General features: G+C 41.4%; 1 protein-coding gene across 2 annotated transcripts; it reads left to right on the plus strand.

The window, feature by feature from the left end:
- The first annotated feature begins 14032 nt into the window (after window positions 1-14032).
- On the plus strand, window positions 14033-48952 carry glod5 (glyoxalase domain containing 5). 2 transcript variants are annotated; one of them, XM_072271275.1, is made up of 7 exons: window positions 14033-14142; window positions 28131-28274; window positions 37311-37466; window positions 37953-38283; window positions 40207-40315; window positions 41220-41276; window positions 48447-48952. In XM_072271275.1, the coding sequence occupies exons 1-4, from the start codon at window positions 14083-14085 to the stop codon at window positions 38079-38081; spliced, it is 489 nt and encodes a 162-aa protein (XP_072127376.1). In that variant the 5' UTR covers window positions 14033-14082; the 3' UTR covers window positions 38082-38283; window positions 40207-40315; window positions 41220-41276; window positions 48447-48952. The 2 variants fall into 2 exon arrangements, with proteins under 2 accessions (XP_072127376.1, XP_072127374.1); XM_072271273.1 differs by having other exon boundaries at window positions 37953-40315.
- The last annotated feature ends 23137 nt before the right edge of the window (window positions 48953-72089 follow it).

The following is a 72089-nucleotide window of genomic DNA, read 5'->3' on the forward strand; positions in this document are numbered from 1 at the left end:
CTCTTTTTCTTACATATGCTCTCCAGGTCAAAATGACTACCAGAATAAATGCCAGTGTCTGCAGGAGGCAATAATGCACCTCCCTTCAGGCTAACTTTTGTAGTGTTGGTGAGCATTAATGATAACTGCGATGAGCAAGCCATGAGGACAACAAACATGGTCGCTAGCTTAGAATGGACCTCTCAATCTTGTTATTTTATGCCCACTTTGCAGATTAAGTAATGAGTATATTAGTTAACACACACAACTGCTGGAGGAACTCAGCAGGCCAGGCAGCATCTATGGAAAAGTGTACAGTCAATATTTTGGGCTGAGACCCTTCAGCAGGACTGGAGAACAAAAGATGGTCAGCTGATTTAAAAGGTGCGGGGAGGAGAGGAAGAAAGACAAGGGGAAATCACGAGGGGAAGGGATGATATAAAGAGCTGCGAAGTTGATTGTTGAAAGAGATACAGGGCTGGAGCAGGGGGAATCTAGAAGGAGAGGACAGAAGGTCATGGAAGAAAGAAGAGGAGGGAGGAGCACCAGAGGGAGGCAATGGGTAGGTAAGGAGATAAGGCGAGAGGGAAAATGGGGATGGGGACTGGTGAAGGGTGGGTGGAGGTGGGCGAGGCATTACCAGAAGTTCGAGAAATCCATGTTCATGCCTTTAGGTTGAAGGCTACCCAGTTGGAATATAAGGTGTTGTCCTCCAATCTGAGTGTAGCCTCATTGCAACAGTAGAGGAGGCCATGGATTGACATATCAGAATGACAATGGAGTGGAATTTAAATGGGTGGCCACTGCTTCCTCTGGCAGACAGAGAATAGGTGCTCAATGAAACGGTCTCCCAATCTACGTTGGGTCTCATCGACATACAGGAGGCCACACTGTATATTGATTTTAGTACATCAAAATCTCCAGCAAGTTCTAAAAGTATAGAACAAGTAAACTGTGCCTTGAAAAGAGCAATTGCTTGCTTTCACAGGTAATTGGCAATGATGTAATGAGGAAGGTGGACGAGTGGAGGAAACTACACCATCAGAAATATTTATCACAAACAATAAATTGCTATCAAGTGTAAAACGTACGATAAGATCATGCTTACACTTCGCGATCAATTTTCTAAGTGAGAGACTTATCGGGAATACCAATCAAGTAAGATGTCTGAGCACTGATCTGGCTCCCTGCTTATACTTACAGTAACTATATACAATGCAATAACATCAAAATACATAGCAGGAAATGCAGGCTTCTGGCATTGCTTGGGGAAATATTGTAGGGTGGGAATTGGTTGCTCAGCGTGGAAGAATGAACAAGGAAGCCGGAATATAAATGGTGCCTTTGAACTGCTGAAATATGTGAGGTGGGGCAGAAAGGAGCGTGGTATGTTGCCATGTATTCAGTGGTGGAACCTCGTTCGATTTCTTGAAAATTGCACCCAAGCAGCTGTAGGGTTTATCTTACCAAACCGTTCACTTCTTCCCTCTCACCATACTGGGACACAAACAATCTTTCCAAGTGAAGCAGTGATTCTCTTGCATTTTCTTGCAAAAGAGTTTAATTAATGCAATATTCACAATGAAGTCTTTTTTTAAAAAGGTTGACTGCTTTGTGGAATGCCTGTGTTTAGTCCATAGTGGTGGTCTGAGCTTTCTGCGACCTGGTACTTTAATCCTCCATCAGATTATCACTCTGACCTAGCAACCTATGACCTCTTCCACTGTTATACAGGAGCCCTGTGCAGACAGGAGGATAGGCATCTTATCTTCTGTCTGGGTATATTCTACCACTGCTTTGTATGATGTATGTCAGTGATTTGGACTATGGGATTAATGGATTTGTGTCTAAATTTACTGATGTTACAAAGATAGATGGAGGAGTGGGTAGTGTTGAGGAAACAGAGAGCCTGCGGGGAAACATAGATAGTTTAGGGGAATGGGCAAAGAAGCGGCAAATGAAATACAATGTTGGAAAGGGTATGGTCATGCACTTTGGTGGAAGAAATAAATGGGCAGACTATTATGTAGATGGGGAGAGAATTCAAAATGCAGAGATGCAATGGGACTTGGGAGCCCTTGTGCAGGATACCCTAAAGGTTAACCTCCAGGTTGAGTCAGTGGCGAAGAAGGTGAATGCAATGTTGGCATTCGTTTCTGGAGGTATAGAATATAAGGGCAGAGATCTGATGTTGACACTCTCTAAGGCACTCGTGAGACCACACTTGGTATTGTGTGCAGTTTTGGGCTCCATATTTTAGAAAGGATATACTGACATTGGAAAAGGTTCAGAGAAGATTCATGAGAATGTTTCCAGGAATGAAATGGTTACCGTACGAGGAATGTCTGGCAGCCATTGGGCTGTATTCCCCGGAGTTCAGGAGAATGAGGGGGGATCTCATAGATATATTCCGAATGTTAAAAGGCCTGAACAGATTAGACATGGCAAAATTATTTCCCCTGGTAGGGGATTCTAGGACAAGAGGTCACGACTTCAGGATTAAAGGAAGTTCATTTAGAATGGAGATGAGGAGAAATTACTTTAATCAGAGAGTGGTAAACCTGTGGAATTTGTTGCCACGAGCATCTGTGGAGGCCAAGTCATTGGGTGTGTTTAAGGCAGAGATAGACAGGTTCCTGATTAGCCAGGACATCAAAGGGTATGGGGTGAAAGCAGGGGAGTGGGAATGGCTGGAAGAATTGGATCAGCGCATGATTGAATGGTGGAACAGACTCAATGGGTCAAATAGCCTACTGCTGCTCATATATCTTATGGTCTTACGTTTGCCAACATCCAATAACTTTGTTTCTATCAGAACCAGCATTGATGTTGTGACTCTGACTCAGGCAGATGTAACATTTCTGTTCAGAATCAGAATCAGGTTTATCATCACTGGCATGTGACGTGAAATGTGTTAACCTAGCAGCAGCTGTTCAATGCAATACATAATCTAGCAGAGGGAAAAAATAATAATAATATTAATAAATAAACAAGTAAATCAATTACGTATATCGAATAGATTTTAAAAAACGTGCAAGAACAGAAATACTGTATATTAAAAAAGTGAGATAGTGTCTAAAGATTCAATGTCAATTTAGGACATTTATCAAAACTGGGAAAGATAGAAAAAGTTTAAATTGGAGAGAAAGCGGAAGGAGAGAGGAATAGAACAAATTGAATTGAATTAAGTTGACCTTATTTCTTACATCCTTCCCTTAATCGCAGGACTCCCTTAATAGCCTGATAGAGATACCCGCATGGTGTGTTGCCTCCCAGGTACCAGGGTACTGGATGTCTCGGATCGGGTCCAGAATATTCTGAAGGGAGAGGGTGTGAACAGCCAGCTGTCTTGGTACATGTTGGTACCAATGACATAGATAGGAAAAGGGAGGAGGTCCTGAAGAGAGATTTCCGGGAGTTAGGAAGAAAGCTGAGAAGCAGGACCTCCAGGGTAGTAATCTCGGGATTGCTACCCATGCCATGTGCTAGCGAGGGTAAGAATAGTAGGATCAGGCAGATGAATGCGTGGCTGAGAGACTGGTACAGGGGGGGGCAGGGCTTCAGATTCTTGGATCATTGGGATCTCTTCTGGGGGAAGTGTGACCTGTTCAAAATGGCTGGGTTACACCTGAACCCGAAGGGGACCAATATCCTGGCGGGAAAGTTTAATAGAGCTGTTAGGGAGGGTTTAAACTAATTTGGCAGGGGGATGGGAACCAGAATGATAAAGCAGAGGAAGGGGAAAACAGAAATAAATCTAAGATAATGAGCAGTAAAGATGTCAGGAAAGACAGGCAGGTGATGGGGCAAATTTGCAGCCATTGGGATGAGTTGCAGTGCAATAAAGTTGCAGTGAAATCAAAGCAAAAAGTACCAAATACTGGTCTTAAGGTGTTATACTTAAATGCCCGCAGCATAAGGAATAAGGCGGATGATCTTGTCGTACAGCTACAGATTGGCAGGTATGATATTATGGCCATCACTGAGATGTGGCTAAAGGATGCATGTCTCTGGAAGTTGAACGTCCAAGAATACACACTGTGTCAGAAGGACAGGCAGGTAGGCAGAGGGGGTGGCGTGGCTTTATTGATAAGAAATGATATTCAATCATCAGAAAGAGGTGACATAGGATTGGAAGGTGCAGAATCTTTATGGGTTGAGCAAAGAAATCGCAGGGGTAAAAGGACCCTGACGGCAGTTATTTATAGGCCTCCAAACAGCTGCAGTGATGTGGACTACAAATTACAACAGGAAATAGAAAAGGCTTGTCAGAAGAGCAGTGTTATGATAATTGTGGGGGACTTTAACATGCCAGTGGATTGGGAAAATCAGGTCGGCACTGGATCTCAAGAGCGGGAATTTGTAGAATGAATACTGGATACTCAAGGGTGGCAGGGAAGAGAAATGTGCGCAGTCACAATTACGACAGAGAAAGTACTCAGGAAGCTGAATAGTCCAAGGGTAGATAAATCTCCCGGGCCAGATGGAATGCACCCTCGTGTTCTGGAGGAAGTAGTTGTGGAGATTGCGGAGGCATTACAATGATCTTTCAAAAGTCGATAGATCCTGGCATAGTTCCAGAGGACTGGAAGATTGCAAATGTCACTCCGCTATTTAAGAAGGGGGCAAGGAAGCAAAAAGGAAATTATAGACCTGTTAGCTTGACATCAGTGGTTGGGAAGTTGTTGGAGTCGATTGTCAAGGATGAGGTTACGGAGTACCTGGAGGCATATGACAAGATAGGCAGAACTCAACATGGTTTCCTTAAAGGAAAATCCTGCCTGACAAGCCTATTACAATTTTTTGAGGAAATTACAAGTAGGCTAGACAAGGGAGATGCAGTGGATATTGTCTATTTGGATTTTCAGAAGGCCTTTGACAAGGTGCCACACATGAGGCTACTTTACAAGAGCCCATGGAATTATGGGAAAGTTACATACGTGGATAGAGCATTGGCTGATTGGCAGGAAACAGAGAGTGGGAATAAAGGGATCCTATTCTGGTTGGCTGCCGGTTACCAGTGGTGTTTCAGGGGTCCGTGTTGGGGCCGCTTCTGTTTAAGTTGTACATCAACGATTTGGATTATGGATAGATGGCTTTGTGGCTAAGTTTGCTGATGATACAAAGATATGTGGAGGGGCCAGTAGTACTGAGGAAACAGAGAGTCTGCAGAGAGATTTGGTTAGATTGGAAGAGTGGGCAAAGAAGTGGCAAATGAAATACAATGTTGGAAAGTGTATGGTTATGCACTTTGGCAGAAGAAATAAATGGGCAGACTATTACTTAAATGGAGAAAGAATTCAAAGTTCTGAGATGCAACGGGACTTGGGAGTCCTCGTACAGGACTTAATGTTAACCACCAGGTTGAGTCGGTGGTGAAGAAGGCAAATGCAATGTTGGCATTCATTTCTAGAGGAATGGAGTATAGGAGAGGGATATGATGTTGAGGCTCTATAAGGCGCTGGTAAGACCTCGCTTGGAGTACTGTGGGCAGTTTTGGTCTCCTTATTTAAGAAAGGATGTGCTGACGTTGGAGAGAGTACAGAGAAGATTCACTGGAATGATTCCGGGAATGAGAGGGTTATGATATGAGGAACGTTTGTCTACTCTTGGACTGTATTCCTTGGAGTTTAGAAGAATGAAGGGAGACCTCATAGAAACATTTCGAATGTTGAAAGGCATGGACAGAGTGAATGTGGCAAAGTTGTTTCCCATGACGGGGGAGTCTAGTATGAGAGGGCATGACTTAAGGATTGAAGGGTGCCCATTCAGAACAGAGATGCGAAGAAATTTTTTTAGCCAGAGGGTGGTGAATCTATGGAATTTTTTGCCATGGGCGGCAGTGGAGGCCAAGTCATTGGGTGTATTTAAGGCAGAGATTGATAGGTATCTGAGTCGCCAGAGCATCAAAGGTTATGGTGAGAAGGCGGGGGAGTGGGACTAAATGGGAGAATGGATCAGCTCATGATAAAATGGCAGAGCAGACTCGATGGGCCGAATGGCCGACTTCTGCTCCTTTGTCTTATGGTCTTATGGTCTTATGGACTCTGCTGAGAGTGGTGCAGACAGCCCGGCACATCTGTAGTTGTGAACTTTCCATGATTCAGGATATTTACAAGAACAGCTGTGTAAAAAGGGCCCATAGGATCACTGAGGACCCAAGCCATCCCAACCACAATCTATTCCAGCTGCAACCATCTGGGAAGCGGTACCGCAGCGTAAAAGCCAGGATCAACAGGCTTCAGAACAGCTTCTTCCACTAGGCCATCAGACCGATTAACTCACACTGATTTGAGTGTACTCTTTCTTTTCAAATCTTTTTATTGTTATATTCTACAGAAAAAATAACATGAGTACATTGAAGTAACAACAGTTACAATGTCTCAAAAAAGACATTATCTTAAAGATTGAAAGAAAATTTTGCGATAACAAAAAAATCCTACTAAGCAGAAAAGTGAGGGGAAAAAAAAAACCTATTAGGTGTACAACCCCGGAGTCATGCGTCATACAAAAAGCTTCTAAAAATAAACATCAAACCGCCAGCAAGAAAAGAATTTACAATTAGATTGTGGAAAAATTATATCAATTAACTCAAATGATAATAACGAGCAAATGAGCCCCATCTTTTCTCAAAATCAAATAATGGTTCAAAGGTTCAACTTCTAATTTTACAATTTTACAATTAAAATTTACAATTACAATTAAAATTTATAATTAGATCGTGGAAAAATTATATCAATTAACTCAAATGATAATAACGAGCAAACAAACCCCATCTTTTCTCAAAATCAAATAATGGTTCAAAGGTTCAACTTCTTATTTTCTTCAAACTAAGACATAGCATCACTTGAGAGAACCATTGTGACAAAGTGGAAGCTAATGTTTCCTTCCACTTCAACAAAATGGCCCTCCTAGCTATCAATGTAACAAATGCAATAACATGTTGGTCAGACACAGAAATACCATGAATATTTTGAGGAATTATTCCAAAAAGCACAGTTAATTTATTAGGTTGTAAATTAATTTTATGTGCTTTAGAAATTGTTGAAAAAACCGACTTCCAGAACTGTTCCAATATAGAACAAGACCAAAACATATGTACCAATGTAGCTATCTCAGTTTTACATCTATCACAATGACTATCAACATTAGAAAAGATTTTAGAAAGTCTCGCCTTTGTCAAATGATAACGATGTACAATTTTAAATTGAATCAATGAATGGCTAGCACAAATTGAAGAAGAATTAACCAACTTCAAAATCCGCATCCAATCCTCAGTCATAAAAGTCAAATTAAGTTCCTTTTCCCAATCCTGTTTAATCTTAGATAAAGGACGCTTATCCCATTGTAATAATAAATTATAAATTCTTCCAATAGAACCCTTAATCAAAGGATTCATACTCATAATAGTATCTAACAGGTCAGCCTCCAATAGGTAAGGAAAATTACTCAAATATTTTTGTAAAAAATGTCTAACTTGAAGGCATTGCAGGAAGTATGAACATGAAAGGGAATATTTATCAGTTAATTGTTCAAAAGACATCAATCTATCTTCTTTAAATAAATCCAAAAAAGAATTAATACCTTTATTTTTCCAAAGTAAAAAAATTGGATCACTCAAAGCAGGCTTAAAAAAGTAATTTCGGTAAATTAAACTACAAATTTTAAATTTTTTAAGATTAAAAAAATTGCGGAACTGGAGCCAAATTTGTAAAGAATACTTAATCACAGGATATAGGTTTAAATTAACAACTTCAACTAATTGCATAGGTAAAGGAGCTCCCAATAACGAGGTTAAATAAAACTGTTTTACAACTTTCAGTTCCAGGTCTACCCAAATTGGTCGATCACTCTTATCAACCCAATATAACCAAAAAGACATGTATTGCACATTAACAGCCCAATAATACATTCTTAGATTAGGTAAAGCAAGACCTCCATTCTTTTTCAATTTTTGTAAGTGACATTTACTAATTCTTGGTCTTTTATTATTCCAAATAAAAGATAAAATAATAGAATCAATCCGATCAAAAAACTTCCTAGTCAAAAAAACAGGAATATTCTGAAATAAACATAAAAATTTCAGTAAAATCATCATTTTAACTATATGAATACGACCAACAAGTGAAAATGTAAGTGGACTCCATCTACTAAATAAATACTTCATAGAGGATTTGAGTGTACTCTATTACATTGACTGTTCTATTTATTATAAATGATTATAAATTACTATGATTGCGCATTGCACATTTAGATGGAGACATAACGTAAAGATTTTTACTCGGTAGGTACAGTTCCCATACCAAGCAGTGATGCAGCCAGTCAGGATGCTCTCAATTGTGGCCCTGTAGAAAGTTCTAAGGATTTGGGGGCCCATACCAAACTTCCTCAACTGTCTGAGGTGAAAGGGGTGCTGTTGTGCCTTTCTCACCACACAGCTGGTATGTACAGACCACGTGAGGTCCTCAGTGATGTGGTTGCTGAGGAACTTAAAGCTGTTCACCCTCTCAACCCCAGATCCATTAATGTCAATAGGGGTTAGACTGTCTCCATTCCTCCTGTAATCCACAACCAGCTCCTTTGTTTTTGTTACCTTGAGGGAGAGGTTGTTTTCTTGACACCACTTTGTCAGAGAGATGACCTCTTCCCTGTAGGCCACCTCGTTATTGTTTGAGCTAAGGCCAATCAATGTAGTGTTGTCGGCAAATTTAATTAGCAGATTAGAGCTGTGGGTGGCGACACAGTCATGGGTATACAGGGAGTAAAGGAGGGGACTTAGTACACAGCCCTGAGGGGCTCCTGTATTGAGAGTCAAAGAATAAAATATCTTTGATAGGCTGGGACCACAGTTGCTGTGGAGAGAGGTTGTTAAAGGTGACAAAGTGTAAATATGGCATGCTTATGAGGAAGGAATAAAAACCTGACAAATACCACAGTCCGAACTGAGCTGAATGAGTGACATCAGTGCTGACTGTACTCAGGTCTGGTCGCCTTACTACAGGAAGGATGTGGAAGCCATAGAAAGGGTGCAGAGGAGAGTTACAAGGATGTTGCCTGGATTGGGGAGCATGCCTTATGAAAACAGGTTGAGTGAACTCGGCCTTTTCTCCTTGGAGCGACGGTGGATGAGAGGTGTATAAGATGATGAGAGGCATTGATCGTGTGAATAGTCAGAGGCTTTTTTTCCCAGGGCTGAAATGGTTGCCACAAGAGGACACAGGTTTAGGTTGCTGGGGGGTATGTACAGAGGAGATTTCAGGGGTAAGTTTTTTTACTCAGAGAGTGGTGGGTGCTGCCGGCAATGGTGGTGGAGGCGGATGCGATAGGGTCTTTTAAGAGACTTTTGGATAGATATATGGATCTTAGAAAAATAGAGGGCTATGGGTAAGCCTAGTGATTTCTAAGGTAGGAACATGTTCAGCACAACTTTGAGGGCCAAAGGGCCTGTATTGTGCTGTAGGTTTTCTATGTCTCTAAATTCAAACCTTGGTTGCACTGGAATTCCCCAGTATTATACTGGGAACCTGACTTTGTGAACCATGCAGCCCCAACCTGGAGCAGGGAAAAAAAAAATCCCCATTAGTTCCTTGCGTTTTATATTTTGAATAAACTGACTTCATGTTGGTTTATATTCCGTTACCTCTTTAAGTGAGACATTAAATTTTTCTCAAAACCTCTCATGTTTTGGCAGGTTGTCCCAGACTTGAATCCTGTTAACGGCTGTCTGGCTGGGAGCTCTGTGACCTCCAGTTGAACTCAAGTCACTGCCACTAAAAGCCATCCAACTTCAGTTCCAGGAAGGCCAACATGGTTGACTCACACAGTTGCCCCAGGCATTAGTATTGGTGAGGGAAAAATAGCAGGCTGTGTGTTTTGGTAACAGGCTGATGTAAGACTTTGAAGGATCACTAATATTAACTCAAATTGTCCAGCACTGATAAAAACAACACTTTCACATCTTAAAGGGGAGCAGCTAATTTCTGCCAACCATTACTAGAAGATATTCCAAACCTGTGGACATTTTGGAGTAAGTCATACTATGATATGAAGAAGCATAGGCACTTATATTCTCATATTCTCTTATTGTTCTGGTTGCCTTCAGTGACAAGGTGGAGAGAAGGGCCAAGGTCCTTAATGTCTATAAGTCTAGAAAAACATGTCTGGAGGTGACCAGTGAAATCAACGTCATCTCTCATGGAGCTGGTTGTTTTCTGGATAATGAATTACTATCACATATTTGGCCAAAGCCTCAGCATTTACATTATTAGCATCACACACCACTCCATATTAAACCCAAATCATTCTGCTACATTACCTGTTGATCGTGGTTTATACCTAGTATTCATATAATTCACAACACCCTCATCTGTCTAATTCTTCTTCTTGTAATGATATAGTCCTCATGTCACACAATACAAATATCCCAAATTATTGTCTTTTTAGGCACATCAACTGTATAATTGCAACTTATTCACAAGCATATTTTTTGTGTGGACAAGACGATACTCCTGGCATCAAATTGCATTTCATTGACCTTGGCGTCAAGGAGCACAAATCCAACAAAAGAACATTGAACTACCTACCTTGGTATTCATTAGCATTGCTATTATCAAGTCCCTTACCATCAACATCCTGGTAGTCAACTTTGACCATAAACTCCACTGGACCAGCCATATAAAGACAATGACCAGAGCTGAGTATCCTGTGATGAATCACTACAAAATTTTACCGACATCTACTAGACACAAGTCAGGAGCATGAGAGAATATTTTCCACTTGCCCAGACATCTTCAGCTCCAACAGTTCTCAACACAATCCAGGCCAAAACAGTCTGCTTGATTGACATCCTATCAACCACCATCAATATTCATTCTGTCCACAACTTTGCACTGTGGTTATAAGATTTGCCATCAACAAAATTTACCACAGTTATCCACCTGGATTACTGCAATAGTTCCTCTTACACCCAAATTATTGATCACAGGCTGGGGGTTCATGAGAAGATCACCAAATGGATGTCTCCCTTCACACCATGCGGATTTGAAAATATTTTTCATTATCACTGGGTCTAAATTTTAGAACTTACTGCCCAGCAATCCGGGAGCATCTCCACGAGAAGGACTGGGGTGGCTTTAGAAGCAGATACAGCACATGAGCCAGTTTCTGAATGGATGACGTTACATGCTAAGAGTTTAATGGGTCAACATTTGGAAAATTGCTAAGGTCAAACTGCAGTTCCTGCTGGTAGACTGCATGCAGTAGCAAGGAACATGGAGGTGACCGGCATCAACTTTCCTTGTGGATTTGCCCAGATGTACTCTATTTTTTCCAGCGTTTACCTGATGGACTGCTCTGCTAGCATATACACTTGCAAGTATTGTGCAGTGGTCCATGCCCCAGCTTCCAATGTAGAATAAACGGATGTTGCTCTAGGCACTGCATTGGGAGCTCATCAATCTTCATTTCTTCCCATCATGGCTGTGGCTTTTCACAGGAGGTTGCAGACTGACACAGATAATCAACAGATTACTGTCTTACGGAGGTATAGCCAGTAGAAGATATTCAGCTCATATCTGCTGCCCTGTCTCAGGATGGAAGCATTTGTAATACCAGTAAAGCTGCACTTCCCACAATGCAGTTAACATGCAATTCCTTCCTAAACTTCTTGTTGAAAATTGTTCTCTGAAAACCCTGCTAAGATAGTACTTACTAACCCAACCCCTCTCTTCCGTCTGCCTCCTCTCCTCCTCTTCTGTATGCACCTTGGTGGTTATCTAAGGGAAATACCTACCACTGCCCCATTCCTGGGAGCAATTGTGCGTGACTCTCAACACCATAACAAAGTCCATCAGCATTTGGCATGTTAGTCTCAGTAGAACTAAGAAAATTCAAAGAATACCAAAACAAAACATGGAACCTGTGGAGAACTGCAATGGCAGTCAGAGAAAATCTATTAGCACCTCTCTTACAAATAAATGATAATCGTTTTAAACAGCACTTGATGGAGAGGGAGGCAGGTTCACCTGTGCAGGGTTAAGGTAGAGGTTAGCTGGCTTTTAGTTATAGACTTGCAGAGTCTGCAGTATACAGCAGATATAGGCCCTTCAGCCCATTACATCCATGCCAACCATGGTATCCACTGATCCAGTCCCACTGTCACACCCCTCAATTCTGGTGCTTCTTAATGACACTATTGCATCTGCCTCAACCACTTTCTCTGGCAGCTCATTCCATATAATCACCATCTTCTACAAAAGTAGCAAAAGTAGCCCCTCCAGTTTCTTTGAACCTTTCCCCTCTCATTCTAAATCTATGCCCCCTAGTCTTAAACTCTCCTAACCCGGGGAAAGGTCTGAAATGACAACAGTGGTATCAAGTTGATGATTAACTATCTGCCCGGTCTACTGTGTTTGACCAGCCATCAGCACCACTAACTCATATTAATATATTTCTCAATAGGGCATCCAGCATGGCATATGTCACCACTGTGTTGTCACGCACCTTGGACACCTCATCACAGCTGACTGGCATACAAAATGCCTAATTTCCAGAATGTTAACTACCACTCATGATACTCAGACAGGAATGCAACTATTAGGTCCAAGGAAATTCTATCATCTTCAAAAAACAGGAAAAAGAAGCACTTAATTTATATTATATTAGATTATATTAGATTACCATATATATGGAAAATCACTGAATTGTTTCTTGACTCTTCCAGTCCTGATGAAGGGTCTTGGCTTGAAATGTTGTCTATTGGTTTCCCTCCAAAGATAAACACAGGAAAGTTTGCAGATGCTGGAAATCCAAAGCAATACACACAAAAAGCTGGTGAAACTCAGCAGGCGAGGTAGCATCTATGGAAATGAAAAAAAAACAATCAACATTACGGCTGAGACCCTTCTTCAGGACCAAAAAGGAAGGGGGAAGATGTCAGAGTAAAAAGGTGGGGGGAGGGAAAGAGGAGAGCTAGAAGGTGATAAGTGAAGCCAAGTGGACTGGAAAGATAGATGGCTGGAGAAGAATGAATCTAATAGGAGAGGATAGTAGACCATAGGAGAAAGGGAAGGAGGAGGGTCCCAAGAGAGGTGATAGTTAGGTGAGATGTTGGAGGCCAAAGGTAATAGAAGAAGATGGGAGAGGAGAGAAATTTTCCAGAAGGAGAAATCAATATTCATGCCATCAGGTTCGAGGCTACCCAGACAGAGGATAAGGTGTTGCTCCTCCACTTTGAGGATGGCTCATTTTGGCACAAGAGGAGGCCATGGACCAACTTGATGGAATGGGAAAGAGATTGGGAATTAAAATGTTTGACTGCTGGGAAGTTCTGCTTTTGGTGTATGGAGCTGAGGAGCTTGACAAAGTGGTCGCCCAACTTATTTTGGGTCTCACCAAAGTCGAGGAGGGAGCAACAGGCACAATAGACAGCCCCAGCAGATTCACATTGCCTCACTTGGATGGACTGTTTGGGGCCTTGAATGGAAGTGAGGGAGGTGGTGAATGGACAGGTATAACAATTAGGCTGCTTGCAGGGTCAAGGACCAGGAAGGAGATTAGTGGGGGAGGACTAATGGACAAAGGAATCACAGGAAGAACAATCCCTACAGAAAGCAGAGAGAGGGGGCAGGTAAAGATATGTTCAGCATCCCTCCAAAGATGCTGCACGACCTGCTGCGTTCCTCCAGCATTCTGCCTCGAATTGTTTATTAGCTGTTTTTCTAGAATATACTTTCTTTGTTTAAATTATTTTCTTGTTTATATTAATAATATAGTATATAATAAATAAATAAATAAATAATTTGAATGCCTTAAGCGCGAAGTCGTGAATATTAATTACTGATTAATAAAAGTGCTTGTTATGAAAGGTCAACTGTTTCCCTATACGACTGACGAAACAAAGAGGTTTTTGTAAGTGTAATCAAAATACTACAGAGACTTTATTGCTAATGCTAGTTAACCTGGAGCTTATTGAAATTTGGGGCAAAAGTATACCCCCAGACACGGACCCCGCTGCACTCTTTCGGGTTGTTATAGTACAGAGAATACGGTGGTACAAATCCAATCCGGGAAGTAGCGGCGATCTCCAGTTCTTCAGCAATCAACATGGCGCTTTTAAAAGGGCTGCTTCCTATAGCTTTGCGTTATTGTGGCGTTTATCCTCAGGTAATCTTATTTAAACATTATATGGAAAAGTATTCAAGCTGTGAAAGTCGTGAATCGAGTGGTTTCACGGAACTTTTCGTGGAGGTGCGGCGCAGCGAGGCTCCGAACACGGTGGGAGTGGTTCGGTTTGAAACCATTCTCAGTTCTGAGCCTGAGTACGGGACTGCTCTGCGCGGAGAGCGGTCTCATTCCCGGTGTGTATCGTTCTGCCGTCTCATTCGTGAAGTTCAAGGCTCCACTGAGTACCTTGGGTGATTCCAGACCACGCTCTCCAGAATGATGCTATGAAAAGCACTTGAATGGGGTTGTGCTGGTTATAACTCGGGAAAGAACTCGTCATTCCATATCCTTCTAGATACAGTAGCTCATAGCCTTGAACCTTTTAACCTTGGTACCCATTGAAAAAAAATGGAGGCCCATCGAGAATGCGTCGGCTCCCGTTCCCTGTTACTGATTCCCTCTGGCATGCCTATCACATCCACTGCCCATTTTCTTCTCACCTGTCCTCACGATGGGGTGATTAAAGCAGCACATCCTTAGGATGTGAAAGAAATACGGAGCACCGGGGGGAACCGGCGTGGTAGTAAGGAGATCATGTAAGTTGTGCGCACAGCAGCAAAGTAAGATCAAAACGGGGCCTTTGAAACAGTGAGGCAGCTGCACTACCCACTGCACTCCTTCCCCATACCAAGTATATCTTCAACTTCATAGGTAGGGCAATCCTGTCCTCAACAACACAGAGAGAAGTAAACACATACATTATGACAACAATTTTAATAACGTCTGGTGTTTGAGCCAAATAGCATTTCTCTTTTTATTTTCCCAACACCTCTAATTATTTTGGACACATCTATTGTCAACTCTTGGTTTTCTCTATTTGTAACTAATCTACCCTGACTTTCTGTCCCCTTTCTAAGTCAATTTCTGTGTATCAAGAATGATAAGTTAGGCATGAGATGGGGATCAATTGTGAAATTCCTGATGCTCTTGCTTCAATTCTCCATAACTAAATTGAGCAAACCAGGATCAAAGGGCAGGATGCCTTATTTCTGCTTTCAATTTTCATGTATAGAGTTCTTTTTAACTACCTAATCAGCTTAAGACCCTAAGACATAGGAGTAGAATTAGGCCCTTTTATCATGTCTGATTTATTGCCCCTCTCCCCATAACCTTTGACACCCTGACTGATCAAGAAGCTATCACCCTCCACTTTAAATATACTCAATGACTTGGCCTCTACAGCCGTGTGTGGCAATAAATCCAACAGATTCATTAGCATCTGGCTAAAGAAATTCCTCCCCACCTCTGTTCTAAATGGACGTACCTCTATCCTAATGCTGTGTCTACTGGTCCAAGACACACTCAATAGGGAACATCCTCTCCATATCCACTCTATCTAGGCCATTCAATTTTGATAGCTTTCAATGATCTCCCACCTTCCCCCATTCTTTTAAACTCCAGCGAGTGCAGATCCAGAGCCATCAAACACTCCTCTCACATTAACCCTTTCGTTCTCTGAATTATTCCTGTGAACCTCCTCCAATGCCAGCACATCTTTTCATACATAACAGGACCATAGCTGCCCACAATACTCCAAGTGCGCTCTGACCAATACCTTATAAAGCCTCAGCATTACATCCTTGCTCTTATATTCTGGTCCTCGCAAAATGAATGCTATTATTTTATTTGCCTTCTTTACCACCAGTTCAACCTGCATGTTAAACATTAGGAATTCCTGCACAAGGACTCTCAAGTCCTTTTGCACCAATGATTTTTGAGTTTTCTTCTCATTTAGAAAATAGTCTACACCTTTATTCCTTCTAGCAAAGTGCATGACCATACTACACTACATTCCATCCGCCACTTCTTTACCTACTCTCCCAATCTAAGTTCTGCAGTCTCCCTGCTTCTTCAACACTCTGCGCCCCTCCACCTATCTTCGTGTCGTCCACAAACTTGACCTCAAAGCCATCAATTCTGTCATCCAAACCATTCACCTAAAACGTGAAAAGAATCAGTCCTATCACCAACCCCTGCAGAACACCACTAGTCATGATAGCCAATTGGAAAAGTCCCCTTTTATTCTCACTCTTTGCCTCCTGCCAACCAGCTAGTGCTCGCTCCGTGCTAGTATCTTTCCTGTAATATCCTGGGCGCTTGTTAGGCAGCCACACGTATGGCACCTTGTCAAAGCCCTTTTGAAAATCCAAGTAAAAAATATCTACTGGCTCTCCTTTGTCTATCCTGCCTCAAAGAATTTCATCAGATTTGTTGGGCAAGATTTCCCCATAAGGAAACCATGCTGACTTTGGCCTATTTTATCATGTGCCTCCAAGTACTGAAACTTCATCCTCATTAATGTACTCCAACTTCTTCCCAGTCACTGAAATGAGGTTAACTGGCCCATAAGTTCCTTTTGGATGACTTGGTTGATGGCTAACCTCTTTTGCCACTGTGAAGATCTTCAGATGAGCGGACCTACGTGCGGAGTAAACTCAGGATTCGATAGTAGAAATTAACGGTGAGGATTAATTGGGGGAATACTACAAGGAGTCATCAAACTAGGAGCTTACTTACTCGGGATTTGAGTGCACAGAACACTAGGTCACACAGAACCTGAATCCAGGACTCAGCGATGAGCACGGGTCCAGAATAACCTCAAACAGAACACAAAACCCAGGAAACCCGTGCGGGTCAAAATCAAAAACTGATCACTTAAGAAGGAAAAGCTTAAGGAAACTGTATTCACATAATGAAAAACACGGTGACAGCTTAATGATAAAAGAGGTCATTAAGCAACTGTAATAAACTAAAAATATGACATTCAGGTGCATCAAGATGCCCCTCATTGGTCTGAATGGTTCATGACAGCCTCCCTCCCTTCGTGAAGAGTGGAGTGACATTTGCAATTTTCCAGTCTTCTGGAACCATTCCAGAATCAAGTGATTGTTGAATGACCACTACTAATGCCTCCACAATCTCCTCAGCTACATCCTTTAGAACCCTGGTGTGTAATCCATCTGGACCAGGTGACTTATCTACCTTCAGACCTTTTAACTTCCCACCAAGCACCTTCCTCTTAGTAATAGCAATGACACTCACTTTTTCTCTTGACACTCTTGAATTTCTGGCATACTGCTGGTGTCTTCCACAGTGAAGACGGTTGCAAAATACTTATTAAGTTCATCTACCATTTCTTTGTCTCCCCTTTACCTTCTCTCCAGCATCATTTTCCAGCAGTCCTCTACCTACTCTTGGCTCTCTTTATTTATTTGAAAAAGTGTTTGGTATCTTCCTTTATATCATTTATCTAGCTTCCATTTAGATTTCATCTATTCTTTCCTTATGCTTTTTAGTTGCCTTCTGTTGGTTTTTAAAAGCTTCCTAATCCTTTACTTTCCCACCAATTGTTGCTATAATGTCTGCCAGAAAATGAAGGATCTTCCATTGGCCACCCATTTTAATACCACTTCCGATTCCCATTCCAATACAGCTATTCATGGCCTCCTCCACTGTCATGATGAGGCCACACTTAGGCTGGAGGACCAACACCTTATATTCTGTCTGGGTAGCCTCCAACCTGATGACATGGATATCGATTTCTCAAACTTATGGTAATCCCCTTTTTCCCCTCTCACCTTATCTCTTTGCCTGCCCATCGCTTCCCTCCAGTGCTCCTCCCCACCTTTGCTTTTTCCCATGGCCTTCTGTCCTCTTCTATCAGACTCCCCCCTTCTTCAGCCATGTATCACTTTCACCAATCAACTTCCCAGCTTTTTACTTCATCCCTCCCCCTTCAGGTTTCACCTATCATCTTATGTTTCTCTCTCCCCTCACCCCCACCTTTTAAATCTACACCTCAGCTTTTCTTTCCGCAGTGCTGCTGAAGGATCTCAGCTCGAAATGTCGACTGATCCTTTTTCAGTAGGCGCTGGCTGGCCTGCTGAGTCCTCCAGCATTTTATGTGTGTTAATTTTCCCCTAGTGGGTTCAACAATAAGCTACTCTGAAAAGCTATCACATAGGCATTCTACAAATTCCCTCTCCTGGGATCCAGCACCAACCTCATTTTCCCAATCTACCTGCAAATTGAAATCCCCCATGACTATCAATACATTGCCTTTTTGCATGCCTTTTCTATCTCCCATTGTAATTTGTAGCCCACATTCTGGCTACTGTATATAGCTCCCAGTAGGTATTTTACCCTTGTACCCATATCTGCATCTACATTCTACATCTTCCAATCCTACGTCACTTCTTTCAAAGGATTTGATTTCATTTTTTACCAACAGAACCACAGTACCCACTCTGCCTACCTGCCTGTCCTTTCAATACAATGTGTATCCTTGGATGTTAAGCTCCCAACTATGATCTGCTTTCAGCCATGACTTAGTGATGACCACAACATCATACCTGACAATTTCTAGCTGCACTACATGATGATCTACTTTATTCCATATTCTGTGTGCTTAAAAATATTAACACGTTCAGTCCAATTTTTGTCACCCTATTTGATTTCTCCCCCATTTTGCACTTAAACTCACCCCACTGACTGCAATTTTGCCCTATCATCTGCCTGTCCTTCCTCACAATCTGACTACACATGCATGCATCTACTTGTAAACCAACTGCCCATTCACTCTGGTTCCCATTCCCCTGGCAAATTAGTTTAAACCATCTCCAGCAGCTCCAGCAATCCTGCCCACAAGGATATTGTTAATCTTGCATTCAGATGTAACCATCCTCTTTCTGCAAGCTTCAAAACATTAAATTAATTCAAAGGAACCCGCATGAGTACAAAGTGCAGGTCTAGCTTCATCTTTACTCCCAGCAAGGCACGTATGTATCCTGTGGTAGAGGGATGATGCATATTTTTAGATATAACTCGTAATGATTTATGTAAATGAACAAGAATGATTCATCAAACAATATATATGCAATATTACTCACGTATTATTTAAATATTAAATACACAACAATATCTTCCGCAGGAGAGATCCCAGTGATCCATAAATGTAATACCCCTCCCCCCGCACGTATTTCTCAGATGTGCATTCATTTGCCAAATTATCCTTCTCTTACTTTCACTGGCATGTGCACAGGCAGCAATCCAGGGGTTACTACCTTGGAAGTTCTGTTTTTCAGTTTTCCACCTTATTTTCTAAATTCTCTTTTCAGGACCTCCTCTCGTTCTTACCTATATTGTGGGTAGCAATATGTAGCATGCCTTCGAACTGCTCACTCTCCCCTTTAGAGTGCCGTTGACCTGATCCAAGACATCCCTGACCCTGACACCTGCGAGGCAAAATACCAACCAGGTGTCTCTTTCACGTCCACAGAATCTCCTGTCTGCACCTCTAACTATGGAATCCCCTATCATTACTGCGCTCGTCTTCTCCCCTCTTCCCTTCTGAGCCGTAGAGCCAGACTCAGTGCTGGAGATCCTGTTGCTGCAACTTCTTCCAGTAAATTGCCCCCTCCAACATTATCCAAAGTGGTATACTTATTATTGAGGGGAACTTCCACAGTGGTACCTTCACTGGCTGCCTAATCGCTTTCTCTCTTCTGTAAGTCACTCAGGTACCTGCTTCCTGTAACTTAAGGGTGACTACTTCCCCGTAGCCCCTATCTATAACCGCTTCATTTTCCTAATGAGCTGAAGGACATCGACCTGCAGCTCCAGTTCCTTATCATGGTCTCTAAGAGCTGCAGCTGGGCTGCATTTTGTGCAGGTGTAGTTATTGGAGACTGGAGGTCTCCCAGGGTACCCACAGCTCACACAAAGAACATACCACTAAATCTGACCCATTTCAAGTTCACTAGCTATGTACTAATACAGTGGTCCCGGGAACCGGTACCGGGCCACAAAGCATGTGCTACCGGGCCGCGAGAAAACGATATGATTTGGCGATATGAAACGATATGAGTCAGCTGCACCTTTCCTCATTCCCTGTCACGCCCACTGTTGAACTTTAATGCACATGAGGTCATTACGCACGCGAGGTCAACAGTGACCCAAGACGCAAATGACCCGAGACGTGCAAAGGAATGGGTCCGTGACCCATTTGTGAATGTTTCCGGTGATCATCCATGTCAGCGTGGGAAAAAGATCAACTCTTCGAGCTTGCAAATGATGGTGGGCTGAAAAGTATGTTTGACATAACATCTCTGCCGGCATTCTGGATTAAGTTAAGGCTGAATATCCTGAGATAGCCACGAAAGCACTGAAAACGTTGCTTCCATTTCCAGCATCATATCGCTGTGAAGCAGAGTTTTCTGCAATGAATGCAACGAAAACTAAATTGCGGAATAGACTGGACATAAGGAACCCCCTTCGAGTATCGCTGTCTCCCATCAACCCTCGATAGCACCGTCTTGTTGCAGGAAAACAAGCCCAGGGCTCCCACTGATTCAGCGATATTGGTGTGTTGCAATGATTTTATATGTTCATACGAGGAAAATAAGCGCTGTGTGTTTAATATCCAAACGTTACTTAAAATGTTATGATGCTATTGACTTATAATTCAGTGGTCCCCAACCTCCGGGCCGCGAAGAATGCAGCGGTGGCCGGAACGCACCCAGCACATCTTTAAGAAAAAAGCTGATATAAACAAGCTGATTGATCAGGTGCTGCCCGGCACATAAACATTGGCCCAGATCAGAGGCGACGCAATCGGCAATCGCCTCTGATCTAGGCTGACATTTATGTGCCGGGTGGCACCTAATTAATTAGCTTGTTTATTTCGGCTTTTTTCTTAAAGATGTGCTGGGTGCATTCTGGCCACCGCTGCACCGCTGCATTCTTCGCAGCAATGTATCAGCCCGTGGCCCGGAGGTTTGGGACCACTGTTATAATTGACTTATCACTATATTCATGTGAGGAAAATATGCGCTGTGTGTTTAATATTAAATTTGTCGGGTAAACTCCTTTAGCAACGAAATTGAGTGTATTAGACACTTATAAGTGACTTATAATTGACTTATCACCTATATTCTGGTTGTGATTAACAGCCCCAACGGGTCGGCCGATCTGCAAGAATATTGTCAATATTAAACCGGTCCGCGGTGCAAAAAAGGTTAGGGACCCCTGTACTAATAGACAAAAAAAAGAGAAAAAAAATTACTAGAAACTTACTTAGAAACTCAGCCTGTGCTTGCTCATTCCCATTTAAGCCCGTTGAGCCATAGGCTCCCACTTTAATCCTGGCCCACTCCAAAAGTGGCTATTCCAATAATGATGATAATACATAGGAGCAGAATTAGACCATTTCGCCCATCAAGTCTGCCCTGCCATTCAATCATGGCTGATTTATTATCCCTCTCAACCCCATTCTTCTGTCTTCATCTTGGAACCTCAGAACCTATCAACCTCCACTTTAAATATACCACCCAATAACTTGACCTCCATTGCACCCTGCGGTAAAGAATTCCACAGATTCACCACCCTCTGACGAAAGCAATTCCTGCTACAGCTTGCATCTGTAGCTCTCAGACTGAATAATTATCTACTGCTTTCTGAATATGAGAAAGAGAAGAATGATAGGCCATTCACCCTCCGGGTGAAGACATTTATTTTCTCATCTCTACCCTGGATGTCCACTCTCATTTTTCCTTTTGTTCAAGAAATCCTTGTCATGGGAATCTTCATCACCACATCTACACAGTTAGATTTTGTACATTACTGTACAAAAGTCTCAGGTGTGTGTATATATAAAGGGTGGAATACCACAGGAGGGATGTGAGACTCGTGGCAGATAAGGAATGCCAGGGCAGGACGGGGTGGGGTGGGATGGTGTGGTGTAAGAACACTCAGTCCTGAGACACCAGGCAAGATCATTTGATTCCAAAAATTGGTTTATTGATCAACAGAATGTCTCTTTTGTGCTTTCCGCTCCTTCCCCTCTCCCTTCCCCCTTTCCTAACCATGTGCCTAAGACTTTTGCACAGTACTGTATGTGCTAATTCCTCATAATTCACAAAGGCTAGGGGCTTCCTGTCATTAGCAGAGAAGTATAGATAACATAATGGGTATTGGCAATAGCACTAAGGGTGCATTGACACGGAGCAGTCAAGCCCGTTGTGGATATAAGGAGACACAAGAAACTGTTGATCTCCATTTAAGGTAGGAATGGAAAGAACAGAAGGGAATCCATGTACACGGGAGCCAGCCCTTGTGAGTTCATTGTCTCCTCATGGGAAAAAGAGGCACAATCCATCTCTTGAGCAGAGGTCACACTTCCTGCCAGGTGTGTTCAATGGCAATGTTTTGATGTGACTACATGAATGCACAGGAGACAGCAAAAACCTGGATGCAGCAAACAATCTGCTGGAAGAACTCGGTGGGTCGAACAGCATCTGTAGGGGGTTGAGTGGGAGAAAAGGAATTGACTGCGTTGTGAGTCAAAAATCCCAGGGTTTCAACCAGGAACACAGATAATTTCCTTCCCCCAGCCACTCCCCACAGATGCTGCTCAACACACTGAGTTCTTTCAGCAGGTTGTTTTTGTAACTCCTATTTAAGTTGCAGCAAACTAGATTCTGGCTTCAGTCACAGATCTCCTGCATTGCTGACTTCTTCGTGCCCCCTACCTCAGCTCCAGCTCCAGAGACACTTGCTTCAGACCTCAGCTGTTCTGGCTCACCTGTGGCCATGCTCCTAACACCCTGAGCTTCCCCCAGTACCAGCTCCAGCCCTGTTTGATATTTCACTATCTACCAGCACAAAGCACCTTATAGGAGAGATACCACAGCAGAGGGTTCTGGAGGAACAACCTGTGTTTTCCATCACTTTCAGTAATACAAGGCTGGTCTTGTCAATATGCAGATCTATGACTGGTCTGTCTGTTACTAGCAAGGACCTAATTATATTTCACTAACAAAGCCTTTTGCTCGGAGAGTAAAAGCCTAGTTTGCTCAATATCTCGTCATAGTACCACCAGCTCCCCCATTCCAGGATTCAAACTGGTGAATGTTTGTTTTCTTCCTTCCCAAGTGTACCTTCCTTTGGTGGGATGACTAGACCTGTACACAACATTCCAATTGCATAAGGTGTTTCTACTCCTGTGTTCAAACCCTCTTCAAATAAAGGCCAACGTGCTGTTTACTTTCCTAAATGCTTGAATGTTATGTTTCAGTGATCCAAGAATGAGGACATCCAATTCCCTCTGAATGTCAACACTTTAAATCTCTCATCTTTAAATAAAAATCTTCACCTTTCTCCTTTCTCTTCTACCAAATTTGACAGACTCATGTTTTTCCACTAAACGTTCCATCTGCCACATCCTCACATTCACTTACCCTGACCCAATGGCCCAACAGTAGTTCTGATTTCTCCTCTAAATTCACACAATCATCCGGCTTTGTATCATCAACACATGGGCATGTGACATCTGAATCACTATAAATTGTGAACAGCCATCAATTCCTTCAGTAGCCACTCATTCCCATTTATTCTTACTTCTGTGTTCCTTGATCCGTGCCAGTTTGCCATATCCAAGCCTTGTGTTCTACTTTTGTTTAATAATTTCATGTGTAACACTGTATCAAATGCTTTCTGAAAATCAAAATACACTAAATCCATTGATTAGCTTTTTTTTATTCTGCTGGCTGCACTCTCAAAAACCCAATGTTTTAGTAGAACATTATTTTCCATACATAGTTCCAACCTTTCGTAATTTTTTAATGCCAGATACGCATTTCATCAATGATGAATTTGCACAAGTTCACTACTTCGAATCTCAGGTTCTCTGGACTAGTTTCTTGTTTTCTTTTTCTTGCCACTCTTAGATCATGGCCTTATATTTACTACCTACTAATCTATGGGCCCATTCTGGTCATAATCATATTTATTATCATATGCACAAGTACATGTATGCACAGTGCAGTGAAAAGCTTACTTACAGCAGCATCACAGTCATATTGTATCATCTAAGCAGCATTCACAAGGAACACATAAATTAGACATCAATTACAGTATACACAATTTTTACAATTAACCATAATTAGGGCAAAAAACAACCATTCTAGTGCAAGATCGTCAAAGGTGGTCATAGTGTTGCTAAACTATAATGATTAAGGTTTTTCTGGTTGGTTTAAGAACCAAATACTTGAAAAGAAGTAGCTATTCCTTAAACTGAGGCTATGGGTTTTCAAGCTTTTGTACCTCCTCCCATATGGAAATACTGTAGAAACCTCTTTCTACATTCTAGGTTATAAATTAGAAAGGCTAACATTACTTTTATCTTTATCATTATATTTTGTGCCAGGCCTGGCAAGTACATTCTGGTGATGTTTATTATACCTGGACATTTACAGGTTTCCCCCGCCATCCGAAGGTAGAGCGTTCCTATGAAACAGTTCGTAAGCCAAAATGTCATAAAGCGAAGAAGCAATTACCATTTATTTATATGGGAAAATTTTGTGAGTGTTTGCAGACCCAAAAATAACCTACCAAATCATGCCAAACAAACACATAAAACCTAAAATAACAGTAACATAGTAAAAGCAGGAATGATATGATAAATACACAGCCTATATAAAGTAGAAATACTTTTCCACAATCATTACTGAACTGTTCTCTGGAGCGAAAATCTCACGCGAGCGCTGTTAGCAAAAACACGCGCAAGCGCTCTCCAGTAACCTTTAAGCTATGAAGCTGCCAAATCATACCAAATAACACGTAAAAATACACAGCCGATATAAAGTAGAAATAATGTATGTACAGTGTAGTATCACTTACAGGAATCGGGACAGCGCCGAGCACACTGATGATGGTGTGTTAGACTGAGTCGTCATAGTTTGGGTGGTGCAGTGGCCCCCCACCCTCCAGGCCGCTGAGCGATACATTGCCGCGAAGAAGTCAGGGGTCCAGCGGTAGCCGGGAGGTACACAGCACATCTTTAAGAAAAAAGCCGGAACAAACATGCTAATTAATTAGGTGCTGCCCGTAATTGTCGGCCCAGGTCAGTGCCGATTTTCCATTGCGTTGTCTCTGATCTGGGCCGACAATTATGTGTCGGCAGCACGTAATTAGCATGTTTATTCCGACTTTTTTTTTAAAGATGTGCTGTGTGCCTCCTGGCTACTGCTGCATTCTCCGCGAATCAGTATCTGTCCGTGGCCTGGGGGTTGGGGTGTTGGGACACTGGGGTGCCATCTCGTCGCCTGTTTCCATTAGAGCAGGCAGCTCATCTTCTTCTATGTCTGCCCGTCTCGATGTCGAAGGTCGAGTTTCGTCGTCTGCTGTGGCTGATGTGGAAGGCTTGCTTGACTGCTGAGCCTCGCGTGTTTTTCTATCACATAGTTCTTTAATAAGGACTCAAACCATCCTGAAAATATCCCCTAAACCGACGTACCCTTTCAAAATTAAAGTCGTACTTTATCATTACTCATTCGATTTCGATTGTTATCCTTTTTTCTTCCAATTGCATCAGCTCTTCATCTGTCAGTTCTTGGTGATGGGATGCCAAAACCTCTTCAACATCATCTTCGTCAACTTCCACAAGCCAAACTCACATTGTCCTTACTTCATTCACCACGATCAAAACGCTTAATTATGTCTAGTTTTACCGTAAGTGTAGCACCCTTATGAGCTCTTTCAGGCTTTTCTGATACCATAGAACTCATCTTACAAATGGCTGCTCACAGGCTCGTGTTTAAGCAATGCCGGCGAGAATCCGGGGGAGAGCGGCTGCTCGGGGCGCGCTGCCTTTAATCGCGCGCTGAATTTTTTTCCATAACAGTGAAAACACCTTCTGAAAGCGAAAATAGGGTACTAATGTAGGTCTTTCGTAACAGTGAAGTTTCGTAAAGCGAACGTTCGAAAAGCAGGGGACACCTGTATATCTCTTTGGATTTCCACTTAACCTACTGTCATTTCTTTCTAATTTTTTTTCTCCCATGTTCTTTGCCTATTTTACTAGCAGCATTGTGTCAATATCAACTTAGACTTACAGATCTGGTTTGTACTCATTGTTGAATATGATTGTATATACTGTACTTTGTCTGTTGTTGACTAACAATTCTATCAACCAGGTTAGCAATTTGTGTCCAATTCCATGAATGTTCATTTTAGCTAATAAGCTGAATTGCTCTCTCATGGGACATCCAAAGCCATCTCAAACTTGAGAAGCAATGTGGATCCCATTGACTTGCCAGCCTGTGCTATGTTTCAGTTCCATGAAGTATCTGTGGTGCTATCAGAAGGCCTTGTCCATTCTTTCTAACGGCCCCTGATTATTGCAGATGTTTAGAAATAGATGAAACAAAAATTCATTCCTCCAGAAACATGTGAGTTGATTAAAATCACTAATATCAATTAATGAAGATTATTGATAAAAACACCTAGATTCTATTAACTTTTAATTGGAGATTATTAGCTCACTCAAATGAATGTGATTACACTAGATGTGCCAACTATGTTCAGAGGGCCAAACATGGTATACCAACACCTTGGCTCAGGTTAGTTTGGAGCTGCCACTGGATAAAACAACAACTTTTAAAAGCTATTTGGATAGGTACGTACATGGATTGGAAAGGTTATGGGCCAAACATTGGCATATGGGACAAGCTTGGATTGAGTATCTTGGTCAGAATAGACCAGTAGGGCCAAAGGAACTGTTTCTATGCTGTGTAACTCTATGACCATGGAATAAGATTGCTCTGCACCTCTGTCCTGCAGCACAGACAACTAAAGTGTGAGACGCCAAGTCTTTGTTCTCTGAGGAACCTACAACTAGCCATTAACCCGATCCAGCTCATAGGTTTTTAAAACAGTTTTGGATGGATCAATTCTTTACAAATTCACACTGGCACATTAATCAGCTCAAATCCATCTACATGCTCATGTACACCATTGGTGTGGTGTTTAAAGACTTGGTGTTTTCCATAAACAGAAATAAATAAAACTTAAAGCTCATATGTTCTCTCTCATTTTTAAACAATTTCTTTAAGTATGATAAGTTATTTTTTTATTGTGGTTGAAAATCCCTAAATGTGTTTGGACAACTTACTTTTTAACAAGGTAAGTGTATCCTTGACAAAGATCAGAGTTGTAGTAAATGAAAGTATGGTGATGGTTATAAAGTTCTGGAGGTTGTAGAGATATGATTCGGAGCAGTCCAGTATCAGAGTCACAGATTGACCCCTTTGATCCACTACGTCCATGTAATCTCTTTGGCCCTCTGCCCACATTAGGTTCCGTTCCAGTAGCCCATCTTCATTCCTGATCTCTAGTGCTGACCATGTGGAGTTTGTACATTTTCCCTGTGATTATGTGCTCTGGTTTTCTCCCACTTCCAAAAGATAAGCTTGTTGATAGATTTGTTGGCCAATTGTAAATTGCCCCTAGTGTATGAGCAACTGGGAGAATCTGGGAGGAGTTGATGTGAATGTGGGGAGGATAGGTTACAGGAAGTGGTTGGTTCTGTGAACCAGCATGGACATGGTGAGCCAAAATTACCTTCTTCTATCTCATAAGGAAACATGGCGATATAGAGCAGTACTGAGCAAATTGGTAAGTTGGTTTATTATTTGTCACATGTACCGAAATACAGTGGAAAAGTTTGCTTTGCATGTTATCCATACAGATAATTTCATCACATCAGTGCATTAAGATCATACAAGGGAAAACAGTAACAGAGTACAAAAGAAAGTGTTACAGTTACAGAGAAAGTGTAGTGCAGGCAATAAGGTGCAAGGGCATAACAAGGTAGATTTTGAGGTCACGAGTCCATCTTAGTGTACTAGAGGACTATTCATTCGTCTTATGACAAAGGGATAGAAGCTGTCTTTAAGCTTGGTGGTAGGTACCTGCATTTTCAGGCTTTTAAATCTACTGCCTCATGGAAGTGGGGAGAATACAAAATGTGCACGGAGCTTGGGGTCTTTGATTATGTTGGCTACTTTACCAAGACAGCACGAAATGTAGACAGATGTACCAAGTTAGTAAATTTTGTTTTATATTTCCTGTATGTATATTTTATACTGCAGATGTTAATCCAGCTAAGTCGGAGAAACATTACTTCGCCAGTCCAGATCAAAAGAATGGATCACCTTGTTTTGACAGTAAAGAGCATTGAAAATACTGTCACCTTCTACTCTCAAACACTGGGAATGCAAGTTGTCACTTTCAAGGTAAATTTTCTTTTTTATCAGTTTTTCTTGATTGCCATTTGTGCACTTCTTGATTTCATCAACACTATTTGTCCCTCTACATTTAAGTACATTCATAACCAAAAAAGTCTTTCCAAATTTGGAAAAAATGTTCCAACAGTTCTCTGTCATATTCTTATAAATTTGTCAAATAGTTCACAGATTTACTTAAAATTTCAGGTAAAGCCTGTTTTTTTCCCTCTTAAACATGCATATTTCCTCCCTTTTGCAATCTGTCTTGCTTATCAATCAGATCAGGGTTTCTTTTATTACTCTATAAGGTCATAGTAAGCTGTTTTCTTAGAATGCAGCATTATAACTATAACTTTGAATTTTGACTCAGTAATGATGATGGACCAATGATTTGTTTTCAACTTCAGTGCCAGTTTACAATAATTCTAAGTGTCATGATAGAACATAGAATAGTACAGCACAGTACAGGCCCTTTGGCCCACAATGTTGTGCCGACCCTTAAACCCTGCCTCCCATATAACCCCCACCTTAAGTTCCTCCATATACCTGTCCAGTAGTCTCTTAAATTTCATTAGTGTATCTGCCTCCACCACTGACTCAGGCAGTGCATTCCACACACCAAAAAACCTTCCTCTAATACCCCCTTGATCTTCCCACCCCTTACCTTAAAACCATGTCCTCTTGTATTGAGTAGTGGTGCCCTGGGGAAGAGGCGCTGGCTGTCCATTCCATTTATTCCTCTTAATATCGTGTATACCTCTATCATGCCTCCTCTCATCCTCCTTCTCTCCAGAGAGTAAAGCCCTAGCTCCCTTAGTCTCTGATCATAATGTATACTCTCTAAACCAGGCAGCATCCTGGTAAATCTCCTCAGTACCCTTTCCAATGCTTCCACATCCTTCCTATAGTGAGGCAACCAGAACTGGACACAGTACTCCAAGTGTGGCCTAACCAGAGTTTTATAGAGCTGCACATTACATTGCGACTCTTAAACTCTAGCCCTCGACTTATGAAAGCTAACACTCCATAAGCTTTCTTAACTACCCTATCCACCTCTGAGGCAACTTTCAGGGATCTGTGGACATGTACCCCCAGATCCCTCTGCTCCTCCACACTTCCAAGTATCCTGCCATTTACTTTGTACTCTGCCTTGGAGTTTGTCCTTCCAAAGTGAACCACCTCACACTTCTCCAGGTTGAACTCCATCTGCCACTTCTCAGCCCACTTCTGCATCTTATCAATGTCTCTCTGCAATCTTCGACAATCCTCTACACTATCCACAACACCACCAACCTTTGTGTCATCTGTAAACTTGCCAACCCACCCTTCTATGCCCACACCTAGGTCGTTAATAAAAATCACGAAAAGTAGATGTCACAGAACCGAACCTTGTGGGACACCACTAGTCACAACTGTCCAATCTGAATGTACTCCCTCCACCACGACCTTCTGCTTTCTGCAGGCAAGCCAATTCTGAATCCACCTGGACAAACTTCCCTGGATCCCATGCCTTCTGATTTTCTGAATAAGCCTACCGTGTGGAACTTTGTCAAATGCCTTACTAAAATCCATGTAGATCACATCCTCTGCACTACCCTCATCTATATGCCTGGTCAGCTCCTCAAAGAACTCTATCAGGCTTGTTAGACACGATCTACCCTTCACAAAGCCATGCTGACTGTCCCTGATCAGACCATGATTCTCTAAATGCCCAATAGATCCTATCTCTAAGAATCTTTTCCAACAGCTTTCCCACCACAGACGTAAGACTCATAAATCTATAATTACCCGGACCATCCCTTCTACCTTTTTTGAACAAAGGGACAACATTTGCCTCCCTCCAATCCTCTGGTACCATTCCCGTGGACAATGAGGGCATAAAGATCCTAGCTAGAGGCTCAGCAATCTCTTCCCTCGCCTCGTGGAGCAGCTTAGGGAATATTCCGTCAGGCCCCGGGGACTTATCCATCCTAATGTATTTTAACAACTCCAACACCTCCTCTCCCTTAATATCAGCATCCTCCAGAACATCAACGTCACTCATGTTGTCCTCACCATCATAAAGTTCCCTCACATTGGTGAATACCGAAGAGAAGTATTCATTGAGGGCCTCGATCACCTCCACAGCCTCCAGGCACATCTTCCCATCTTTATCTCTAATGGGTCCTATCTTCCCTCCTGTCATCCTTTTGTTCTTCACATAATTGAAGAATGCCTTGGGATTTTCCTTTACCCTACTCGCCAAGGCCTTCTCATGCCCCCTTCTTGCTCTCCTCAGCCCCTTAAGCTTCTTTCTTGCTACCCTATATTCCTTAATAGACCCATCTGATCCTTGCTTCCTAAACCTCATGTATGCTGCCTTCTTCCAGCTGACAAGATTCTCCACCTCACTTGTCACCCATGGTTCCTTCACCCTACCATTCTTTATCTTCCTCACTGGGACAAATTTTTCCCTAACATCCTGCAAGAGATCCCTAGACATCGACCACATGTCCATAGTACATTTCCCTGCAAAAACATCATCCCAATTCACACCCGCAAGTTCTAGCCTTATAGCCCCATAATTTGCCCTTCCTCAATTAAAAATTTTCCTATCCTCTCTGATTCTATCCTTTACCATGATAATGGTAAAGGCCAGGGAGCAGTGGTCACTGTCCCCCAGATGCTCACCCACTGAGAGATCTGTGACCTGACCCGGTTCATTACCTAATACTAGATCTAGCATGGCATTTCCCCTAGTCGGCCTGTCAACATACTGTGACAGGAGTCTGTCCTGGCACACTTAACAAATTCTGCCCCGTCTGAACCATTGGAACTAATCAGGTGCCAATCAATATTAGGGAAGTTAAAGTCACCCAAGATAACAATCCTGTTATTTTTGCACCTTTCCATAATCTGCTCCTTGGTATCTCTGCTGCTACCAGGGGGCCTATAGAATACTCCCAATAGAGTAACTGCTCCATTCCTGTTCCTGACTTCCACCCATACTGACTCAAAAGAGGATCCTGCTACATTACCCACCCTTTCTGTAGCTGTAATAGTATCACTGACCATGATGATATTTCAAATATTTATCTATCCCTACCTTAATTTTTTTTTTAATGATCAAGCATCCACCACCCTTGGAGGCGGAAAATTCATGATTCACTACGGTCTGAGAGAAGAATTTCCATATACAGTAATTGAGTTTGAGATGACCAGCCCCTGATTTTGCAGCTTTGTGCCCTTGTTTGTGGCTCTCCTTCTTGGTGAAAACAGCTCAACATCGACCCTGTTAGGCTCCTTTTAAGATTTTGTACTTGCGAATTATCATTATTCATTATTCTAATCCCCAAAAAGTACAAATCCAAACTGTCTGGCTCTTCTTCCATGACACAATCCTCTCAACCTAGATATTAGCCTGGTGAAGCTCCTTAAGGCTATTTCCAACATTACTCTATCTGTTTCTTGTTAAGGGAACCATAACTGTGCACAGTATTCCAGATGTGGCCTCACCAATACTGTAAAAAAAACCTCTTTATTCTTAAACTCAAACCTTTTTGCAGTAGAGGCTAACCACTATTTGTCTGTCAGGCCTGCACAGGTAGGCACATTCCAGTCTCCATTCAACCAACAGGAGTTACCTGCCACTCATTTCCCACGCATCACCTGCAGCCTATTTAAACCCAGCACTCATTCACAGTCTTTGTTCACCCATTGAACCAACCGGCCTTAACCAATTGCTCCCAGACTTCATTTACCTTTTTGCCCATGATGTTTCAATCTGTTCTCTCTTGTTTGATGGCCCCTCGTGGCTTGTTACTTTTAGAGTCTATTATTAAAGTAATAGCTCATCCCTGAATCATCTGTGCTGCACGGCTTTTGGGCCAAGCCTTCTCTACATTTCCTGACAGGATGAGTGAACAAGCGATTGACCTAGCAGAGTTTGCTTACCTAAATGAAGATTAAATCGACATGAGCACATGATCCAGAAGCAACAGGAAACCATTGAACATCTGCTCTTCTCTCTCTTCCAACTCTCCATCTTGATACAGTGACCTCACCCCAGATGGTGGTTCCCTCTGAGCCCTGGATTCTAGCGCCCGAATGCTTCAACGGATCCCCAACCCAATGCCGCAATTTCCTGTCCCAGTGCACCTTGCACTTCGAGTTCCACCCATATCTGCATTCTACAGACAGAGCCAAGACTGCCTTCGTCATCTCTCTCTTGACTGGGTGAGCTCTGACCTGGGCCGCCGCTATTGAGACAATAAGACCACCATTTGCAATAAATATGAGGAAATCAGCACTGAAGTGTGCTGATTTTCAACCATCCAGAATGTGGAAGGGAGGCAGCAGATTTGGATACTTCCTCTGTGTCAAGTCCCATGCTCAGTGCTGGATTACATCGTGAAATTTAGGACCATCGCGGCAGAGTGTGACTAGAATGCAAACGTTCTGCCGGTCCATTACCACCACAGCTTGTCAGAGTCCTTGAAAGGTGAGCCATCTACCTGGGAGATGCCCACCGACATCAAAAGCCTCATCACTCTGGCCCTCCAAATTGACAAGTTGACATTCAGATCACCAGTTCCAATGCCAGAACCATTTCAAGCTGCAGGACCTTCGTCAGCAATGCTTTCAAATCCCATGCAATTAGGGAGAGCTCCCCTAACCCCCCCCCCACTCCCACCAACAGCGTGAACATTGGTGGAGAAACAACTTTGTGCTTATTGCAGAGCAGCCAATCACCCATGTATCAGATGCCTACTGCATCAGGGAAGCAGCTCCACCAGGTAGAGACAGAGGGCTTTCAATCTGCTAAACTTACCACACACCGACTTCTCTCGTTTTGTGGCCCCTTGTGGCTTTCTGTTACTCTGCTTTTGGTTCAAGCCTTCTCTGTATTTCCTGACATTGCCTTCTTAGCTACCTGTTGGACCTGCCGATCAGCATTTTTTATGATACACTTGCTTGAACAGCTAGATCCCTCACTCGCAGCCCCTCTCCATTTGTATAGTAATCCGATTTTTGGTTTCTCTTACCTTATACTTGTCCTTGCTGAACTCTGCCAGTTTTTGCCCAAATGCTCAATAATTTATTATTCATTATTTATATAACTAATTAGGTGACGAATGCACAAGGCTTGGTCAGTTAGTTTGCAGGTGACACAAAATTAGGATGTTTTGGTAATTGGGAAGTTAACAGATTACATAGGGATCTTGATCTACTGGGGAGGTGGGCCAAGGAGTGGCAAATGCAGATAAGTGTGAGGAGAAACGATTTGGAAAATTGAGCTATCGAAGTGGCTCGGTCTTTGTCCCTTGGAAGAAAGGAGCAACCTCAGAGAAATCCTCATTGAGGGTGGAGAGAGTGAGAAATTCCAAGTTCCTTGGGAGTCAATATCTCCGGGGATCTAACCTGGTCCCAGTGTGTTGATGCAGCTATAAAGAAGGCAAGACAGCTGCTGTATTTCATCAGGCATTTGAGATTTGGTTTGTTACCTAAAGCACTTGAAAACTTGTACAGATGTACCTTGGAGATCATTTTGACTGACTGCATTACTTTCTGGTGGTGGGGTGGGGTAAGGGGCTACTGCACAAGATCGAAGTAAGATGCTGAGAGTTATACAATTAGACAGCTCCTCTATAATATCCAGACATCTTCAAAGAGCGGTGCCTCAGAAAAGGGGCTTCCATCATCAAGGATTCACACCTACCAAGACATGTCCTCTCCTCATTGTTACCATCAGGAAGGAGGTACAGAAGCCTGAAGGCACATGCTCAACTATTTGGGAACAGCCACTTCCCCTCTGCCAACTAGTTACTAAATGGACATTGAACTACTGTTTTTTAAATTTCTGATTTTGTACTATTTATTTTAATTTGACTATTTAATATATACATCTATACTTACTGTAATTTGTTTTTTTCTATATTTATCATGTATTGCATTGTACTGCTGCCACAAATTTAACAAATTTCACGCTATATGCTGGTGATATTAAACCAGTTTCTAATTCTGAAAATTATGAGAGGCCTGCATAAGGTGGACAGTAATAGTCATTTTCCCCAGAGTAGGGGAGCCTAACACTAGTGGGCACAGATTTAGGATGAGAGGGGAAAGGTTAAAGAGGACCCAGGGAGCAAACTTTTTCACACAGATTCCATGCACAAGGAAAGTGCCCCTTTTTATAGCCTTTAAGATCACTTCACAACTCAAATTCTTACCCCAGTATTTTCTCATGATAAAGTACCTGCACAACAACCTAATTTCCCATAGGCAAGCATGTATTCATCATTACCTACTCTCAAGGCTGCAGCTGTGCACTCCTTTAAACTTCTCAACACAAACTCACTTCCAGACTTACACCATTTTGCCTCACTGACTTCCATTTTTATTTGAGCATTTACCAAAGGGGAATCGCATTTAACTCATTCCTTACACCCTGAAATCTTTTAAAAGCTAAAGGGGGTTAACGGCAAGATTTGTCACAGTATCCCATTTCTTGAGCTGGAGCAGGTATAGACCTGTTCCATCAGTCAGTAACACCATGGCTAGCTCTGCACTTTGTCTGGTTTCTTCTCCAGACCCGCATGTGATCTTGGCTTTGAATAACCTCATAGACCATCCACAGCACTCTGGGATAAGCTATTCCAAAGAACTACAACATAAGAAATATTACTTCATGATTACCTGCTATTCCCTCTCCATTCATTTTTGCTTTTAATAAGACAATGCCATTTTAAAAAATGTGGGGACTCCACCCAGTAATCAATTAGTGAGGCAATGCTGAAACATTCAATTAATTCAATTCAATTCTTCCCTGCTCAATGTATTCTTCTAAGAAATGCCCTATTCAGTTGCAGCATTAGATGAACTAATGAAATGCCTGATAAAATCCAGTTATTTTTCAATATCTTTTACTATTAATATGGAATGTACAGTTACTATTCAGCAAGCCCAACCAGTTCAATTGACAATTTGGCACTCTCCATACTTGCATAGTGTCAGCAGCTTGTTTAGAAACAGAGCCTGTTTTTCTTTATCACAATCTAGAGAAAATCTGCAGATTCTGGAAATCCGAGCAACACACACAAAATGCTGGAGGAACTCAGCAGGTCAGGCAGCATCTATGGAGAAGAGTACAGTCAACGTTTCAGACCGAGACGGTTTCGCAGGACTGAAGAAAAAAAGATGAGGAGTTAGCTTTAGAAGGTGGGAGGAGGGGAGGAAGAAACACAAGGTGATAGGTGAAACTGGGTGGGGTGAAGTAAGGAGCTGGGAAGTTGATTGGAGAAAGAGATACAGGGCTGGAGAAGTGGGAATCTAATAAGAGTGGACAGAAGGCCATGTAAAAAGGACAAAGGGGAATGAGCACCAGAGGGAGGTGATGGACAGGCAAGGAGATAAGATGACAGAGGCATTAATGGGAGTTTGAGATACTGATGTTTATGCCATAAGGTTGCAGGCTACCCAAGCGGAATATAAGTTGTTGCTCCTCCAACCTGAGTGTGGCCTCATTATGACAGTAGAGAAGGCTATGGATGGACACGTTGGAATGGGAATAGGAAGTGGAATTAAAATGGGTGGCAGGTGCTTGGCGAAGCAGTCTCCCAATCTAAGCCGGGTCTCACCGATGTATAAGAAACCACACGGGGAACTCGATATACAATTGATTACCACAACAGACTCACTGGCAAGCTATCACCTCACCTAGAAGGACTGTTTGGGGCCCTGAATGATAGTGAGGGAGGAGATGTAGGGGCAGGTGTAGTACTTGTTCCGCTTACAAGGATAAGTGCCAGGAGGGAGGTCAGTTCGGAGGGATGAATGGACAAAGGAGTCACACAGAGAGCGATTCCCGTGAAGCGCCAAAAGTGGGTGGGGGAGGGAAAGATGTGCTTGGTGGTGGGATCCCGGTGGAAGGATATTGCCTGTATTGGGAATCTTGCCTTATGAGAATAGGTCGAGTGAACTTGGCCTTTTCTCCTTGGAGCGACGGAGGACGAGAAGCGACCTGATAGAGGTGTCTAAGATGATGAGAGGCATTGATCGTGTGGATAGTCAGAGGATTTTTCCCAGGGCTGAAATGACTAACATGAGAGGGCACAGTTTTAAGGTGCTTGGAAGTAGGTACAGAGGAGATGTCAAGGGTAGGTTTTTTACACAGAGAGTGGTGAGTGTGTGGAATAGGCTGCCGGTGACTGTGGTGGAGGTGGATACAATGGGGTCTTTTAAGAGACTCCTCGATAGGTACATGGAGCTTAGAAAAATAGAGGGCTGTGGGTAACCTCAGGTAATTTCTAAGGTAAAGACATGCTCGGCACAGTTTTGTGGGTTGAAGGGCCTGTATCGTGCTGTAGGTTTTCTATGTTTCTATGGAACTTACACGTTAAATGCTTTAAATACATAACCATCATGGTCATGCACAATTTGTATGCAGTAAGGTCTCATGAATAGTAAAGGAATACAGGGTTTTAGCAGGTTACAAATGCTCAATGTATGTGTGGTCTGTACATATGAACAAGCATTTGGGAGACCAGTTGGATGTATTTTCTGGCTACTGAGTGTCTGCAGGGTCTTTTGCCATGGAAACTCAATTTCATGCAGTATCAATATTCATTTAACTACATGTTGCTGTTGGTTTCCTTATGTTTTTATTTAAATATATCACCTGGCAGCCCCATTTCCAACTTGCAAACTGTTGGACTTCACCTGTACGTCCCTGGGAAGGACGTGTAATAACTAGGCGATCTATTTAAAAATTTGAAAGCAGGCTGAATATTAGTCAAGACAGAGAATAATTTCCTTCATCTTCAAATCTTTAATGTCCACCTTTGCGGATGAACATAACATTAATTATGTCCAAAACGTGGGACCCCCTAACAGTATAAATCTTCCTGACTGTTCCATTGACAATTCCAACCTACGTTTCCAAAAGATAATGAAATTAATTTATATTTTTTACTGAATGGTGGCTAGCAAAATATTGAGAACTGATATTTTGAAAATGCTTTTTCCAAGAATGCTGGTAATATATTTTGTTTCGTATACTTTCAACAGGGCAATCGCAAAGCACTTTCCTTTGGGAATCAGAAATTCAACTTGCACGAAATTGGAAAGGAATTTGAGCCAAAAGCCCACAAGCCCACAGCAGGATCTATTGATCTTTGTTTAATCACAGACACACCAATAAGCAAAGTGATTGAACATCTTAAGGTTGGGCAAATGCTTTTTAATCTATGCTTCAAAGGAAACCACTTCTATGAATAGAGTATCTAATGAAATGCCTGGGATGTAGTTTAAAAGTTTAACTAGTTACAGGAACAGTTGTTTAAAAATGTTTACCGTTAGACCTCAAGTTGGAGCTGCAGTTCGAGATGGAGCTGTTCACTCCCATGGAATGGTTATGAAATTGTTTGACTCTACCAATGAAATTTGAAAATTTGCCTAATATTCCTTATATGAAATCTTGCTTTGAGAAGCCTGATTTAAACTAAATATGCTATTTTATACATAAGTGCAATGTTCCAATAGACACTGGACAGTGTCTGCCGTCCATTACTTTCAGTTTGGATGTTGCATAAAATTGCAAGAAGAGTTATTTGGTGACCAGCTTTCATAATAAACATTATTCATTGTTTGCTATGATCTACTTGTAGCATTTCTGAAAATAACAATGGCTTCTTCATATTTTTGATGTAGGTTTGTGGAGTTAACATTGAGGAAGGACCTGTTGAGCGAACTGGAGCAGTGGGTCCGATTACTTCAATCTACTTCAGAGATCCAGACAATAATTTAGTTGAAGTTTCCAATTACCATTCTGACCAATAGTAATCACAACAGCAAATATTGTTCAAATCTGCCCAAGAAAGAAACCAACAAGATCTATTACTGTATATATAACTACAGGGACACAACTCCATAATCAATGTGCATTGCGGTAGCTGAATCAAGGAAGTTCAATTTTGAGACAATATGCATTTTGATCTACCAATAAGGTGACAGAATATCAATCTTTGACAGATCAATCTTTGTAAGTGTTTTTATACTTACTGGACTACAAATATTTTCTGATCATTCCACATGAAAAATGATCGGAAAAGATTAATTTGTGAAACGTCAACACTCTGAAGATTCATAAATGTTTACTATTAATTTCCAGTCTGTATTTAAATAATTCTCTGTACTGTCAATAATATTTGAATAAACACTTCTGACCAGCACAGAAGGTATTCTAGTCTACCAATAAGGTGATAGAAGGAGGATAATATCAATCTTTGGCTGATTAATCTTTTTAAATGTTTTTTAAACCTAATGGATAACAAATATTTTGTGATTATTGTAAATGAAAAATGACCGGAAAAGAGTAATATACAAAACATCACACTCTGAAGATTCATAAATGATTACTATTAATTTTAATTTAAGAATTCAATGAACTATCAATAATAAATCAATAAATACTCCTAAGCAGCACAAAAGTTAATGCACAAGCTCCTTATTTCTAATATATAACACAGTTCAGGTTGATAAGAAGGAAATATTCCCTCAGGATGATTGCTTTGGCAAATTGAGATGATCACAGGATTGTTAAACAGGGTAGTCTCTGTATGGAAAGCCATTTAGTTCACTGGGTCTTATACAGAAGAAGAGCAACCAGTAAGCTCATGGACCTAAAGGTTTGTCAGCTGAGGAAAAGAAAATCAAATACTTTTGTAACTGAATCCAAAAGCAAACAAATATATTTCTCATTCAGTAGACTGTGGGACGATGTTTCTTCTGGTTAGAAACATAGAAACCCTACACATGTCCCTACCTTAGCAATTACTAGGCCTACCCATAGCCCTCTATTTTTCTAAGCTTCATGTACCTATCAAAAAGTCTCTTAAAAGACCCTATTGTATCTGCCTCCACCACCGTTGCCGGCAGCCCATTCCACACACTCACCAATCTCTGCGTAAAAAAACTTACCCTTGACATCTCCTCTGTACCTACTCCCCAGCACCTTAAACCTGTGTCCTCTTGTGGCAACCATTTCAGCCCTGGGGAAAAGCCTCTGACTATCCACACGATCAATGCCTCTCATCATCTTAGACACCTCTATCAGGTCGCTTCTCATCCTCCGTAGCTCCAAAGAGAAAAGGCCGAGTTCACTCAAACTGTTTTCTTAAGATATGCTCCTCAATCCAGGCAACATCCTTGTAAATCTCCTCTACACCCTTTCTATGGCTTCCACATCCTTCCTGTAGTGAGGCGACCAGAACTGAGCACAGTATTCCAAGTGGGGTCTGACCAGGGTCCTATATAGCTGTAACATTACCTCTCGGCTCCTAAATTCAATTGAACGATTAATGAAGGCCGATACACGGTATGCCTTCTTAACCACAGGGTCAACCTGCACAGCTGCTTTGAGCGTCCTATGGACTCAGACCCCAAGATCCCTCTATCCTCCACGCTGCCAGGAGATTTACCATTAATACTATAGTCTGCCATCATATTTGACCTACCAAAATGAACGACTTCACACTTACCTGGGTTGAACTCCATCTGCCACTTTTCAGCCCAGTTTTGCATCCTATCAGTGTCCCTTGTAACCTCTGACAGCCCTCTACACTATTCACAAAACCCCCAACCTTTGTGTCGTCAGCAAATTTACTAACCCATCCCTCCACTTCCTCATCCAGGTCATTTATAAAAATCATGAAGAGTCAGGGTCCCAGAATAGATCCCTGAGGCACACCACTGGTCACAGACCTCCATGCAGAATATGACCCGTCTACAACCACACCTTGCCTTCTGCGGGCAAGCCAGTTCTAGATCCACAAAGCAATGTCCCCTTGGATCCCATGCCTCCTTACCTTCTCAATAAGCCTGGCATAGGGTACCTTATCAAATGCCTTGCTGAAATCCATATACACTACATTTACTGCTCTTCCTTCATCAATGTGTTCTCTAGCTAGAGAGTTTCGTTGGCCAATCGGGCTGTAGTGGATCTGGGAAGGTTCTACGCTCTCTGGATGAACTGTTCAGATTCAGCATCAGCCTCACTTGGACTAGGGGAACAGGTAAGAGACTAGATATGCTTTAATTTGAACAAAGTTAAGTTTGTGACTGTATGTTACTGATATATCAGCTTGCTCTCTTATATATGTTTGCTATCTTTTATGCGCTTGATGTGCCTTGTACTGTGTATGAGTGTTAGTACTGTGTTCTGCACTTAGGCTCTGGAGTAATGTGTTTCATTTAGCTGTATTCATGGGTATTCCGCAAGAGTTTCCACTGGACCCATCTGGATTGTCCTGGCCACTGGGTGCCAGCTGTAGTGGGGTGGGGGGTGGGGTTCCTGTCAGACCTACACAGGCAGACTCCCTCCAGTCTCCGTCCAGCTAACAGGAGTCACCTACCACTCATGTTCAGCTCACCGCCTGCAGCCTATTTAAACGCAGCTGGCTTCCACAGTCATTGTTCACCCATTAAACCAGCCAGACTCAACAGGTTGCTCTTAGCCTTCATTTTCCTTGTTCCTGTGGTGTTTACTATATTTTCTCTCTCATTTTATGGCCTCTTGTGCCTTGTTATTTTTGCATTTTATTATTAACAGTATCATTCATTATTGATTCGTCTCCGTGGCTCTGCTTTTGGGTCAAGCCTCATCTCCATCCCTGACATTGCCTTGTTAACTACCTGTTAGACCTGCCTATTAGTTTTTTTTTTATGATTCGTTCACTTGAACACCTAGATCCCTCAATCACAGTCCCTCTTCATTTAGATAATCATCCAATTTTGATTTCTCTTACCTTACACTTGTCCTCACTAAACTCTGCCAGTTTTTGCCAAAATGATCAATACTTTATCATTCATTGTTTGTACAATTGACTTGTTTGCAAACACATGAGGCTTGGCCAGTAAGTTTGCAGATGATATCAAATTAGGATGTGTTGTTAACTTGGAATTTATTATGGATTACAGGGGAATCTTAATCAATTGGGCAAGTGGCCAAGGAGTGGCAAACGGATTTCAATGCAGGTAAGTGTGAGGTGATGCAATTTGGAAAGTCAAAACTATCGCACAACCTATACTATTATTAGTATAAGTCCAAGGGAGTGTCATGGAACAGAGGAACATAGGAGTGCAAGTACAACACCATTGAAAGCATCATCACAAGTAGACAGGATGGTGAAAAAGGTGGTTAGCACACTGGCTTTCATCAGTCAGGGTTCTGAGCAAAGGAACTCGAACTTTATGTTCCAATTGGTGCGGCTGCACCTGAACTGCTGTCTACAGTTTTGGTCACCTTGTTAGAAAGATTTAGTTCAATTGGAAAGAGTGTAGAAAATATTTACAACAACATTGCAAGGACTAGAGAGGCTGAGTTATAGGAAGAGGCTGGTTTGATCTTTGTTCCTTGGAACATGAGGAGCAATCTTATAGAAACATCTACAAGAGGCCTAGATAAGTTGAATAGTAATATTCATTTTCTCCAGGGTAGGGGAATCCAGAACTAGGAATCACAGATTTAGGGTGAGAGGGAAAAGATTTAAAAGAGACCTGGGGTCAAATTTTTCACATTGATCCCTCAGTCTGAAAAGATGTTTCCCTTACATAAAATGAAGAGCCCCTTCTTATACTCTTCAAGGTCTCTTCAAAACTCAGATATAATCCTTATCCCAGTGCTTTGTCATGGTAAAGCAACATTTGGTACCTGCACCTACAAAATGACCTCACCTTCCTTAGATAAGCATGTATTCTACATTATCTATTCTCAAGGCTGTAGACTTGCACTCCTTTAACTTTCTTAAAGCAACCTCACTTCCAGATTAGCACAATTTTGTCTTTATGACTTACATTTCATTTTAGCATATATCAAAGACAAATCTTGTTCAACTCATTCCTTACAGCCTGAAATCTTTTAAAAGCTAAAGGTGGATAACTGCAAGATTTGGTTCCATATCCCATTTCTTTGGCTGGAGCAGATATAGACCACACTGCAACCTGTTCCATCAGTCAGTGACATCATGTCTGGCTCTGCACTTTCTCTGGTTTCTTCTCCAGTCCCCTATACAGAAATCCCCAAAGTGTGCAAATGATCTTGGCTTTAATAAACTCATGGACCATCCACAGCACTCTGGGATAAACTATTCCAAAGAACTACAACTTAAGAAATATTACTTCATAATTTACCTGCTATTCCCTCTCTATTCATATTTGTTTTTAATAAGATAATGCCATTTTAACAAATGTGGGGACCCTGGCCCTGTTACTCCCCATCATGTAATCACTTCCACCCAGTAATCAATCCAGTGAGACAATGTTCAAAAACATTCAATTCAATCAATTCAATTCTTCCCTGCTCAATGCATTCTTCTAAGGAATGCCCATATTCAGTTGCAGCATTAGATGAACTAATGAAATGCCTGATAAAATCCAGTTATTTTTCAACACTTTTTACTATTAATATGGAATGTACAGTTACTATTCAGCAAGCCCAACTACTTTCCCTTAAACAAGTTGGCACTTGCCATCCTTGTATAGTATTCATTGCTTGTTTTAAAATACATCCAATTTTTCTTTATTCTCATATTCTGGGAGTTTCGAATAACCTGTCCATCACAGAAGACATGACACATTGATTTTAATTCATTACCTACAACTTACTTATGGTAAAGGAATACAGGTTCTACCAGGTTTCAAATGCTCAATATATGCCTGGTCTGTACATATGAACAAGCATTTGTGAGACCTCTGGGATGGATTACTGGCTTCTGAGTGTCTGCAGGGTCTTTTGCCATGGAAACTTAGTTTCATGCAGTATCAATACTTATTTAACTACATGTTGCTCTTGATTTTCTTATGTTTTTATTTAAATATATTATCTGGCAGCCACATTTCCACTTGCAAGCTGTTGGATTTAACCTGTACGTCCCTGGGAAGGACCTGTAATGACTAGATCATCAAAAAAGGAAAGCGGCCTTTTTTGCGGCCAGAGCGTGAGTGGGCCAGTGAAGGAGTGGAGCTTTGAGGCTTTGACTAGAGAGATTCTGGCAGTTTTGGCAGTTGGTCTGTGCAATCAAGTCAATCAAGATTTGAATAGCTCAGACTCAGCAGAAAGCAACTGATTGGGCAGTCGAAGTCAGGTGACCAAACATTTTGAAAAGCTCAAACAGATAAATAGATGGATAGCTCAAGCAAAGCGGCCAGAGCGTGAGTGGGCCAATGAAGGAGTGGAGCTTTGAGGCTTTGACTCGAGAGGCTTCGACAAGAAGAGGCGGAAATCAAGCTAGCTCATAGTTAGTTTTTACAATGTCTCCTGAGATGGTGATGTGCCTCTCATGTGAGATGTGGCAGTCTTGGGGGAACTCCCCTCTCCCGCAGAGTCACATCTGCCAGAAGTGCATACGGCTGGGCGATCTGGAAGACCGTGTAAGGAATCTGGAGCAGCAGCTGGATGACCTTTGACTCATAAGGGAGAATGAGGCAGTCATAGATGAGAGTTACAGGGAGGTAGTCACACCTAGGCTGTCGGAAGCAGGTCGTTGGGTGACAGTCAGAGGTGGGAAAGCGAAGGTGAGCAGACGGATAGTGCAGAGCACCCCTGTAGCCATTCCCCTGAATAATAAGTTAATCATCCTGGATACTGTTGGCGGGGACAACCAACCAGGTGTGAGCCATGGTGGCAGGGCCTCGGGCACTGAGTCTGACCCGGTGGTGCAGAAGGGTGGGACGGATAAGAGGAGAGCTGTCGTCATTGGAGACTCTATAGTCAGAGGAACAGACAGGAGATTTTGTGGATGTGAGAAGGACACCCGCATGGTTTGTTGCCTCCCGGGTGCCAGGGTCCGGGATGTCTCTGACCGGGTGCACGACATCCTGGTGCGAGAGGGAAAGCAACCAGAAGTCGTGATGCTTGTTGGGACCAACGACATAGGCAGGAAGAGGGATGAGGTCCTGAAGTGTGAGTTTCGGGAATTAGGCGGAAGGCTGAAGAACAGGACCTCAAGGGTGACGTTCTCAGGATTGCTGCCAGTGCTACGTGACAGTGATGGTAAGAATTGGAGGAAATGGCAGTTGAATGCGTGGCTGAGAAGTTGGTGCAGGGAGCAGGGTTTTAGATTTTTAGATCATTGGGATCTCTTCTCGGGAAGGTGGGACCTGTACAAATTGGATGGGTTGCACCTGAAATCGAGGGGGAGCAATATCCTTGCAGGTAGGTTTGCTAGCATGGTTCGGGAGGGTTTAAACTAATTTGCGAGGGGGATGGGACCCAGAGCGATAGAGCAGTGAAAGAAGGGCATGGGGTAAAGCCAGATCTAACATACAGAAGGGCTTTGAGGAAAGAGAAGCAGAATAAACGGTGTAAAGACAGTAAGGTAGAAGGGCTGAAATGTGTGTACCTCAATCATACATGGAATTATGATGTAGTGGCCATTACAGAGACTTGGCTGGCACCAGGGCTGGAATGGATTCTCAATATTCCTGGATTTCAGTGCTTTAAAAGGGATAGAGAGGGCGGAAAAAGGGGAAGAGGGGTGGCATTACTGGTCAGGGATACTATTACAGCTACAGAAAGGGTGGGTAATGTAGCAGGATCCTCTTTTGAGTCAATATGGGTGGAAGTCAGGAACAAGAAGGGAGCAGTTACTCTACTGGGGGTAGTCTATAGGCCCCCTGGTAGCAGCAGAGATACAGAGGAGCAGATTGGGAGGCAGATTTTGGAAAGGTGCAAAAATAACAGATTTGTTATCATGGGTGACTTTAACTTCCCTAATATTGATTGGCACCTGATTAGTTCCAAGGGTTTAGATGGGGCAGAGTTTGTTAAGTGTGTCCAGGACGGATTCCTGTCACAGTATGTGGACAGGCCGACCAGGGGGAATGCCATACTAGATCTAGTACTAGGTAATGAACCGAGTCAGGTCACAGATCTCTCAGTGGGTGAGCATCTGGGGGACAGTAACCACCGCTCCCTGGCCTTTATAATTATCATGGAAAAGGATAGAATCAAAGAGGACAGGAAAATTTTTAATTGGGGAAAGGCAAATTATGAGGCTATAAGGCTAGAACTTGCGGGTGTGAATTGGGATGATGCTTTTGCAGGGAAATGTACTATGGACATGTGGTCGATGTTTAGAGATCTCTTGCAGGATGTAAGGGATAAATTTGTCCCAGTGAGGAAGATAAAGAATGGTAGGGTGAAGGAACCATGGGTGACAAGTGAGGTGGAAGATCTAGTCAGGTGGAAGAAGGCAGCATACATGAGGTTTAGGAAGCAAGGATCAGATGGGTCTATTGAGGAATATAGGGAAGCAAGAAAGGAGCTTAAGAAGGGGCTGAGAAGAGCAAGAGAGGGGCATGAGAAGGCCTTGGCGAGTAGGGTAAATAAAAACCCCAAAGCATTCTTCAATTAGGTGAAGCAAAAAAGGATGACAGCAGTGAAGGTAGGACCGATTAGAGATAAAGGTGGGGAGATGTGCCTGGAGGCTGTGGAAGTGAGCGAGATCCTCAATGAATACTTCTCTTCGGTAATCACCAATGAGAGGGAACTTGATGATGGTGAGGACAATATGAGTGAGGTTGATGTTCTGGAGCATGTTGATATCAAGGGAGAGGAGGTGTTGGAGTTGTTAAAATACATTAAGACAGATAAGTCCCCGGGGCCTGACGGAATATTCCCCAGGCTGCTCCACGAGGTGAGAGAAGAGATTGCTGAGCCTCTGGCTCGGATCTTTATGTCCTCGTTGTCCACGGGAATGGTACCGGAGGATTGGAGGGAGGCGAATGTTGTTCCCTTGTTCAATAAAGGTAGTAGGCATAGTCCAGGTAATTATAGACCAGTGAGCCTTACGTCTGTGGTGGGAAAGCTGTTGGAAAAGATTCTTAGAGATAGGATCTATAGGCATTTAGAGAATCATGGTCTGATCAGGGACAGTCAGCATGGCTTTGTGAAGGGCAGATCGTGTCTTACAAGCCTGATAGAGTTCTTTGAGGAAGTGACCAGGCATATAGATGAGGGTAGTGCAGTGGATGTGATCTATATGGATTTTAATAAGGCATTTGACAAGGTTCCACATGGTAGACTTATTCAGAAAGTTAGAAGGCATGGGATCCAGGGAAGTTTGGCCAGGTGGATTCAGAATTGGCTTGCCTGCAGAAGGCAGAGGGTGGTGGTGGAGGGAGTACATTCAGATTGGAGGATTGTGACTAGTGGTGTCCCACAAGGATCTATTCTGGGACCTCTACTTTTCGTGATTTTTATTAACAACCTGGATGTGGGGGTAGAAGGGTGGGTTGGCAAGTTTGCAGACGACACAAAGGTTGGTGGTGTTGTAGATAGTGTAGAGGATTGTCAAAGATTGCAGAGAGACATCGATAGGATGCAGAAGTGGGCTGAGAAGTGGCAGATGGAGTTCAACCCGGAGAAGTGTGAGGTGGTACACTTTGGAAGGACAAACTCCAAGGCAGAGTACAAAGTAAATGGCAGGATACTTGGTAGTGTGGAGGAGCAGAGGGATCTTGGGGTACATGTCCACAGATCCCTGAAAGTTGCCTCACAGGTGGATAGGGTAGTTAAGAAAGCTCATGGGGTGTTAGCTTTCATAAGTCGAGGGATAGAGTTTAAGAGTCGCGATGTAATGATGCAGCTCTGTAAAACTCTGGTTAGGCCACACTTGGAGTACTGTGTCCAGTTCTGGTTGCCTCACTATAGGAAGGATGTGGAAGCATTGGAAAGGGTACTGAGGAGATTTACCAGGATGCTGCCTGGTTTAGAAAGTATGCATTATGATCAGAGATTAAGGGAGCTAGGGCTTTACTCTTTGGAGAGAAGGAGGATGAGAGGAGACATGATAGAAGTGTACAAGATAATAAGAGGAATAGATAGAGTGGATAGCCAGCGCCTCTTCCCCAGGGCACCACTGCTTAATACAAGAGGACATGGCTTTGAGGTAAGGGGTGGGAAGTTCAAGGGGGATATTAGAGGAAGGTTTTTTACTCAGAGAGTGGTTGGTGCGTGGAATGCACTGCCTGAGTCAGTGGTGGAGGCAGAGACTACTAGACAGGTATATAGAGGAATCTAATGTGGGGGCTTATATGGGAGGCAGAGTTTGAGGGTCGGCACAACATTGTGGGCCGAAGGGCCTGTACTGTGCTGTACTCTTCTATGTTAAAGTTTGAAAGCAGGCTGAATATTAGGCAAGACAGAAAATAATTTCCTTCACCTTCAAATCTTTAACGTCCACCTGGGCAGATGAACAGAGCATTAATTATGTCCAAAATATGGGACCTCTAACAGTAAAAGTCCTTTTGACTGCTCCATTGACAATTCCACCCTACATTGCCAAAAGATTATAAAATTAATTCATGTTAACTGAATGGTGACTAGCAAGGTATTGAGAACTGATATTTTGAAAATCCTTTTTCCAAGAATGCTGGTAATACATTTTGTTCGGCGTACTTCCAACAGGGTAATCGCAAAGCACTTTCCTTTGGAAATCAGAAATTCAATTTGCATGAAATTGGGAAGGAATTTGAGCCAAAGGCAAACAAGCTCACAGTGGGATACATTGATCTTTGTTTAATCACAGACATACCAATAAGCAAAGTGACTGAACATCTTAAGTTTAGTAAAATGCTTTTTAATCTATGCGTTAAAGGAAACCACTTCTATGGATGGAGAACCTGATAAAATGCCTGGAATGTGGTATTGAAGTTAACTAGTTGCAGGAATAGTTGTTTGAAAGTATTTTCCCTTAGACCTCAAGTTTGGGCTGCAGTTCAAGATGGAACTTTTTGAGTGGAGATTTTGAAAATAGATTATTCAAATGAGATGTTTTCTTGATTTCCATTTATGTTTACTGGTGAAGATGGTGGCATGTTGCAAAGCTGTTTTCTCGTATCAAATAGTTATGACATATTTGACTATGCCAATGAAATTTGGAAATTTGCCTAATACTCCTCGTATGAAATATTGCTTTGAGAAACCTGGTATAGACTTAATATGCTATGTTGTACAGAAGTGCAATGTTACAAGAGACACTGGACAATGTTACTCTTCCATTACATTCAGTTTGGCGTATTGCATAAAATTGCAAAAAGAGTTACTCAGTGACCAGCTTTCTTAATAAGCATTATTCATTGTTTTCTATGATCTATTTGTAGCATTTCTGAAAATAACAATGGTTTCTTCATGTTTTTATATAGGCTTGTGGAGTTAACATTGAGGAAAGACCAGTTAACCAAAGAGAATTGGGTTCGATTACTTCAATCTACTTCAGGGATCCAGACAAGAGTTTAATTTCCAATTGCCATTCTGACCAACAGTAATCACAACAGCAAATATTGTTTGAATCTGCACAAGAAAGAAACCAACAAGATCTATTATTCCTCATATAATTATAGGAACACAATTCCATAATCAATGTGCAATGCGGTAGCTGAATCAAGGAAGTTCAATTTTGTGAAAATATGCATTTTGATCTACCAATAAGGTGACAGAATATCAATTTTTGACAGATCAATCTTTTTAAGTGTTTTTATACTTGCTGAACTACAAATATTTTGTGATTATTCCACATGAAAAATGACCGGAAAAGAGTAATTTGCGAAACGTAACACCCTGAAGATTCATAAATGATTATTATTAATTTCCAGTCTGTATTTAAACAATTCTCTGTACTATCAATAATATATCAATAAACACTTCTGACCAGCACAAAAGGTATTGCACAAGCTCCTTATTTCTAATATATGAACACAGTTCAGTTTGATATGAAGGAAATGTTCCCTCAGGATGATTGTTTTGACAAATTGAGATGATCACAGGGTTGTTAAACCGGGTAGTCTCTGTATGGAAAGCCATTTTGTTCCCTGGGTCTTGTACAAAAGAACAGCAACCAGTAAGCTCATGGACCTGAAGGTTTGTCAGCTGAGGAAAAGAAAATTAATACTTTTGTAACTGAATCCAAAAGCAAACAAATGGAATTCTCATTCAGTAGACTTTGGGATGCAAATTGACTGTAGTGGATCTGAGAAGGCTCTACACTATTTGGATGGACTATTCAGATTCAGTATCAGCCTGACTTGACTAGTGGAACAGGTGAAAGATTAGAAGTGCTTTAATTTGAACAATTGTGTGCCTTCTATCAAGTTTGTTTGTGACTCCTTGTTACTGATATCTTATATCAGCTTGCTATCTTACATATGCTTGCTATTTTTTATGTGCTTTATGTGCCTTGTACTGTGTTCTGCACTTACGTTCCAGAATAATGCTGTTTCATTTAGCTGTATTCATGGGTATTCCTCAAGGATTTCCACTGGATTGTCCTGGGCCACTGGGTGCCATCTGTAGCAGGTCGGGGGGGGGGGTGGTTCCTGTCAGACCTACACAGGCAGACCCCCTGCAGTTTCCGTCCTGCTAACAGGAGTCATCTACCACTCATGTTCAACTCACCGCCTGCAGCTTATTTAAACTCAGCTCGCTTCCACAGTCGTTGTTCACCCATCAAACCAGCTAGACTCAACAAATTGCTCTTAGCCTTCATTTTCCTTGTTCCTGTGGTGTAATACATTTTCTCTCTTATTTTTCAGCCCCTCCTGCCTTGTTATTTTTGCAGTCTACTGTTAATACTGTTGTCCATCACTAAATCTTCTCCACGGCTCAGCTTTTGGGTCAAGCCTAGTCTATATTCCCTGACATTGCCTTGTTAACTACCTGTTAGATCTGCCTGTTCATTTTTTTATGATACGTTCACTTGAACACCTAGATTCCTCAATCACAGTCCCTCTTCATTTAGATAATCATCCAATTTTGATTTTTCTTACCTTACACTTGCCCATGCTAAACCTTGCCAGTTTTTGCCCAAATGCTCAATAATTTATTATTCATTGTTCTTATAATTGACTCGTTTGCAAACGCATGAGGCATGGCCAGAAAGTTTGCAGATGACATCAAATTAGGATATGTTGCTAATTTGGAATTTATTATAGATTTCAGGGGAATCTTAATCAATTGGTCAAGTGGGCCAAGCAGTGGCAAATGGATTTCAATGCAGATAAGTGTGAGATGGAAAGCCAAACTATTGCACAACCTATACTATTATTAGTATATGTCCGAGGGAGTGTCATGGAACAGAGGAACATTGGGGTGCAAGTACAACGCCATTGAAAGCATCACCACAAGTAGACAGGATGGTGAAAAAGGTGGTTAGCACACTGGCCTTCATCAGTCAGGTGTCCGAGCAAAGCATCTGGGACATTACGTTCCAATTGTTGCAGCGGCACCTGAACTACAGTGTACAGTTTTGGTCGCCCTGTTAAGGGAAAGATTTAGTTTAGTTGGAAAGGATGTAGAAAATATTTACCATGATGTTGCAAGGTCTAGAGAGCCTGAGTTATAGATAGAGACTGGTTTGGTCTTTGTTCCTTGGAACATAGGAGATTCAGGAGCAATCTTGTAGATGAGAGGTCTAGATAAGTTGAATAGTGATAATCGTTTTCTCCTGGGTAGGCGAGTCTAAAGCTGGGGCTCTCAAATTTAGAGTGAAAGAGAAAAGGTTTAAAAGGGACCTGGGGATCAAATTTTTCACATATATTCCCAAGGTGTGAAAGAGGATTCCCCTGTACAAATAGAGTGCCCTTTTTTACACCCTTCAGGATACATTTAAGATTCAAATATAATTCTTGCCCCAGTGTTTTCTCATGATAAAGCAATATTTGGTACCTCCACCTGCAACGTGACCTCATCTTCCTTAGACAAGCATGTAGTCATCATTATCTACTCTCAAGGACGTAGACTTGGACCCCTTTAACTTTCTCAAAACAAACCCACAATTTTGCCTTTATGACTTACATTTCATTTTAGCATATATCAAAGACAAATCTTGTTCAACTCATTCCTTACACTCTGAAATCTTTTAAAAGCTAAAGGTGGATAACTGCAAGATTTGGATCCGTATCCTTTTCTTTGGCTGGGGCAGATGTAGGTCACACTGCAACATGTTCCATCAGTCAGTAACATCATGGCTAGCTCTTCACTTTCTCTGGTTTCCTCTCCAGACCCCTATACAGAAATACCCAAAGTGTGCAAAATGATCTTGGCTTTAATATATTCATGGACCATCCATAGCACTCTGGGATAAACTATTCCAAAGAACTACAACATGAACTAGTACTTCATGAATTACCTGCCATACTCTCTCTGATCGTATTTGGTTTCCATACGATAATGCCATTTTTAAAAAATGTGGGGACACTGGCCCTGTTACTCCCCGTTATATCATCACTTCCACCCAGTAATCAATACAGTGAGACAATGCTGGATCACTTTCAATTAAACATTAAACTGATCCAACACCGTGTCTTCTCTTTAAACTATCTCAGTCAGGTTAGACTGGAATGTCTAGACAGCGGACATGGAGAGGATGTTTCTGAAATTTGGAGAGTAGAGTACCAAACAGTGCAGCCTCAGAAATGAGGTTTGTCACTTTAGAACAGAGATGGGGAAGAATTCTATGTTCTTAATGAGTGGCAGGAAACAATTAAATCATGGCTTCTCTGAGCTTTATATCCACAGGTAGGGTGGTCTAAGCACTGGTCAAGGTTCCATCTAGGGATTGGATTCTGCATAGCTTAAAATAATCGGTGTAGTTGATAGGATTCACCAGTGACCCTTTAAGTCACAAGTGTGCTGAGCAGATTAAGGGGCTCAGTACTTTTAAGTTTATCATAATTGTTAGGGCCAATGACAAAGGATTTATGATAGATCAATATGAATTGCGTGCAGAGCCAGAGAAATGGATTTAACATATGGCTACAATGTTAACATATGTCAGTGATTTGTATGACAGAATTGAGGGCTTTTCGGCCAAGTTTTCAGACAATATAATACCAGGTGGAGCGGCAGGTAGTGTTGAGGAAGCAGAGAGTCTGCAGAAGGACTTAGACAGATTAAGAGAATCTGCAGACTCCCCAATTCCCTGGGCAAAGGGGATGATGGAATACCATTCTGGGAAGTGTATGGTCATGCACTTTGGTAGAAGGAATAAAGACACAGACTATTTTTCAATCAAGGAGCAAATTCAGAAATCAGAGGTGCAAGGGGACTTGGGAGTTGTCGTACAGGATTCCCTGAAGGTTAAGTCGGTGGTAAGGAAGGCAAATGCAATGTTAGCATTCATTTCAAGAGCTCTAAAGTATAAAAACAAGGAGGCAATGCTGAGACTTTATAATGCATTGGTCAGATTGCACTTGGAGTATTGCGAGCAGTTTTGGGCCCTTTAACTAAGGAAGAATCTACCGGCATTGGAGAGGCTCCAGAGAAGGTTCAGGAGCATGATCCTGGGAATGAAAGGATTAATTTATGAGGAGTGTCTGATGGATCTACAGAGTTTAGAAGAATGAGGGGAATCTCATTGAAACCTATCAAATGTTGAAAGTCCTAGATACAGTATAGAGTAGATGTGGAGAGGATGTTTCCTGTAGTCAGAGAGTGTAGAACCAGAGGGCATAGCTTCAATATAGAAGGTTGTCACTTTCTAACAGAGTTGAGGAGGAATTTATTTTACCAGAAGGTGGTGAATCTGTGAAATTCATTGTCACAGACGGTCATGGAGGCCAAGTCACTGGTTATATTGAAGTGGAGGTTGATAGGATCTTGATTAGTAAGGCATCAAAGATCACGGGGAGAAGGCAGGAGAATGGGGTTGAGAGGAGTAATCAACCAGTCATGATGGAATGTTGGAACAGACTCAATGGGCCAAATGGCCTCATTCTGATCCGATATATGATGGTCTTATTGTTCAAGGCATAGAATCTAGGAGAAGGGAGTATGCCCAGAAATATAGGATTGAATTGATATACAGTTTTGGGCCCTATATTATCATATTCCTCTGTAGGGAGGAGACAACAGTAGACAATATGACCTCTAAGTTCGGTCCTTCAGTTTCAAATCACGTCCCATGTGGATCCTAAAATGTCGTCATGTCTGTCTATGGATGACATCCTTGAATGTATGAAAAACAATGTACTCAGTGCCTTCTCAGTGGAGAACTCCAACGATTTAGAGCCATTATGAGTGAAGAGAGTGCCTACACTAGGTAGCTTTGTGAGACATTATCAGTAGCGGTACGAGGTTACTCATTGTTTCTGATGCTGGATACAGGAAGAGCATGTTCAATGGCCATTCACATCAGAGAGCAGCCTCTGCTAATGTTGCATGTTTAATAAGGATGGTCGGTAGAAAGGGGTGTAACATTCAGGACAACTGAGAGGCCACACGTGGCAGCAATTCAGTGCATAAAAACATGCAGACATGGTCAAGAGGTTCAGTTGTTATTTGCCTTCTCACTTTTCCAGTACTGATTAAGAATCCTTGTCCCAAAATGTCACAGCTGTTTCTCGTAAAACTGATGCTGCCTAACCTGCCTAGTCTTTCCAGTATTCTAGATAATACAGATTAAAGAGATAAGAGTGCAGACTGATTTGTGATACAGATTTATCAACTGAATATAAATTGCTGGCAGTTTTCTGTCAGGGAGTGGCCAAAGATAACAACTCTGTTTCTCCAGATCAATAAGACACCTGAAGATGAGTATGCTTTCTGCATCTCAAGTGAATGTGGGGAGTGCAGCAATATTGCCACATAATAAATGTTCACAAATTTTACAATGCCCAAACAAAGCTCCCACTCCACTTTCCAAAAATACAAGAGAATATAAAGAGTTCAATATGCATATTAATAATGTGATATGGAACGTTAATCAGACAACACTTAGCAATGTTCTATTCCCACATTGCAAAATATTCATGGTAATATGTTTTGGAATGACTTTCACAATACCTAAGTACATACTAGGATACCCTGTGACTTAATATAGTAAAATAAAGGTTCATATTGAGCATTTTATCTGCTATCACTGCATGAGGGTGCTTTCATTGTCATAAATCACTGTGTGTTCAAATAACTTCATGAAGCAAGTGGGTAAAATTACAAATGTATTACTGTTGTGTGGAAATCAGATGAATGTCTAGAATGTCCATGATTAGCTATAACATGTTCCATTAATATAAAACAATTTCAGTCTTTATTACTCCTACCTGTTTGGACCAAGGGGAACTTCTTTCATCATTTTCCTCATCTCTGTGCCAACAGGTGATGAAATTTAGTTTTATCTTTGTTGCATAGAAGTTTTCTGGAGGAACAGATTGCTCCTGGTTCTATGCCCTGCTGTCCAATGGAGTACATAGCATATTAAATGTTAATAATGAAATTGATACTTAAATGTAAAGGCCCCACTGCCCTTCATCAAGGGTTCCATGATGCTGTAATGAAGAATAATCAGGCAACTCCCCTCCTTTCCATATTTTCTCTCACCCACTTAAGGCAGGGTGGGAGGAAAATAAAACTTCTGCATTTGGCAAATAAAGAGTGGATCACTCAAAAATGTGGAGCACGTACAGTATTTACGTTAGACATTTCAGCGAATATGATAAGGTATTAGCAGTATTGTGTCAGGGAGTGGATGAAGATGTGAACTTCAGTGCAAGGAGAATTCTGATCCGAACTCAACTGTCTGATAAAGTGCAGTTGCTGGGAAAGCAACTGTATGAAACAAAGGTTAATCAAATAATTGTCCCCGTTTCATAGGAAGTATAAGTAAATAGGAAGAGCTCTTTTTGAACATATAATTTTCTCAGAAACTTGCTTAGGTGACATGTAATATTATTTAGCATTCTTCATATTGCTAAATGATATATAGACACAGTAAAATCACAAGAGAAATATTTGCAAGGATAATTACCTGAAATAGCAGGAAAGCCAGAATTATCTGTCTTTCTTTCAGTTTGAATGGAGCAAATCAAGGTAGACCTGGTAAATGTCATGAACATTATGACATGGAGAGGCAGGAATGGACATAGAAATGATAATGCTAATTTTGTGGACTCCAAAGTTCAGCTCACTGCTGCTGACTTCATAAGGGGTAGTTAGAGTAGATGCACATAAGATGTGTCATGAAATTTATTGTTTTGCGGCAGCAGTATAATGCAATATATAAGAATTACTATAAGTTACGAAAATTAAATATTGCTAAAGAAGAATAATGAGGTAGTGTTCATGGGTTCATTGACCATTCGGAAATTTGAAGAGATACATATACTCAGTGGCCACTTTATTAGGTACATCTGTACACCTGCTGATTAATGCAAGTATCTCATCAGCCAATCATGTGACAGCAACTCAATGCATAAAAGCATGTAGGCATGGTCAAGAGGTTCAGTTTTTGTTCAGACATCAGCATGGGATGGAAATGTGATCTAAGTGACTTTGACTGTGGAATGAATTTTTGTGCCAGACAAGAAGACTTGAGTATCTCAGAAACTGCTAATATCCTGGGATTTTCCATGCAAAACATTCTCTAGGGTTTACAAAGAATGGTATGGGAAGCAAAAAAATAAAATCCAGTGAATGGCAGTTCTGTGAGTGAAAATGCCTTGTCAGAAGAGAATGGCCAGACTGGTTCAAGCTAACAGAAAGATACAGGAGGAACTGATAAAGTGACTATTGAGTGTATAATCTCATTGCTCTTGAAAGGGCAATGAATCAATTGGCAAGCAAATACACCATTCATAGATCTGACCTATGTAAAGATTGAAATTACTTTTGTAAATATCATAAAAATTCCATGACAATGATTACTTTAAATGTTAAAAGGACACTCAGTGATATTCATGGTAACAGTGATCGACTGTCATATGACTTAAAATTGTTCAGCGAGAACGTTGCAGGGAAGCATCATGCTCTCTTCTCGCTGCTGCCATCAGGACGAGGGTACAGGAGACTCAGGACCCATACCACCAGCTTTAGGAACTGTTGTTATTCGTCAACCATCAGACTCTTGGATCAGTGGGAATTACTTTACACAACTTCACTTGCCCCATCACTGAACTGTTCCCACAACCTATGGATTCACTCTCAAGGAACTCTTCATCTCATGTTCTCAATATTTATTGCTTATCTGTTTATTATTATTATTTCTTTAGTATCTGCACAGTTTGTTGCCTTTTGCACACTGGCTGTCTGTCCATCCTGTTGGGTGTGTTTTATTGACTCTATTATATTTCTTGGATTTAAATAATTTATCACACGTTATATGTAAAATTACGTGAATTCCATAAGTCATCACACTACCACAGGATACGTGCGCACTTCGCTTAAAGTGAACTGGAAGTTATACCAACGTGTCAGACTCCCAGGTCTTCCTTTGAATTCATTTAATGTTTTGAAATGACAAAACATAGCATTAGGCCATGTAATCCTTCAAGCCCGGTCCACAATTCAATATGGACATATGTGATCCATTCACTTTTGTATCCTTTTCTTGCTTTCTCTCTAGCTCATTTGATTTTATCAGGCTAGAAAGCTGTATCTAACTCCTTCCTGAACGTACTTAATGGCTTAGTCACATCTACCCTCAGCTGTAGAGAATTTCACAGGTTCCGCTGACCTCTGGGTTAAGAAATTTCTCCCCACTTCAAACCCACATGCCTTGCTCCTTATTTTTTGACTGTAACTCCTTTTCCTGGACTCACTCACCACTGGGAACATCTTTCCTGCATCTATCCTGTCCTGTTAGAATTCTGTAGTTTCCCATGAGATCCCTCCCATTCTCTGTAAGTGGCACAGGTACTTTGCACTGATGACCGAGAGGAAGCAGGATGTCCTATTTATAGGAAGGAGAAGGTCTTCAAGCTCACACTCATTTTGTCCCACTATCCTGTACCTGCGGGCGTAGCTGTCTCTGGCTCTGTGTCCTCTGACACAGCAAGGAGAGGGGATCAAGTATGACCAGGAATAATGGCATTAGAGAAGTAGAAGAAGATTCGAGGGAGACAGTGTAGCAAGAACAGAGCCAGGAATGTAGAGGGAGACAGGAAGAAGCATAATCCATAGACATCAGGACAGGGCCTGCCACAACAACATCAGGAGACAACTGAAGGTATAATTACACCCACCATTCACACCTTTACGCAGTCGCTTTCATTCATGGACCTTCCCAAACATAGAGTCATAGAAAAATACAGCATAGAAACAGGCCCTTCAGCCCATCTAGCCCATGCTGAGCCATTTTCCTATCTATTCCCATCGACCTGCACCGGGAACATTGCCCTCCATATCCCCTACCATCCATGTACCTATCCAAACTTCTCTTAAACGTGAAAACTGAGCTCACACGCACCACTTGCACTGGCAGCTCGTTCCAAACTCTCCCCACCCTCTGAGTGAAAATGTTTCCCCTCATGTTTCCAGGTGGCAAATCCAGTTACTGCTTTGCCCATCCTGAAAGAAACTGTCTGAGTTTTGAACAGATGCTAACGGGTCCCTTGCAATTATTTTCTGAGAACATTAAACTGATCCAACACCGTGTCTTCTCTTTAAACTATCTCAGTCAGGATAGACTGGAATGTCTAGACAGAGCGAACATGGAGAGGATGTTTCTGAAAGTTGGAGAGTAGAGTACCAAACAGTGCAGCCTCAGAAATGAGGTTCGTCACTTTAGAACAGAGATGGGGAAGAATTTCTTCAGTCAGAGGGTGGTGAGTCTGGAATTCATCGCCACAGGCGGCTGTGGAGGCCAAGTCATTGGGAATATTCAAAGCCAGAGTTTGATAGGTTCTTGATTAGTCAGGGCATCAAAGGTTATGGCGAGAAGGCAGGAGAATGTGTTTGAGGTTATAAATCAGCCATGATAGAATAGAAGGACGTCCCTTTAGAACGGAGATGAGGAGGACTTTCTTTAGCCAGAGGGTAGTGAATCTGTGGAACTCACCGCCACAGATGGCCGCAGAGGCCAAGTCGTTGGGCATACTCAAAATGAAGGTTAAGAGGCTCCCAACCAGTAAGGGCGTCAGAGGCCACGGGGAGAAGGCAGAAGACTGGGGATGAGATGAACAATAAATCAGCCATGAAGGAATGGTGGAGCAGACCCAGAGGGCCAAGTGGCCCAACTCTGTCCTAACTCTGATTTATGGTCTATCTACGAATAGGTTATGAGGTCAGCACAACATTGTGGGCTGAATAGCCTGCAACATTCTGTGTTCTAAACCTTTCATCTATATTTATGTTTTCTTCAGAATACCCAGTCAGAGATCTTCGAAGAACTTGATTAGAAGAGCACAGTTGTTGAGGAGGAAACCAAACCAGCGGACGCGTGCATGTTACAGAAATTTTAAGATTTTAAGTTATTACCTTATGCCAAGCATTTGCAGTGTGGATGGGAGACGGAGACAGAGACAGGGCATAATCACAGATGCCGGAGGGCTAGAGTGGAAGATTGCGGAGTTCAGAGCACTAGAGGGATTATAAGGTCAGTCCAATTCACTTTCCACTGATTTCAAGAAACAAACAGCCAGTATATCCCTGCACACCACTCACTAAAATTATGCATGCAGGTAGAGCTGACAACTAGTAAAGCAAATGGTATGTTAGCCTTCATGGGAGTAGGATCTGGTCACAACCAGGGGCATCTCGCTGTTACTGTAAAAGTAATTGTTGAAACCATGCCCTGAACATTGTGTGTCATTTGGTTCTGTGACCTGAGATTTGTTATTCTTGTTATGGGGAGTGCTCAGGAAAGGTTCACCCTACTGATTCCTAGATGGCAGGAATGAAAAGTGAAGAAAGCTTGGGTTAAATAGGATTTTGTTTACTTTAACTTGATAGTTTTTCTGCTTCATCCTTATGCAACACATTACCACTTAAACTTGTATCGTCAGCAATCCGTATATACTGTTCATGATCTCATGATATGAGGCTGCAGCACCTTGGTAGTCACAGCTTTCAAACCCAGAAATGAACTGTTTGTTCCTATTCATACATCTCTACCTGTTAACCACCTCTCCTAGCCTACCAGCATTCCCTAGGTTACAGGATGCTGCTTTATGCAATTCTCCCACACATTTTTAAAGATACTTTTCAAGACAGTGATAGTATCTTTCATGTTATTCATCAACAACTGGATCCTCCACGTTTTAATTCTGGCTTCATCCCCTTTCCTTTCCAGTCTTGATGAAGGGTCTCAGCTCGAAACATTGACTGTTTAACTCCTTTCCATAGATGCTGCCTGATCTGAGTTCCTCCAGCATATTGTATGTTTTATTGTGGATTTCAAGCATCTGCAGAAACTCTTGTGTGTGGAACTTACTGCTCCACTGCCAAACTTCTTTGAGTTATTAAATCCTCTCTTCAAAGGAAGTTCAGTGAGACCCTCTCTGATTTCTGCTGCTCTCAGACTCTTCAGCCACATACTCACTCAGACTCACTACCTCAGACACGTTTCCTTTCCAAAGAACTTGTCTCTGCCACCATCTTGTTCTACATTATTTCCAGCTCCACTTTCAGACATTCCAGTTTGGACCCCCCGAGAATCACAGGTATCTGCATTTAATTGACTGCTTCTTCTACCACTTCTCCCTCTGTGCCATTCTCTCCACCATGTGAGAGGGCCCTCTCTCAGTCTCTGTACAAGTCTGGGCCTCACTCTCCACTGCCTGCGATGGACCTATCCGACATTTCATCCTCCACTGGATGCATGCCTTTAAACATTGATTTTTCTCCTTCCTCATGTCCAGTAAGGATTGGAAAAATGCCCATCTCCAACTCCGTTTCTGCCGCCTCCCACTTGGACCTTGATTCGATCAAACGACTCTAGACCACGGATCCCAACATCGCCTGCTCTGGTTCCAATGATCCCAGGCACCTTCAAACCAAAGATTACTTGGCCTCCAGCTCCAGCCTCAATGATAGCCACCTCAACTTCCAGACCCAGATGTTTCTTAAAGCCGCTGGGTCCCTGGGCTACCCTTCTCCACTGCTACTCCCTACCAACCCTGGGTCTCCAGCTTGGAGGAGCAGCACCTCATGTTCTGTCTCCAACCTGATGGCATCAACATTGATTTCTCTAACTTCTGTAATTATTTCCCCTTCCCCTTTCCCTCCTCTTCCATTTTCCACTCTGGCTCCCTTCTTATCTCTTCTCTTCACTGCACCTACCTATTATCTCCCTCTTCTCTCCTATCAGATTCCTCCATTTTAGACATTTACCTTTTCCACCTATCTCTTCCCAGTTTCTCAGTTCATCCCCTGTCCTCAAAGCAACTGGCTTCGCATTATTACTTTCTAGCTTGTACTCCTTCCCTTCCCCCACTCTCTCATTCTGGCTTCTTCCCCCTTACTTTCTAGTCCTGATGAAGGAGCAGAAATTCAATTAGGTAAAAAAAAAATTGCAAGTGGATATAGAGAGATAGCTGTATAAGTTGCTGTAGAAAACAAACAGCTCTGACTTTGGGAGAAATAGCTTGTAGGTTGATCTCAGGAGTGGAATACTTACACAACCGGGTAATTTCCAATATTACCTCAGCACCGGGCATTCGAACTGTTTAGTAATCTCTTGAGTGACCTTATCAAAGGCCTTCTGAAACATTGTCCAACACTATAATTATTTTCGAAGATTCCACTGTCACTTCCTTATTCTGGACGCAAATAGTTTTCCAGTCAGTCTGTAGTTTCCAGCTTTCCTTTCTGCATTTCTCATTTTTGCTAACCTCAAAACTAAGGAACCAGTTCCGGAATTTATGGAAGTTTGGAAAACGGCAATCAGTGTATCCACGTTTGGGGAATAAATGTCAATTTTAATTAGATTGGATAGCAGCCATCTATACAAAGGAGGTTCTTCAAAGAGAAACAAAATGTTCACAAACACTAATCAATTTTGAAATTAAAAGCATAGCTGCATGAATCAACCCCACCGGCGGAAGACAACTGGCTAATGGCTCACCGAATGATCCCAAGAATGAAAGAGTTAACTTTTGAGAAGCGTTTGATGGCTCTGGGCCTGTACTCACTGGAGGTTAGAAAAATGAGGGGGGATTTCATTGAAAGCTATGGAATATTGAATGGCCTAGATAGAGTGCATGTGGAGAGGATGTTTCCTATAGCAGCAACGTCTGGATCCAGAGGGCACAGCCTCAGAATAGAGGGCCATCCCTTTGGAACAGAGATGGGAAGTAATTCTTTAGCCAGAGGGTGTTGAATCTGTAACTAGAAAGGGCGCCAAAGTTTACAGGGAGAAGGCAGGAGAATGAAGCTTAGTGGTATGATAAAGCGACCATGATGGAATGGATAGTAGACCCAATGGACTGAATGGCCTAATTCTGCTCTAGAGATATGGCTTGTAAATTGATATTAATCATGAAGTAATCTCACATGCATTGGTCAAGCATAAGACAATCGGCCAACATCCAAGTTGGACATCTTTAGCTGAGTTACTTTCACTATTTTGGTAGAGATCAAGGGACATTCTAGACCAGGCTGATTATTTTGTTATATAGCACATCAAACATGCTCAGGTGCATATTTAGAACTGGGATATTCTTGTAACTAGAGTAGTCAGCCATCCCGACACTGATTTTGAGTGCCCAGAGTTGCTATGTTCAAAAGCTTTAAACAAATAATGTTTGATGGTTTTATCAGTAGAGTGTATCCAATTGTAAATATCTAATTCAGCAGAGCAGTTGATCTGCAGCCAGTGTTGACATAAAAGAGATGTAACTGTATCCATTCAAATTGTCATTATCACCTGCTGTTGCCTTTGTGCCTAAAGATAAAAATAAATGCATCTACTTTGAGTTCAGAGAAATTCTTCCAAGATTCTTTCACAATGCCTACCAGATAGCCCTCTGTTTTTCTAAGTTCCATGTACCTACCTAAGAGGCTCTTAAAAGACCCTATTGTATCTGTTTCCACCACCGCTGCCAGCAGTGCATTCCATGCACCCAGCACTCTCTGTGTGAAAAACTTACCCCTGACATCTCCTCGGTACCTATTTCAATGCACCTTGAAATTATGCCCCCTTGTGTCAGCCATTTCAGCCCTGGTAAAAGCCTCTGGTTATCCAGAAGATCAATGCCCCTCATCATCTTGCACACCTACAGTTTTGGTCACTGAGTGGCTCATTCAAAATAACAACATCTGCTAACTGCAGGGCCAACTTCTTTGAATCCTCATGATGAATATCAAATTGTGAGGATTCATTTCCTATCAATATCATTAATTTCTGTAAAACCATTTATTAACAAATTATAATTTCTTTGAGCTGCTCAGTCACACTAGACTTGGAGCCTCTTGCAATATTTCAGAGAGGTTTCCAGTGTCACATTCAGTGAAGACATACAGGAAATATTTGTTTGATTTCTCTAGCACTTCCTCACCAATAAGGAGGATGGGGATTAGGTGCATGGAAAAACTAGCACTTACGGGTTCCTCTTCAAGTCACAAAACATCCTGATTTGGAAATACATCTCCAGTCCTTCACAAGCAAGAGAAAATCTGCAGATGCTGGAAATTCAAGCAACACACGCGCGCGCGCGCGCGCGCACACACACACACACACACACACACCACCACCAAGCAGATCTTTCCCTCCCCCCCCCTCCACTTTCTGTTTTCCTCAGGGATTGCTCCCTATGCAACTTGTTCATTCGTCCCTCCCAACTGATTTCCCGCCTGGCATTTATCCTTGCAACTGGAACAAGTGCTACACCTGCCCCTACACTTCCTTCCTCATTACCATTCAGGGCTCCAAATAGTCCTTCCAGGTGTGGTGACAATTCACCTGAGAGGCTGATGGGGCCATATACTGTATCTGGTGCTCCTGGTGTGGCCTTCTGTAGATCGGAGAGACCGGACATAGATTGGAAGACAACTTCACCAATCACCTAATCTCTGCCTGGCAGAGAAAGTGGGATCCACCAGAGGCCATCCACTTTAATTGCACCCCATTCCCATTTCACCCTGTCAGTCCATTGCATCCTCCACTGTTGCACTGAGGCCACAGACCGGTTGGAGGAATAACACCTTACCTTCTGTCTGGGTAACCTCCAACCTGATGGCATGAACATCGATTTCTCGAACTTCCACTAATGGCCCTCTTCCCATCACCCTTCCCCATTCCTGTTTCCCTCTCTCTCCTTATCCTCTTACCTGTCCATCACCTTCCTCTGGTGCGCCTCCCCCCTTTTTTTTCTTCCATGGCTTTTTGTCCTCTCCTATCAGATTCCCTCTTCTCCAGCCCAGTATCTCTTTCACCAATCAACTTCCCAGCTCTTGCCTTCTTCTCTCCCCCTCCCGGTTTCACCTATCACCTTATGTTTCTTCCTCCCCTCTCCTCACCTTCTAACTCAGACTCCTCATCTTTTTTTCTCCAGTCCTGCTGAAGGGTCTCAGCCCGAAACGTCAACTGTACTCTTTTCCATAGATGCTGCCTGGCCTGCTGAGTTCCTCCAGCAAATTTTAAGTCTTCTGATAGGTTAGTTTACTTTATCTAATTGACATGTTCATTTCCACTGTTGATTAGTTGTATGCTAATATTAAGAACAATTGTTTGTTTCTCCTTGTCAATGGTTTAAGTCAAACCACTGAGAGTTTAGTCCTGACGAAGGGTCTCGGCCCGAAACGTCGACTGTACCTCTTCCTAGAGATGCTGCCTGGCCTGCTGCATTCACCAGCAACTTTGATGTGTGTTGTCTGAATTTCCAGCATCTGCAGAATTCCTCGTGTTTGCATTGAGAGATACTGAGTGGTTTGGTTAAGAAAGGGAGAGTATTTCTTGAAGTTGATATTAGTCTCGATTGGATGGTCTCACTTATGTGCTGAGGTGCAAGAGTAATGGCAATTACATTAACCATTACCTGCTGAGCTGATATAAACATAATTCATGTTAATCAACTCATAGAGTTACAAGTATCATCTTAATATTGGTTATTTCACACAACAACCTCTCACCCAATGTCAATAAGACCAAGGAGCTGATTATTGACTACAGGAGGTCTGTGAACCAGTTCTCACTGGGGGAATCAGAAATGGAGAGGGCTAGCAACTTTAAATTCCCCAGTGGTATCATTTCAGAGGCTCTTTCCTGGGCCCAGCGCACAAGTGCCATTACAAAGAAAGCACAGCAGAGCCTCAAATTTCTTAGATGTTTGTGGAGATTCAGTACATCAGCTAAAGCTTTGACAAACTTCTACAGATGTGTGGTGGAGAGGTTACATCACAGCTTGGTATGGAAGCACCAATGCCCTTGAACAGAAAAGCCTATAAAAAGTAGTGAATACCACCCAGTGCATCGTGGCTAAAGCCTTCCCCACCATTGAGCGCATCTACATGGAACGGTATTGGAGAAAAACAGCATCCATCTTCAGGAACACCCACCATCCAGGTCATGCTGTCTTCACAAAGCTGCTGTCAGGAAGAAGGTACAGAAGCCTCAGTTATTACCCATTAACCATCAGACTCTTGAACGAGAGGTGATAATTTCACTCATCTTCACACAATCTATGGTCCCACTTTCAAAGACTCTTCATCTCATATTCTTGATATTTATTTCTAATTTATTTATTATTATTAATATTTTGTTTGGTTTTTGTTTCTTTATATTTACTGTGAATGCGCTCAAGAAAATGAATCTCAGGGTTGTATATGGTGACATATACTGTATGTACTTTGATAATGCACGTTTGTAAATTTACTTTGAACTTTGATCTTTATTTCCCTCCTACATTGTAAACAATCTTAACTCTTTCTTATTTCCATTTTATCAACCTTATTAGGCATGTTGCAGTTGAGTTGGAGCATTTTATAAGGTTTTATCCTGCTGTGGTTTACCTTTTGACATTCATTGTACAAACAACACGTTCATACACAGTCACTGAGCATTCCATTTTCTTTGATGGGATGTGGAATTCAGTAAAGTAGTAGGTTTGTTCTCACACCTAAAAAATTTCCCTGTAAATCAATTCAGTTGTTCCCTGTACAGAAACCAAAGCTCAATGCATTCTTCTGAGAAATGCCATAACATCCCGTAATCACTGAGCATGGTTAGGCGGAACAGCATCCTTCCATTTAAACAAAAGCGCCCTCCTAGCCATAAGAGAGGTAAAAGCCAGAATGGGCAGATCAGATGTCTTCAAGATGATATGTTTCCTTCCAACAATATCAAATAGGGCAGTCAAAGGGTTAGGCTTAAAATTTACTTTAAAGAGTACAGAAAAAGTTTGGAATACTTCCTTCCAATATTTTCCAAGACTTGGACATGTCCAAAACATATGTATAAATGAAGCTTCTCCATTGTTACACCTAACACAGTAGAGAGATATGTCCATATAAAAATGAGATAACTTACCCTTGGTCATATAAGCCCTATGAACCACTTTAAATTGTAGGAGGGAATGACGAGCACATAACAATGAAGTATTAACCAATTTAAAAATTTCATTCCAAGTTTCTTCAGAAATTGAAGTCTGTAAATCTTGTTCCCAAAGATTTTTGATTTTGTCTGAAGAATCATTTATCATTCCCAACAACATATCGTAAATATTGGATATTGAACCATTATAAAATAATTTCATATTAAGAATTTCATCTAATACGTTCTTATCAGGACTATTAGGAAATGTATATAATTGAGATGACAGAAGATCTCTAATTTGTAAGTACCGAAAAAAATGGGTTTTTGGTCAACTATATTTAGTTGACAATTGTTCGAATGAAGAAAGACTTCCTCCAACAAATAGATCCCGGAAACATGTAATGCTCAATCCTTCCCATTGTTTAAAAACTACATCAGCCATAGAAGGCTTAAAAAGGTAATTTTAAAAAATGGGACTAGGAAGGGAGAATCTCAATAAGCCAAAGTGTTTTCTAAATTGTATCCAAATCCTCAAAGTATGTTTGACTACCACATTTTCAGTTATCTTACTTAAGGATACAGGAAGTGAAGATCCCAAAAGCGAAATAATAGAAAATTCATTAACCGGGTTAGCTTCTAAAGAAACCCACCCGGGACAGTTCTCATGATTAATATAGTACAACCAAAACGTAAGATTCCATATATTAGCTGCCCAGTAATAAAACCTAAAATTTGGTAAAGCTAAACCTCCATTCTTTTTAACTTTCCGGAGATGGACTTTATTGAATCGAGGACATTTATTTTTCCATATATAGCAGGATAAAATAGAGTCCAGAGAGTCAAAAAAGGATTTAGGAATAAAAACGGGTAAAGCCCGAAAGAGGTATGTAAATTTAGATAAAACATTCATTTTAATAGAGTTAATTTGACCAATCAATGATAACGAAAGGGCGACCAATTTGATAATGTTCTTTTTATATAATTTAATAAAGTAAGAAAATTTTCTTTAAATAGGTATTTATAATTCTTAGCAATTGTTACACCCAGATAAGTGAATTTGTTTTTAAAAGGAAGGTTAATATCAGTTGGTACCAAATTATTCAAAGGAACAAGTTCACTCTGTGTAGGTTCAATTTATATCCAGAAAATGGACTAAAACAAGAGAGTAAAGAAAGCACAGAAGGTAACGGAGCTTCGACATTAGAAATGTAAAGCAATAAGTCATCCGCATAAAGTGAAACTTCATGTACCCTTCCGTAAAATACCAGTGATATTAGATTCTCAAAAAGCAATAGCTAAGGGTTTTAAGGCCAGGTCAAAGAGCAAGGGACTCAAAGGGCAATCTTGTCTGGTTCCACATTGAAGTTTAAATGGTTTAGAATTCTAAGAATTAGCAAGAACCTGAGCAAAAGGAGATAAGTACAGTAATTTAATCCATCGAATAAAGTTGGACCCAAAATTAAATTTTTCTAAAATTTTAAATAAATAATGCCATTCAACCTGACCAAAAACCTTCTCAGCATCTAAGGGTATCACACACACCGATATCTCCTTAGGAGGAGAATAGATAACATTTAATAACCAACAAATATTAAAATGAGAATATCGATTTTTAATAAAACCAGTCTGATCGTCAGAAATGATAGATGGTAAGATATTTTCCATCCTATGGGCCAGAACCTTAGATAGGATTTTAGCATCAACATTAAGTAAGGAAATTGGTCTACAGTTTTTATATGAAGAACATTCAGTTGGGTTCTTATTTTTTTTAAGGATAAGTGAAATAGAAGTTTCGTAAAAAGATTGCTGCAACCTATCTAACTTAAAAGAATCTGAAACAACTGAACATAAATGAGGTATAAGCAAAGAAGAAAAAGCCTTATAAAATTCTTCAGAAAATCCATCAGGACCTGGAGCTTTCCCTGAATGCAGTGAGCGTACAGCCTTGGCTATTTCTTTGTGAGAAATACATTGATCCAACTGTTTTCGGTTATCAACAGAAAGCGTAGGGATATTTAATTGGTCTTAACATTATCCATTACAGTATTATCTTTAAGAGGATCAGAACTATAAAGCTTAGAATAAAATTCTCTGGAAGTATCATTTATTTCTAAATGATCAGTTGTCCTAATACCATTAGCTTTTTAAATTTCTTTAATCTGTTGTTTAGCACTAGAAGTTTTAATTTGGTTAGCCAATAATTTACCTGTTTTATCTACATGAATATAAAATTGACTTTTATCCTTTAGGAGTTGAGTTTCAATAGGATATGTTAATAAAAAAATCATATTTAGTTTTAATTTCAACCCATCTTTTATATAAATCAGGATCTGAAGTCAAAGCGTATTCTTCATCTAATTGTTTCAGCTGATTAGCTAAATTAATTCTCTCTTTATTAGCTTTTTTCTTAACACTTGCAGTATAAGAAATGATTTGTCCTCTAATATATGCTTTAAAGGCATATAACAAGGCTAGAAGTCTCCTCCACCGTATTCTCTTCAAAAAAGTAATTTGCCTCTCCAAGAACTTTAAGAAATCCTTGTCAGATAACAAAGTTAAATTAAAATGCCAGAATCTGTTTGCTGAGGAAACCCGGGAAGATTAATAGATAACAGCACAGGAGCTTGGTCAGAAATAACAATCTCTTTATATTCACAAGATCGAACTAACGGAATTATTTGGTTATCAATTAAAAAAAATAGTCAATTCTGGAATATGTATGATGAACATGAGAGAAAAACAGGTATTCTCTATCTGCTGGGTTTAAGAACTGCCATATATCAACAATACCACATTTCATTAGAAATGAATGGATAAACAAAGCTGATTTATTAAGTGTTGCTGGTTTAAGAGAAGACCGATCTAAAACTGGATCTAACCAGCAATTAAAGTCTCCTGCCATCACCAATAAGTACACACTTGGATCAGGCAGAAGGGAAAAAAAACGCTCAAAGAATCCTGGGTCGTCTATATTGGAGCATAAGCATTAGCAAATACCAACAATTTATTCTCTAATTTCCCTGATACTGTAACAAATCGCCCATTAGTATCAGAAACAACCTTCTGTTGAACAAAGGGAACTGTATTTTCTATAAAAATCAAAACTCCTCTAAATTTGGCCTGAAAACCAGAATGAAAGTCTCATTCTCTCCACCCGCTAAAAAGGCGTGAATTATCAGAATTGCATATGTGGGTTTCTTGTAAAAAAATAATTGGGACCTTAAATTTTTTAATAAAGGCAAAAATCTTATTTCATTTCAAAGAGTGTTTTAATCCTTTCACGTTAAGACTAAGTAAATTAATATTATAATCCATTTTATTATTATTTAAAAGAAAAGTTAAAAGGATAATCCTTAAGAAAATTAATAAAACTAAACAATGACCTATGAGATAAGAAAATCAAAGAACAGGTTTGGCTAAAAATCCCAAACAGCTTCCAAGGAAAAAAAACAAACGTTCTTCCCCCCTCCCAAAGAGAGAAAGTCAAACAAAGAAAGTTGTTTAATTTCTGAATCTAACCAAGATTTTCAAAATTTGTGGGGACCGTTTTTAAATTATCTTCATAATCTTTGACTTCTCATTAAAGTACAGAAGTTGGTTAATAGCATATGTTATTATCTGATAAGATTTTTTTCATTTTTTTTCCCCAAACTGCTTCGACTTTGGTAGTGGGTATAGATTTTTTTTATAAAACTGTTTCTATTCTAATATACAAATTAATCTAATCTATATGAATATAGGGTAAGGAGTTTATTAATGTAATCCAATATACAGGTTTCCCCTGCCATCCGAAGGTAGAGCATTCCTTTGAAATGTTTCAGAAGCCGGAATGTCGTAAAGCGAAGAAGCAATTACCATTTATTTATATGGGAAAAATTCGTGAGCGTTTGCAGACCCAAAAATAACCTACCAAATCATGCCAAATAACACATAAAACCTAAAATAACAGTAACATATAGTAAAAGCAGGAATGATATGATAAGTACACAGCCTATATAAAGTAGAAATACTTTTCCACAATCATTACTGCACTGTCCACCGTAGCGAAAATCTCACGCAAGAGCTCTCAGCAGAAACACTCTCTCCAGTAACCTTTAAGCTATGAAGCTGCCAAATCATACCAAATAACACATAAAAATACACAGCCTATATAAAGTAGAAATAATGTATGTACAGTGTAGTATCTCTTACCGGAATCGGGAAGATAGCTCTAAACACACTGATGATGGTGTGCTAGGCTGAGTCATCGGAGGTTGGGTGGTGCAGTGGTCCCCAACCTCTAGGCCACTGACCGATACCGATCCGCGAAGCATGCAGTGGTGCAGCGGTAGCCGGGACACACCCAGCACGTCTTTAAGAAAAAAGCCGAAATAAACAAGCTAATTAATTAGGTGCCGCCCGACACGTAAATGTCGGCCCAGATCAGAGGTGACGCAATCGGCAATCGCCTCTGATCTGGGCTGACATTTACGTCCCAGGCGGCACCTAATTAATTAGCTTGTTTATTTCGGCTTTTTTCTTAAAGATGTGCTAGGTGCGTCCCGGCTACCGCTGCATTCCTCGCAGCCCGGTATCGGTCCACGGCCCAGATGTTTGGGTGGTGGGACACTGGGGTGTCATCTCATCGTAGTCTGTTTCCATCAGGGCAGGCAGGTCATCTTCTTCTATGCTTGCCTGCCTCGATATCGAAGCTCGAGGTTCATCATCTGCTGTGGCTGATGTGGAAGGCTTGAAAAATGACAGTATGCTTGACTGCTTAGCCTCGCACATTTCTCTATCATACAGTTCTTTGTAAGCACTCAAACCATCCTGCAAATATGCCCTAAACCTACATACCCTTTCAAAATTAAAGTCATACTTTTCTGCAATCATTGCAGCGAAAATCTCACAGAGTTACTTCACGTCCAGTTCCTGGACGACTTCACTTTCAGTCTGTTCGCTACTGCATTCAGTTTCGATTGCTATTCTTTCCCCTTCCAATTGCATCAGCTCTTCATCTATCAGTTCTTGGTCATGGGATGCCAAAACCTTTTCAACATCATCTTCGTCAACTTCTACAAGCCAAACTCACTTTGACCTTACTTCGTTCACCACGATCAAAATGCTTAATTATGTCTAGTTTTACACTAAGTGTAACACCCTTACGAGCTCTTTTAGGCTTTTCTGATACCCTAGAACTCATCTTGCTAACGGATGCTCAAAATAAATTGAAATAATGCACTGATGCTCACAGGCATGTGCTTAAGCAATGCCAGCTAGAATGCAGTTCCGGGGGAGGAGCTTGGCTGCTCAGGGCGTGCGCTGTCTTTTTTCACGCTCTACCTTTTATCGTGTGCTGCCTTTTTTCGTAACAGTGAAAACACCTTCTATTAGCGAAAACAGGTAACTAATGTAGGTCTTTTGTAACTGCGAGGTTTCATAAAGTGAACGTTTGAAAAACCGGGGACACCTGTACTGTATCTGGTATTATTATATTTTTTCTCCTGTTTTATAATATGTACTGTATTCTTTTGGACTCTGTATTCTTTTATACAGAAAACAATAAAAATATTGAAAAAGAAAGAAGAAAGAAAAGAAATGCCCGATTCTATTGCAGGATTAGATGAGCTACTGAAAGGCCTGATAAATTCCCACTGTTTTTCAATATCTTTACTATTAATATGGAATGTACAGTTACTATTCAGCAAGCCCAGCTGTTTCCCCTTAAACAAGTTGGCACTCGCCATCCTCGCACAGAATCACTGCTTGTTTTGAAATACACCCAATTTCTCTTTATTCTCATATCCTGGGAGTTTCGAATAACCTGTGAAGAGAAGATGAGATTTGTTGATTTTAATTCATTACCTACAGATTACTTATGGTAAAGGAATACAGGTTCTACCAGGTTTCAAATGCTCAATATATGTCTGTACATATGAACAAGCATTTGTGAGACCTGTGGGAAGGATTACTGGCTTCTGAGTGTCTGCAGGGTCTTTTGCCATGGAAACTCAGTTTCATGCAGTGTCAGTACTTATTTAACTACATGTTGCTCTTAGTTTTCTTATGTTTTTATTTAAATATATTATCTGGCAGCGACATTTCCAACTTGCAAGCTGTTGGACTTAACCTGTATGTCCCTGGGAAGGACTGTAATGACTAGATCATTAATTTAAATTTTGAAAGCAGGCTGAATATTAGGCAAGACAAAATAATTTCCTTCACCTTCAAATCTTTAATGTCCACCTGGGCAAATGAATAGAGCATTAATTATGTCCAAAATGTGGGACCTCTAACAGTAAAAATCCTCTTGACTGCTCCATTGACAATTCCACCCTACATTGCCAAAAGGTTATGAAATTAATTCATGTTGACTGAATGATGGCTAGCACGGTATTGAGAACTGATATTTTGAAAATGCTTTTTCCAAGAATCCTGTAATACATTTCATTCGGCGTACTTCCAACAGGGTAATCGCAAAGCGCTTTCCATTGGAAATCAGAAATTCAATTTGCATGAAATTGGGAAGGAATTTGAGCCAAAGGCACACAAGCCCACAGTGGGATCTATTAATCTTTGTTTAATCACAGACACAACAATAAGCAAAGTGACTGAACATCTTAAGCTT

The sequence above is a fragment of the Mobula birostris genome, chromosome 10 (assembly GCF_030028105.1).
Source record: "Mobula birostris isolate sMobBir1 chromosome 10, sMobBir1.hap1, whole genome shotgun sequence".
In the NCBI taxonomy this organism is placed as follows: Eukaryota; Metazoa; Chordata; class Chondrichthyes; order Myliobatiformes; family Myliobatidae; genus Mobula; species Mobula birostris.

What these genes read in the sequence shown, in the direction of transcription:
- glod5 (XM_072271273.1), top strand. Translation starts at nt 14,083, where the DNA reads ATGGCGCTTTTAAAAGGGCTGCTTCCTATAGCTTTGCGTTATTGTGGC. An exon ending in ATTGTGGCGTTTATCCTCAG is followed by an intron (nt 14,143 to 28,130) that starts GTAATCTTATTT and finishes TTTATACTGCAG; the next exon opens with ATGTTAATCCAGCTAAGTCG. An exon ending in TGCAAGTTGTCACTTTCAAG is followed by an intron (nt 28,275 to 37,310) that starts GTAAATTTTCTT and finishes TACTTTCAACAG; the next exon opens with GGCAATCGCAAAGCACTTTC.